At 44.7% G+C, this 72,089-nt stretch overlaps 1 long non-coding RNA gene across 1 annotated transcript; it reads right to left on the reverse strand.

Moving 5' to 3' along the window:
- Positions 1-26,258: 26,258 nt before the first annotated feature.
- LOC128832563 (uncharacterized) lies at positions 26,259-32,085 on the reverse strand. The gene is made up of 2 exons (XR_008444004.1): positions 31,644-32,085; positions 26,259-29,653 (listed from the first exon to the last, which is right to left on the reverse strand). It is a non-coding gene; the product is annotated as an uncharacterized LOC128832563 (long non-coding RNA).
- Between the last annotated feature and the right edge of the window lie 40,004 nt (positions 32,086-72,089).

Below are 72,089 nucleotides of genomic sequence, written 5' to 3' on the forward strand. Positions count from 1 at the left end.
AAAGCCTGCTCTATGGTACATGTGTGTGATAACTTGAGAAGAGAACATAGGGTGCCTTTGTCACCCCCATCCCACACAAAAGGGTTAAATCTGTGCCTCCGGAGCAAGGTGGTTTCTATGCTGCCCAGCACACCACAGCCTCAGGGAAGCATATTCTGACCCTATGGCATGTGGCCAGACTCTAACAAACTAGAATACATGGGTTAGTAAGGGAGCATCAAGGTACACCCAGCAACACATTACAGCTAGCCTGCCATGAGTCATCTTACACTATGATGGCAGGATGCTTCTAGTGCTGGATGCATGGCTGGCACAGGCCTACTCTCTCCCCTTCATGACCACATGTGAAGTATAGGACTTAGCTCTTATGTTTTGCAGTTACTTTTTAAGAGAAAATCCTAGCTTACTCCACACAGATGCATGGGATGGCTATCTGCCAGCATTACTGCTACATTTCTGTTGTGTAAGGATCATATGCAGAGGCCCATAACTCTGCACACCATAGAATGCTTTGCATCCCAGCATAGAGAAAGTTTTTTTGGGTCCCTCCCTCCCACATGTAGCACAGAAGGTACTTAGGGTTATAGATTCATAGATCCCGAGGCCAGAAGGGACCATTGTGGTCATCTAGTCAGATCTCCTGTATAACACAGGCCACAGAACTTCCCCTGTGTTTTCTGGCTGCATCTGGGTTCAGGAATTGTCTCTAAGAGCTCAATAGAGGCCTTCAAGAGACTTCAACAAGTAACATGATTTTGAAGTCATATCAATGACTCCAGAGGTAATGTAACACCCATTCCACTATGAACACGAGTTTTGACCCTTCAAATTTTCTCCAAATAATTTCTCATGCTGTGAAAATTCCCATGCTTAATGTCAGACTAGAGTTTTCATTTTGAAGATTTAGTTTATAAAAGTTATCCTGTATAACTATCTACAGAGGGACATGAAAAATATTATTCATTGAGATTCTTAACAGGGAATTTTTCATATGTTTGTGTGTTTACATTTTTAAGTGTAATGCCATTTCAAAATAGTTTTTGGAAGTGGGAATAACTTAGCAATCATAATGAAAGGTGAAGTTTCTCTGGGACTATTACATTAGCTTGACTGAATAATCATCTGCATGCGTAGCTTCACATTGTATATTAACTCTTTGCCATCACTTGAATTCCAGGTAGCACTGTTACAGAGCAATGATTTTTCCAATACTTAATAATCACTGAAATGATCAACATCTAAATCTGTGCATTACCCCCCATATGCCTTATTGATTAGCCTCAATTAAAACAGTTAATTGCTTAAACTGACTGTTTATATAGCATCAGTATCATTTTAATTAGTTGATGGGGGGAAATCTAAATTTAATTCAGTTCAAGTCAGATAAGCCCATAAAAGTTTGGAGGCTGATTCAAATTGCATCTGAATTATATGAACCTTACAACACAGTTTTGAGGAATGGTAAGTCTTGCAATAACAGACTCTTTAGCAAGAGTGTGAGGCTTCCTGCTTCTGGCTGAGTCAGAAAGACCATGCGAAAAGACTTTCTGTTTCTGATCTCGGCCAGAATCAGGAAGTGCAAAGCTGCAAAAGAATAAAAGTTCACCAAACCTTTTCAAACCTCAACAGCAATACATTTGAGTTTGATCAAAGGTCACATTGGTTCATCATTTATATAAATCAATTCACCTCTTCACTTAATTTTAATTTGATTTTTCTGTTGCACATAAAATGGGAAGTTATGCACAGACTGCAATCCTAGTACTATATGTTTCTATATTGCTGAGAATATCATTCTTTCCTTTTGTAAGAGTGTTTGGCTTTCTTGACTCAGCAAATCTCTTGTTCCTTAATTTCCTTATCACGATGCAAAGTAGTCCTGCAACTCACCAGCTAACAGTTTGTCTAAGAAAACATGAGCTTTGCTGATCTTGAAGAGCTGTTATGTTTCAAGAGTACCAATCCTAAAGTTTACTTTTCCTGGGAGATCTGCCTGTAGATTATCACTATATTTCTACTTTGTTGTTACTTTAAGATGAACACAGTCCCTTGTCACATTTAAGAAAATGTATACTAAAAAAATATTAACTTTCCTACTTCTGAAAAAGGCAAGTTTTCAAACATGATTTGATGGAGTAAGCTCGATTATAGAATGTAAGCACTTCTCTAAATCAGTCTGGTTTTCTGTTCACAAAAAAATTAACAACTTGGCCCAAACACTTCTGTACTTAGGGAGCTCAAACCCACCTGAAACATATGCCAAATTGCCAGTATTTCCACATAAGTAGTGTATGCTGCCCAGCTTTCTCTTTCTTTCTTCCTCTGTATCTACAAGGTTCCTCCCTCCCACTTGTTGCCAGGCAACAGAATGATACTCTGTGCATACACCTCCAGCAATCACTGACATTGAATTTTAATGTTGCACAATTTCTTAAAGAAGGAAAATAAAAATATCCCAGAATACACAGTCTGATGAACATCTAACATTCCAAGAAGTTTTCTAGGCTTTAAAATGTTGCTCTCTCTCTCTCTCTCTCTCTCTCTCTCTCTCTCATGCACTCACAAACACACACATTGTGAAACCTCTCAGAGGAACGCTCATAAGTGTGAACCCTATAACACGAACATATACTACAATATTACTCAATACAGAAAAACCTCTGCTGATACTCACAACTTCTTATCAACTGTTGGAAATGGGCGACGTCCACCTTGATTGCATTGGCCTCGTTAGCACTACAAAAGTAATTTTCCCTCTGTTGATATTCACCCCTTCTTGTTAACTGTTGAGAATAGGCCACTTCCCCCTTAACTGAATTGGCCTCGTTAGCACTGACCCCCCACCCACTTGGTAAGGCAACTCCCATCTTTTCATGTGCTGTAATATATATACTGCTTACTGTATTTTTCACTCCATGCATCTGATGAAGTGGGTTTAGCCCACAAAAGCTTATGCCCAAATAAATTTGTTAGTGTCTAAGGGCTTGTTTTCACTACCTGCCTGGATTGGCGGGTAGAAATCGATCTCTCAGGGATTGATTTATCGCATCTCGTCGGGACGCGATAATCGATCCCCGAATCGACGCGCGTACTCCACCAGCCCAGGTAGGAGTAAGCTCCGTCGACGGGGGAGCCGCGGTGGTTGATTTGCCGCCGTCCTCACAGCGAGGTAAGTCGGATCAGATACGTCGAATTCAGCTACGCTATTCCCGTAGCTGAATTTGCGTATCTGAAATCGATCCCCTCCCCCGGAGTGTAGACGTAGCCTAAGGTGCCACAAGGACTCCTTGTTGTATTTGCTGATACAGACTAACACGGCTACCACTCTGAAACCTGTCTACATTAGTTTTGTTACTCCACATCGTTAATAATTACAAATACAAACATGCAACAGCTACATACACTTACATAAATCTATGTCATAATAAATGCAGGATTATGGCAGTGAGAAATGTTCATAACTCTGAACAAAAGGTTACGGTTGTTCTTTCAAAAGTTTACAATTGAACAGAGACTTAATACAGCTTTGAAACTTTACTATGCAGAACAAAAATGCTGCTTTAAACCATCTTAATATAAATGAAACAAGCACTGAAACACTTTCCTTACCTTGTCAAATCTTTTTTTTAAACTTTCTCTTTATTTTTTTAGTAGTTTAAGTTCAACACAGTACTGTACTGTATTTGCTTATTTCCCCCTCCCCCCCTTTTTTTTTTTTTTTTTGGTCTCCGCTGTTGCCTGACTGCATACTTCTGGTTCCAAATGAGGTGTGTGGTTGACCAGTCAGTTTGTAACTCTGGTGTTCATAACTCTGAGGTTCTACTGTATATGATAAAACTGGGATTTTTCTGTTTTGTTTTTCAGTTTGGTGCAAATTATTTAAGAACATTTAGTATTTTGCTTTTACTTCTGATGCTAGCTATTAGAGATGGATCCAAATCCAAATTAACAAAATTCCTTGTCTTATCCCAAAATGGCATTTTTGTCTGAGAGGGTGGCTTGTGGCTCTAGGCCTGGGTTTGGATCTGGATTCAATTTTCATCTTAGAAAGATATGAGTCCACCTCCTAATAATACTCTGACCTTTCAGATAGTTTGGATTCAGACCCAAATTTCACACTTCAGGTCCAACTAATTTTTATGTAGCTTCAAAGGAACTCAAAGTTGAAGGCTTTAGTAGTCTATTTCATGTCTCCAAAATCAGAGAAATTTTCAACTGTAAACCAGTGTTCTAGAATCTAGATAATCCCACTGGGCTATAGAAGGCCATTGAAGTGAATGATTAATGATTGTGAAAGTCTGTGTCCCCAGCTCCAAAGACATATTGCATGAATCTAAACTAGTAGCCTCACAAGTATATATTAAACCAGTTTATTTTAAACAGTTCCAAAAGAGGAGTTGAATCTATAGTAGAATAATAGAGGGTGTGATTTTTCATTATGCAGTGGCTGAATTGCTTTTTCAACAGTTTTATATGTAGTTCATTTAATAATTAAGAAAGGCAGAGTCATTCATCTATGTCAGGGGTTCTCAAACTGGGGGGTCAGGACCCCTTGGGGGGTCATGAGGTTATTACATGGGGGGTCGCAAGCTGTCAACCTCCACCCAAACCCCACTTTGCCTCCAACATTTATAATGGTGTTAAATATATTAAAAAGGTGGTTTTAATTTATTTGGGGGGGGGTCGCACTCAGAGTCTTGCTATGTGAAAGGAGTCACCAGTAAAAAAGTTTTAGAACCACTGATCTATGTTGAATTTTACGTGCCTAAATTTTTCTAGATATAAAACTGTGTTTAAAGTTTTCAATGTGGATAAAACCCTCCTATTAGCAGGGTTTGATCCCTGGACCTTCAAATTGCTAGAAAATACATCTACCAATTACAGTAGGTAACCTCCTCACCCTGAAAGGGGATATGACACACACTTTGCCAGTAGATTACACAGCTATTTGCTAGACAGCAGTAGAAAGTTGGGAACCAAGATTTCTAGGTTTTATTTCTGGCTTTCGGAGGAAAGTATGGGGTCGAATGGTTACAGTAGTAGTTAGAAACATCATAGCCAAGTACACAGAGTTGACATCTTATTAATTCCAAAAGGCAGTGTGGATGAGCAGGGCTGGCTCCAGCATTTCTGCCGCCCCAAGCAATCGCGACCGGCGGCGGCAATTGGGGGGGAGGGGGAAGCCGCGATCGGCGGCGGCAGTTCGGCGGCAGGTCCTTCGCTCCTAGAGGGAGTGAGGGACCTGCCGCCCCCGAATTGCCGCACATGCCACCCCTCTCCCTTGGCTGCCCCAAGCACCTGCTTGTTAAGCTGGTGCCTGGAGCCGGCCCTGTGGATGAAATGTGAGTCAACTATATTAGATACCTGGGTTCTATTCCCAGCTCTGACAAGAATGACCTTGTGTACCCTCTCAGTTAATCTATTTGTAAAATGGGAAGGATGATATGTGATTGCTTTCTAGGTTAGGGATATGAGGCCTTGGTCAATAATAAAGGCTGTAAAGTGCACAAAAATATAAACAGCTGTCATTAGAACACATGTTGGTGAGATACTTTCTTTTCTCATCTTATAGTCTGCATCTACCTGTGAGACTGCAACACAGGGGCTCATGGCTCTGAGCCTAGGGCCCTTTCTCCCATGCTAAAGAACATTTTAGAAGGGAGCCTTTCCCCACCTCCTCTCCAAACATAGCCTGACCTACAGGAAGCATAATTCAGCTGAAATATGGTATGTCCTGTAAAGTCCAGTACACCTGCGAGCTCAGGGCAGCTGAAGCTGCTCCTTACTGAACAATATATAAACTAGCTAGATCTCTTAACTGTTCATTTACAGATCTTTTAACATTTGGATTTTTTCCCCCAGAGGTACAGAATTTTTGTGAAGACCATGTAATTTATTTATTTTGGGGGGAGGAGGGGAAAGGAGAGTGTTAGCTGGACTCCACTGAAACACTTTCAGCCTCAACAAAGCTTTTTGTCTGCAAATTGACCAGTTTGAAGTGTACAGGGTAGAAGGGCGGGTTTGGTTAAAAATTTTAAATAGGGGCCAACAAACCAAGCAAAACAAATATTAACCTTTCTTATGTACCATATTGAGTCTTCATTTTAAACATACACACTTGAAATTCAGTTGTTTTAAGCGGGGCCACATGACAAAGTAGATTGTGCAATAGAGTGACTATTGACTGGTTTTTAGGCTAACAGTCAATAGTCTCAAAACTATTGACTGCTCATGTAACAACCCATATTTTCCATTCCGTGTTAAACAGTTGTAGGAAAACATTTGCCAGATGTCCACTCTGCAACAAAACATTCCAACTTCTATGGTTTCCTCCTATAATTCTGCATGATCTGATTCTTCCTCTACACAGCATTTTCTATTTCCTTCAATGTGCCAGTGTTGCAGTATTCTACTAAAATGTACTTGCCAATGATCTGAATGTTGTGGGTGAAAGTAATGAGATGAGATATTCATTTTCATCCCTTATTGGTCTGCACCCAACTATAAGAATCAGACCCAAATGATTTTATCAAATAAAGGTATGCTCACTGGGGTTGGGGAAAGGGCAGCTGATCTCTCCATACAGACAGTTCACTTCCCATTCCATGTGTCCTGTAACAGGGTTATTTGTCAATATGCCACACAGATACAGCATGCTTCTCTTGTTTACAATATATTTAGTTATCCGTGTTGAGACTCTGATTCTGGAGGTACAGTATACTGATAAAACAGCTCTAAATTGCACCCGCTAATATCCTTTTTAATGCCTTAAAGTAGATCAGTGGTTTTCAACCTGTGCTCTGCAGACCCCTTGGGGTCCACAGACTATGTCTAAGAGGTCTGCAAACAGTGACTCTGAAAATAAAGTTTCAGATCCCAGAGAAGGCATTCCATTTTTCTGATCAATCAAAAGTATGTGAATACCCCCATCTACAGATCAAAACCCAGAAGTGTTGTTGTTACCATAGAAGCCCACAGTTTAGCACCAAATGAGTCACGCTGTGTCAAATGCTGTGCCGAGCACGTTCATCATTTATAGTTGAATGCTGTTCAGTTAATTTTCAGTCTAAGACTTCTATGGTAGGGGTCCGCAGACCACAAGTTGAATTTCCAGAGGAGTCCGCACCTCTATTTGAAATTTTTTAGACGTCCACAAATGAAAAAAGGTTGAAAACCACTGAAACTAGAAGGATAAGTGACAGATTCAAAATATCACTAGAAATCACACTTTTAAAAAAAAATTACAACATTTTCCTAGTAGTGGGGGCAGAGGGAAGAGAACAAAAGAAAACTAACGAGCCCCTTCCAAAGAAAGCTACTGTGACATTAAAACTGCAGTTCCTGTGCAGTGTTACCACCAAAAACAGAGTTTGCATGCTCAGTTCGTTCAGCCGATAGGTGTTTATATGACGCAATTGTATGTGGCAGATGTTCTCATGATGTGAGCTCCTGAACTTTGTGCTTTCCCTCTACTCTCCCTGTGGGAGCACATTAGGTTCCATTTGTCTGACCTAGCAACGGAATGAGATTGACAACAGTTCTCCTCTCTTCAGAGCCTGCGTGATAAAAATCTGGGATTTTAATACTGTCGCAGTTGTCAGTTTGGAGGAGTGAATAGATTTGGTGTTGTCAGTGCTTTTTAAAAAATATGTAATTTTTAGAAAGGGTCAAAACTGAGGGGTGTCAGCACTGACAAAGATTCTTTAAAATCCCTGCAGTAAGCGAGGAAGGATTGGAGTGGTGTCATCCTTCAGTTGCCAAATCCTTTACACACCATATGCTGCCCCAGAAGATAGATCCTAGAAGTGTCACTGACAAAACTTGTGACAGAGACAGTAGTGGGACCTAGACTTGCTGCTACCATTTCCCCGTCTGCTACTGAATGTGCTCTTTCTTGCAGTGAAGTGTGATATAGATGCTGCACAAGACAGTGGAGCCAGTTTTGACATGAGGAAAATAGGGACATTTTTCTTCCCATTTTTATATGGTTTATCTTTACATTTTAATTTATCTTTTAAGCATTACATTATTTTCTTAATCGTGCCTGGCAGATTTCCAAACTGAATCAAAAAGGCTCTTACTACATTTGCAGAATTCTTTGATGCTAACATGATTCTGCACAGAACAGCTTTGAAGAGGTATGACACTCAGTTCAGATTTAGCTGTGAACGTGTCGTTTCTTCAGCCATTCTAGAAGAGTTCAATGGAAGCAATATGGGCTAAGGCCCAGGTCTACAAAGGTACTTAGGCATCTAACTCTCAAGTTTAGGTGCTTAAGTCCCAGTTGTGGCTCCACTGCGATCCACACAACTTTTGCCCAGTAGGTGCCTAAATTCACTCGGTGCCTAAGTTTTCAGGGTAAACGTTCTCTACACATCTATGTTTCTGCCTCTGGGCATGCACACTGCTGTCTTTATCTAGGTATTTGGATGCCTAAGTCCCAGAGCAATTAATGATTGGGGGAAGATAGGCATTCATCTGCCTAAATTGTGAGCGGGGCCAGATCTGGTAGGCATGCTCAGAGGTCACCTGCCAGATCAAGTCCCATTCAAGTCTCCACCTTATAACTTTTCAGCCAGTGGTTAGAGCACTTGCTGGGATGTGAGAGACCCAGGTTCAGTTGCCCCAACTCTGTCAAAGGAGGAGAAAGGCTTTGAACAGGGGTGGGTCTTCCATCTATCAGAAGAGTGCTGTAACCACTGATTTATGGATATTCTGATGTGGGGCTCCCTCACTGTCTTTTGTTGAAGCTGATGCACTGTGGCTAAATAATGAAAGTGACTGGAGCAGGGGGACTGGACCCACGGTCTCCCACCTTGGTGCCCTAACCCCTGGAATAGAGTTCTACTCTTACCTCTCTCTGGTCCAATGACTGTTTATGTATTATCTACAGTGGAACAGTCACTGGGAAAACACACACACACACACAAGTCCAGTGGTTAGGGTACCCACCTGGGAGGTGCAAGAACCTGGGTCCATTCCTTCTGCCTCTCTCCCCACCATGGCATTGTTGGGAGAATTGAACCTGTGTCTCCCCCAGCCCTGGGCTAAAAATAGTAAGGTGAGTTGCACCTCCTCCTCCTCCACTGTTTTGTGTGGAGTGAGGGAGACATCCAACTCATTCCAACAAGAAATACCTAAGATGCCTGATTCTAGGAGTCAGGTTCCCATTTGTGGGTCGCTAAGCACAGATAGGAACCTCCCTGCAGCCCAGACTTAGGCCTTTATCTCTGAGAGGGGTGGGCCAGACCCATGATAAGCATCTCTCATTGGCTAGCTCAGGCAGCGCCTACTCCACTTGCTTTTGCGGATCCCATTCTAAAGAGCCTATTTCTCCCCAAGCATTGTGTAGGGAGTCCCGGTGCCTAACTCGGCTTTGTGGATCACACTGTTGTTCTTGTGGTTTTCTAGACTCCTAGAAGTTAGGCACTGTGATGCTCAGTGTTGCAACACATAAGCCCCTTCATAGATCCCACCCTAAGTTCTGATTGTGCTTGAAACTGGTATTTCCATTGAACAAGACTGCCCCAGCCTCCTGTGTTGGAAATTAGTGACCTTATGCTCCCCTTAATATATATTTTGTATAACTTATACCAGAGTAAGTCATACAAAATATATATTATTTTACTTTTACTGAAGTCAGTGAAATTATGCTGGAATAAATGAGAGAATGATAAGGCCCTATGATTTTTCACAGGGTTTCTGTAGTTTATAAAAAGCATTGGATTAATACAACCAAAGTATATTTTTAAAGTATTGTCAATGACTTGTTCAACATAACCGCAAAGATTAAAATTAATGGGCTAAATTCTATCCTCTTTTACAATTTCAATTAAGTGATCTGGGTTACAAATAAATAACCGAGGATAGAAGTGGGCCCAGTGATTGCAAGGTCACATTTCTGTTCAATATCTGCCAATGTCATGTGACAAAAAAGATTTTTAGTTTGCATAAACTTACACAAATTGGCATATAAAGTACTGCTCGGTGGTACGAAGGAATCCAGTTTCTCCCTAAACAATTAATTAATTCCGTGCCCTACAAGTTTCACATCAAATCATTATGCATGCTTAACACCCTAACTTCAACTAGTTATGCTGCTCTCAGCCACATATCAACTAATTCTGGTCCTATCAGCTTTACAACAGTTATTTTTGTGTGCCTAGCCCACACTAACACTGTGCACATCCAGCCCCAAACCAATTAATTTTGTGCTCCATCCACATTTGCCGCAGCCCCACATCTTGCCCCACAGGACACCTCTGCTCCTCCTGCAGCTGTGGAAGTTTTTCACTCATCTCTCAGGCCTGGGGAGGCAGATTCCGAGGGTTATTCATCCCACCTCCCACCCATGAAGGGGGACAGTTCTTTAGTCCTCCACCAAACCAGGAGCTGCAGGGAGGAGCCATCTTATGGCTTACAGGAGGGATTGGAGTTTCCCTAAGATGCTGTTGTGCTCTTTAGCTCCCTCTTTCCCCCTCCCTTCTTATAAATATGATATCAGCTGTCCCTTTCCCCACCCATGATCAGTGGAACTGGAGTCCGAAGGCCCACATTCCCTGGGGGACTGCTATTGACAGGACATCAGTGGAGCAGGGAATGGATGGAGTTAAGTCTGGAAGCAACTCAACCACATGGACAGAGTAGTCCACAGGGTTTAATAAAGCTCCATTTGCTCAACCTGAATGCTCAATCTGCATTCAGCTTCACTCTTCGCGAATGAAACATGGTGGCACATTGGAGCAATGAGTTATATGCAGTGCAGCTGGCAGCATGAGCCCTGGAATTTGGTCTGAATTCCCCCGGAGGCCTGAATCTTGCAGACACAAACCTAGGGTAGAGATGGATGTGATGGAAGGAGGAATTAGTGCTATATAGACCTGGCCATGCAACAGCAAGGAAGAAAATTGGGAAACAAGGCAGAGAGAGCTGTACCATTCTGAAGCTCACCACTGCCTCAAACCTCACAGCAGTCCGAGGAGCCCTGGGAACTATTGCTCCCAAACCAGAATGAAACAGTGGAGTGATATAGGTTTTTCATTAGAGACCAGTCTGAAGAGGAGGGGATAGATCCCAATGTTACAGGCAGCCATAAGCATGCTGGCTGCTACCTGAAGTTTTGACAGACTCCCAGATTACAGACAGGATAGTCTGTGGCACTTGAGAACATCTCTGAGCCTCCCACTGTTGCTGCTGGATCCCCTGGATCTGCCTCACTAGGGCCTGAATCCCCCTTGGTTGCTCTTCAACCTCCTTCAGTGAGAGCAGCAACTCTGAAGTCCAGCCTGGGAAGGTACACCAGGCAAGGCACACTTCCACCAAAGAGGCCTCCATTCACAGCAGCTCCATAGTCCCTTTACCCCCAAGTGTCCTTTAAATAGTCTTTCCAAGTCCCCTCATATCCGGGACGGCTGTCAAACAGTCTGAGTCTAATACTCAGTCCCCTCCCCTCAGGAGCGATCAAATGCCCACATTCTCCACCATGTGTGATGGGGTTCACGCAACACTCAGGTGCCTTCTGCTGGCTGTCCCAGGGATTAGCTCTGCTAGCCAGTGCACCCTCTTCTAGTGGTGTCTTGCCACCATCACTTCTGCTCCAGGACCCACGTCACTTCCAGGACCGCAGCATCCTCTTCATGACACAGCCATCCGGCTGTGTCATGCTCTGTTCTCCACCATTCTGGGGGAACTGCAGTCCGCTGTCCAGCCACTTCCCTCGGTGGCAACTGCAGCTAATTGTCTGGCCACTTCCTCAGTGGCAAGGCGGGGGGGGGGGGGGAGACCTGGGCCCACCCACTACTCTGGGTCCTAGCCCAGGGACCCTGTAGATGGCTTCCACCTGTTGCATCCCCTCCAACTCCTCAGTTCATTTCCCTGGGCCATTTCCCTGCAGCCCCAGCACCCTCTTCGCCCTTGCTTCAGGGTCTCAGCCTACTAATCTCTGCAGTCAACCAAGAGCCGGCTTTAGTTCCCCACCCACATCCCCAGGTCGCTGCTAACAACATAGGCGCCGACTCCGTGGGTGCTCCGGGGCTAGAGCATCCATGGGGGAAAAATGGTGGATGCTGAGCACCCACCAGCAGTCCTTCAAAACCTCCCCCTCTCCTAGTGCCTCCTGCCCGTTGGTGGGCCCCGCTGATCAGCACCTCCCCCTCCCTCCCAGTGCCTACTGCCTGCTGCAGATCAGCTGTTTCACAGCATCAGGAGGCGCTGGGGGGTAGGAGTGAGGAGCAGCACGCTCAGGGGAGGGGATGGAACTGGGCAGGGAAGAGGCAGGGCGGAGTTGGAGCGGGGGTGGGAAGAAGCAGGGTGGGGGTGGGGCCTTGGGGGCAGGGGTGGAGTGGGGGCAGGGTCTGGGCAGAGCAAGGGGGGGGCAGCCTCCAGCAGATTAGAAACTCAGTGCCTATGCTGCTCTATCTAGAATGCTAGTTCCCTTCTGCCTGGCCAGGAACCTGATCTCACCTCATCAAGTGTCAGTCATCTACTGAACTTGATCTGCCCTGCAGCTATTCTTATATGGGCCTGCCTGGCCCTGATTGGCTGTTCCTCGCAGCCCCTTTCCTATTGGCTGCTTTTTGTGCAGCTGCTCTAGGGCTCTATTAATCCCTAACAGGCCAGTGTGGGGCAGGCACCCCATCACAGCCCCTAATCCTGAAATCTCTGCCTCCTTCTCCTCCCCAGGAGTACCCACCCTAACTCCAACCTCTGCATTCTTCCCCCAATGCATCTCCCAGATATCTGCCTCCTTCCCACGCATTTCCCCTTCTCCTAGGAACCCATTCACTGATCTCTGCTTCCTGCCCTTTGTTCCTGGCACCCCAACACCATCACTTCAGTCTCTCTATCTTTCCTTCCAATCCTCCCCCTGAGTCACCACCTTCTTTATGTATTTTTGACCCAATATCAAGTACAGGCCTCGGTTGTATCTTAAGCAACCCACAGTAGAGTCTCCTGTAGGTTACCAGCATGTATTTATTCAATCTTTATTAATAAACCTATTGTAGGTTAGATTTCAGTATAGAATATTGGGTGGGATTTTCCAAAGTATCTATAGAAGTTGCGTGCCACCTAACTTTCTTAGGTGCTTTTGAAAATCCCATCCAACAATTTAGCACTGATGGAAAGCTATCGTTTGGCTTTTATGCTTTTTAAAGTGGCAGCAGAGATTTTCATTAAATATGTGTGGTCAACTCAAAATCCCCAAAGAAGAAAATATAATTCTCTCTAAACAGTGTCATACTCCCTCATCCAGCTGTCAGTGCTCATTTCTTGGTCTGAGGATCAGAGAAACTCTAGTGCGGAGATTCCCAAACTGTGAGCCATGGCTCTGTTGGGGAGCCATCGCTTTGTTGGGAAGCCACAAAAGGTTCATGGGGGAGCCATAAGTGTTTTTAGGAAAAAATCAATATTTTTGGCTTTTTCTAATTAAGTGACAATTAAACTAAGCTTAAAAGTCACCTGAGTTGTATCTATGGGTCTGTCTCATGCTGCTACTGCTAGGTCTGTGAGGTTTTCTGGGTAAGTTTATGCTGCAGCTGGGAACGTGCCCCCTGGCTAAGGGGACCAGATAGCAAGTCTGGGACACTTTTTTTGGGGGGGGGGAAGAATGGGGGGCAGAGGAGGTATAGTTGTGTATATAAGACAAAGCCCCCAATACCGGGATGTCTGATCACCCTACCCCTGGCCCAGCTGGACAGACTCACATTAGCTTATCTTATTAGAAGCATCTTATGTTATAGCAATGCAATCTGCAAACCAGCATACGCCATTGGTGAGATCCTTAAAAGAACTCAGTACGTGGTGGGGCCAGGGCCGGCTCTGGCTTTTTTGCCCCCTGCGGGGAGTGCGGCAGGGGAGGGCGCCGAGCCCGGCCGCGGGCCCGCTCTCCCCGACTGGCCGGAGTGCCGGGAGGAAGGCGGCGAGCCCGCCGCAGCTCCGCTGGCGGCCGGAGCGCCGGGAGGAGGGCGGAGAGCCCAGCCATGGCCCCAGTCTCCCTGACTGGCCGGAGTGCCAGGAGGAGGGCAGAGAGCCCGGCCGGGGCTCCGCTCTCCCCGGCGGCCAGAGCGCTGGGAGGAGGGCGGAGAGCCCAGCCGGGGCTCCGCTCTCCCCGGTGGCCAGAGCGCCGGGATGAGGGCGGAGAGCCCGGCCGGGGCTCCGCTCTCCCTGGTGGCCAGAGCGCTGGGAGGAGGGCGGAGAGCCCGGCCGGGGCTCTGCTCTCCCCGGCGGCCAGAGAGCTCGGCCGGGGCTCCGCTCTCCCTGGCGGCCAGAGCGCCGGGGGGAGGGCGGCGAGCCGGCCGGGGTTCCGCTCTCCCCGGCGGCCGGAGCGCCGGTGGGAGGATGGCGAGCCGGCCGGGGCTCCGCTCTCCCCGCCGGCCAGAGCGCCGGGAGGAGGGCGGAGTGCCCAGCCGGGACTCCGCTCTCCCCGGCAGCCAGAGCGCCGGGAGGAGGGCGGCGAGCCCACAGCGGCTCCACTCTCCCCAACGGCCGGAGCGCCGCGGGGAGGGCAGTGAGCCCAGTCGTGGCCCCACTCTCGGGCCAGTGCGCCGTGCCGCGCCACCCCTCTCTAGGTGCTGCCCCAAGCACACGCTTGGTGGGCTGGTGCCTGGAGCCAGCCCTGGGTGGGGCGACCACATTGCCAGATGACAATTCCACTCACTCAAATTTGGCCTGGACACACCCTCCCCAACATGATGGAGGGGCAGCCAGGCCAAACCTAATCTGCACTGTGATCCCGTGCACCAGGTCACACCACCCGTAGCTGGGCTGCCCCATAGGACAGGAACTGCCACTGCAGAGTAAGTTTTTCATTTCATAGGGGTTTTTTTTTTCATTTTAGTGTTGTTTTGCATTTGCAGAAGACATGGGGGCTCTAACTATGGAAACCCAAACACTTTTAACGTTAAATTAAGGCAAGGGCTGAATGCAGCTTGTCCTGGCTTTTAGTTGTCTCCTCCAATCTCGTATTCAAAGCAAGGCTCCAGAAGGTCAATGCAGTGACTTTTTAAAAAATCTCAGTTGTGTCAATCATCCGTCTCTCCACCCATTTAAGCCGTGTTCTGACTCATGACTGGGAAACACAACACAAATAAAAACCCATGCGTAAAAAGAATAAATACATCAAAGCACATCCCAGGGCTCAGCCATTGCATTCAGCTGCCAGGAACTGCTCTCCAGTGAATGCAAATTTTACATTTTTTCCTCTACAATTGCTAAAAAAAGAAAGATGAGAGATCTTACCCAAACAGTCTTTATAATGTATTGGAGACATTAGTTCCCATTGCACTAATGTATCTTTAAAATCATAAATTTGCCCATAACAGCAACCAGGCACGACTCCTCTCTTATTTTTCATTGCTGACAAAGCATGTGATAAGTTTGGAGTGAGATTTCATGGTTAGAATATTTTGTACTATTAAATCTGTTCCTTGTTTATATCCATGCTAGCCATAATTTCCTGCTGCTTACTGTGTTTAGAAAAACTAGTTCATTTTGGTGGTTCCCCCCCCCCCCCTTTTTTGTTGTTGAGAGTTATGCCAAGGCTGTCTTTTGTTCTTTTCTCTTTTGTTGTGTCAAGAGTACTGCTGCTAGATGTGAATGCACTGCTTAGATATCTTTCTCTCTCTGGATACATTCGCTGTATTAGTATTCACCATAATGGACCAAATCCTGAGTTCCTAACTCTGTTTTTATCTTGTCCTTATTCAGGCAAATTCCCATGAAAGTCAATGCTGCCTAAATAAGTCCTTCCTTAAAACACACTTCTCCATAAAAATCCAAGTTGTCCTCTCGGAGAAGTGCTAACCAACCAGACAGTATAAAATCTCCACTAGTCCAAACACAAGTTGCAGAATCACTTGATGAATGCTAAACTTCACCTTTCAAACACTGCCTTACATCTCATCATAACCTTTTCAGCCTTTATACATTTTCCCTTCAGATTGTTACAAACTCATCAGGGCAGGGACCGTAGGCCAGATCCTAGGGTATGAGGGTAGTAAAGGGTGCAGGTGAGGACTGTCTATGCACGAGACCTGAAGTCCTGATTTGTACTCCCCCATTTCTAGTGCTGCCTCTGTGTAGAGCCAGTCCCCTTAAACAAGTGAGAGCACCTCTCTAATTTATACCAGCTGCAACAGTCCCAAGGACTAGAACAAAAGCCAAGGATCGACATGGTGCAGGGCCCTCATCTCCTCCCACCACATAACCATTTCCTTGATATACCAGCAGCAAAGTAAGGGAAAGGGGTAAGTGTTCCTACATTAGCTCTATGCCATGAGAGGATCACCCTTAAACTAAAGTGTTCCTCCCTGGGCCAGTTATTTTGTCACTAGGGCCAATTATTCTGTCACTATTGTGACATAAGGCTGCTGCACTGCCCTAAAAAGTCTGGCCCCTTGTTTTCATAGGAACACAGAACTGGAAGGGCCCTCCTGGGCCATAGAGGGTATGTCTACAGAGCAAAGAAAAACCCACAGCTGGCCCATGCCCACTGACTCAGGCTCCTGGGGCCCAGGCTGCGGGGCTGTTTCATTGCGATGTAGACTTCCAGGCTTGAGCTGGAGCTTGGGCTCTAGAACCCTGCAGGGTGGGAGGGTCCTAGAGCTCAGGCTGCAGCATGAGTCCAGAAGTCTCCACAGCAATGAAACAGCCCCATAGCCTGAGCCCCACGAGCCCGAGTCAGCTGGCATGGGCCAGCTGTGGGTTTTTCTTTGCTGTGTAGACATATACAGTGTCTATTCTCCTGCTGTAACAGGTGATCCAGGCACATAAGCTTGTTCATAAATTTATCACTGGGTAAGTTGTTTGCTCCCACTACTGCTATTGGGAAGCTGTTCCAGCTGTTCCAGCACTACTGCTATTGGGAAGCTGTTCTAGCACCTCACTCCTCTCATGCTTAGAAACTTTTTTCTAACTTCCTGCATACATTTATTCATGGCCATTTTATATCCATTCATTCTTGGGCCAACATTGTCCTTTAGTTTAAATAGCTATTCTCGGTCCCTGGCGATTACCCCCTGATATATTTATCTACAGTAATTATATGTCATCTCAGCCTTCGTTTTGCTAGGCTAATCAAGCCAATCTCTTTTAGCCTCCTCTCATAAGATGGGCCCTCCATTCCCCCTGCATCTTTTCCGGTCTGAATTCATCTTTCTTGAACATAGGGATGAAGAATGTATATGATTCTGGTCACCCATCTGTATAGCATCAACCTGTCATTGGTACTCTATAAGTTATAAATGTTAAATAATGTTTTTGATAGTGTGAGCAATGGCAAGAAGAATTTGATCGTCCTGGAAACAATTGCACCCCTGCGTTCCATATCATGTTGAGGATTTCAGCATTTATTGTTTAAAAATAAATCTAAAGTGCCCTTTTAATTCAAGACCAGTTTTACTAGTCTGGAAGGTACTCTGGTTACAAATTCCTTCTATAATTCTATTTTGAGGAATACAGTAATCTGAAACTCCAAAAGAGAGAACACCACAGATGCCGTTAGAGGACTGAGAGGAAGCACTTCCCAGGGTTAAATGAGGCTACTGGTGGTCTTTTCAATAATTATTCTTTTGATATTTTGAGAGTTGTCTACATGACTGGAGAGAGGATGGATTTGTGGTTATTTGCTGAGTATTTATTTTTCAATAAAACACTGCTTGTTCAAGTATGTTACACTTGGGGCACCGGTAGGGGTGTAAGACTATGGCTATGATTTGAACTTTTAAGATAAGGAGCTTGTGAATGTTTTTTGACTTGAAGGGGCCAAATGTGTGTGAAGAAGAGTTATGGGGACTGGCCGATGAGGTATTTGCCAGTGGGGAAGACAAAGGAGGATTGGGATGCTACAGTACCTAGGAGAAAACAACAGAACTGCTTAATTTTTTTGGTCAAAAATCTATGTAAACCTGTTTTTCCCTAATGTGGCCCACTAGCAATCCGTGTGGTTTAAATAAGAAGGGAGTGCTATAGAAGGGAATGAAGGTAAATTAAAGATGACAAAAGTAGAATGGCATCGACAAAAAATGTAGAATACGCTTCCAGGAGCTGGGTATTAGGAGTTACAATTCCTGTGGTCAAATTCTCATTTTGATCAGCCACAGGAATTACTCTGGTTTTACACCAATGTAATGACACAAGAATTTGACCCCAGTTTCTATTTCTGGACTTGCTACCAACTTGCTTATGACCTTAGGTAAGTCATTTGGGGCTAGATCCTGCCTGGTCCTTGCACGCTGTGCAGAGAGGGAGGCAAAGGAGTCAGGAGTCCCCACCACCCTCCTGTGGCCCATGTAAGGGCTAAGCAGAACTGGAGTCTAGGGCTGCTACTGAGATGCTCCTCAGAGGTGCACAATGCCCCAGCAGTGGGATGGAGGGGTGGGGAATAGGCAGAACCATAGTTATTCTGTCAATGCTAGGGTGGGAGGGGGAGGAGAGAGTATGATACATACAACAAAAATAAGGGGAGACAGGAGCGAGTTCATTATGAGTCTATATACAAATGCTAGAAGCAAGGATAAGATGAAATGGGAGCAATGGAACTACATGGAGAAATTCATATCCTGACTGATCTACAGGAAGAAACAAAAACTTGGGGTGATGAAAAGAGAAGTATATGCTCAAATTCAAATGAAAGAACTCAAATTGGCCATAAGAAAGTAATTCTGAATGTTTAAGCTTTCTTTCATGACTGATTTTTATAATACCTAAAGAAGACAATTTTTGTATGCTACTAAAGTGAGAATCACGAGATTATGTATATTATTCCTGTAGTATTGTTGTAGCCATGTCAGTCCCAGAATATTAGAGAGACAAGGTAGGTGAGCTAATATCTTTTATTGGGCCAACTACCATTGGTGTGAAAGACAAGATTTCAAGATTATACAGAGCTCTTCTTCATGTCTGAGAAATTTACTCAGGGCTTGTCTTCACATACAGCACTACAACAGAACAGCTGCCCCGGTGCATCTGCCCTGCTCTAGCACTTTAGTGAAGACGTTGGTGTAGTTAACCCACCTCCACGAGAGGAGGTAGCTATGTTAACGGGAGAAGCTCTCTCATTGACATAGCACTATCTACACCAGGGGTTAGGTCAGTATAACTCCGTCACTCAGGGATGTGGATTTTTCACACCCCTGAGCAACGTAGTTATACCGATATAGGTCTGTAGTGTAGACCTGGCCTAAGAGTGTCACAGCTAAATACAAGTTGGAACAGATTGTTTAGCATAAGGAGTTAACACAATTCAAGGTGAAATGGCCCATTAAGTAGCCATCCAAATACCCCAAGAGAACATGGTTCAATACAGAAATAAAACCCTCTCTGACCACACATCCCTAATGGTCACCTACCATTCCACAATGGAACTCATATGGGTATCATCAAACAACTACAACCCATGCTCAATGGGGATCCCATCCTGAAAGAAATTTTTCCTGAACCCTCTCTTCTGGCCTTCAAACAACTCCCCAGCCTCCCCAAACTCATCATCAGAAGCAAGCTTCCCACCAACGAGGCCATACCAACTCAAAGCAGCACCAGACACTGTCAGAACGGATGCAAAACCTGCAGACATCACTTCACCGCTACAATGATCAACACAACCCACAACACACCTTTCAAGATCCAGGGGTCCTATACATGCTTATCACAACATGTGGTATACATCATCCAGTACACTAAATGCCCCAATAGCAATTATGTGGATGAAACCAGACAATCAATACGTTCTTGAATGAACTCACGTAGGAAAAGGATAAGAGACTAAAACACCATATCGCCGGTGGCAAACACTTTTCGCAAAGTGATCACTCTGTATGTGACCCATCAGTCCTCACCCTCAAAGGAAACCTGACCACTTTCAAAAGATGAGCCTGGGACCTTAACTTTGCTAGACACTAAAAATCATGGACTGAATAGAGACACTGGATTTAGGCTTTATTACAACAACCTATAACCAACTAAAACCCTCCCCACAGCTGCTTCTCCTCCCCCCGCCAACCTTCCTTTCCTCCCTATGACTGGAAGGGCGTTAACGGGCCACTTCACCTTGAATGGTCCCTTGACATATGTGTTAACTACTTATACTAAACAATCTATTCCATTTTATATTTAACTATACACCTCTACCCCGATATAACGTGACTTGATATAACATGAATTCGGATATAACACGGTAAAGCAGCATCTGGGGGGGGCGGGGCTGCGCGCTCCGGCAGATCAAAGCAAGTTCAATATAATGCGGTTTCACCTATAACGTGGTAAGATTTTTTGGCTCCCGAGGACAGCGTTATATCGGGGTAGAGGTGTATTGTTCTGTCATTCTATTTTATTGTGCTATAGCAAGGAAAAGAAATAGACAATAAAAAAGTTTCACCTCCAAAGGAACTTAATCAACTCATTACTGACTAGGCTACAGCTATGTTTTCAAGAGAGACATCAAAAATCATTCTCAAGACTCAGAGCACTTGATTCATCAGTTTCAGAGTAACAGCCGTGTTAGTCTGTATCCGCAAAAAGAAGAACAGGAGTACTTGTGGCACCTTAGAGACTAACAAATTTATTAGAGCATAAGCTTTCGTGGACTACAGCCCACTTCTTCGGATGCATATAGAATGGAACATATAATGAGGAGATATATATACACACATACAGAGAGCATAAACAGGTGGGAGTTGTCTTACCAACTCTGAGAGGCCAATTAATTAAGAGAAAAAAAACAAACAAACAAACAAAAAAAACCTTTTGAAGTGATAATCAAGCTAGCCGAGTACAGACAGTGTGATAAGAAGTGTGAGAGTACTTACAAGGGGAGATAGTCAACGTTTGTAATGGCTCAGCCATTCCCAGTCCTTATTCAAACCGGAGTTGATTGTGTCTAGTTTGCATATCAATTCTAGCTCTGTAGTCTCTCTTTGGAGTCTGTTTTTGAAGTTTTTCTGTTGTAATATAGCCACCCGCAGGTCTGTCACTGAATGACCAGACAGGTTAAAGTGTTCTCCCACTGGTTTTTGAGTATTTTGATTCCTGATGTCAGATTTGTGTCCATTAATTCTTTTGCGTAGAGACTGTCCGGTTTGGCCAATGTACATGGCAGAGGGGCATTGCTGGCACATGATGGCATAGATCACATTGGTAGATGTGCAGGTGAACGAGCCCCTGATGGTATGGCTGATGTGATTAGGTCCTATGATGATGTCACTTGAATAGATATGTGGACAGAGTTGGCATCGGGGTTTGTTACAAGGATAGGTTCCTGGGTTAGTGGTTTTGTTCAGTGATGTGTGGTTGCTGGTGAGTATTTGCTTTAGGTTGGGGGGTTGTCTGTAAGCGAGGACAGGTCTGTCTCCCAAGATCTGTGAGAGTAAAGGATCATCTTTCAGGATAGGTTGTAGATCTCTGATGATGCGCTGGAGAGGTTTTAGTTGGGGGCTGAAGGTGACAGCTAGTGGTGTTCTGTTATTTTCTTTGTTGGGCCTGTCTTGTAGGAGGTGACTTCTGGGTACTCGTCTGGCTCTGTCAATCTGTTTTTTCACTTCAGCAGGTGGGTATTGTAGTTTTAAGAATGCTTGATAGAGATCTTGTAGGTGCTTGTCTCTATCCGAGGGATTGGAGCAAATGCGGTTATATCTTAGAGCTTGGCTGTAGACAATGGATCGTGTGGTGTGTCCTGGATGGAAGCTGGAGGCATGTAGGTAAGTGTAGCGGTCAGTAGGTTTCCGGTATAGGGTGGTATTGATGTGACCATCGCTTATTAGCACAGTAGTGTCCAGGAAATGGACCGCTTGTGTGGATTGATCTAGGCTGAGGTTGATGGTGGGATGGAAATTATTGAAATCATGGTGAAATTCCTCAAGGGCTTCTTTTCCATGGGTCCAGATGATGAAGATGTCATCAATGTAGCGCAAGTAGAGTAGGGGCGTTAGGGAACGAGAGCTAAGGAAGCGTTGTTCTAAGTCAGCCATAAAAATGTTGGCATATTGTGGGGCCATGCGGGTACCCATAGCAGTGCCGCTGACTTGAAGGTATATATTGTCCCCAAATGTGAAATAGTTGTGGGTGAGGACAAAATCACAAAGTTCAGCCACCAGGTTAGCTGTGACATTATCAGGGATACTGTTCCTGATAGCTTGTAGTCCATCTTTGTGTGGAATATTGGTGTAGAGGGCTTCTACGTCCATAGTGGCCAGGATGGTGTTTTCTGGAAGATCACCGATGGATTGTAGTTTCCTCAGGAAGTCAGTGGTGTCTCGAAGATAGCTGGGAGTGCTGGTAGCGTAGGGTCTTAGGACAGAGTCTACATAACCAGACAAGCCTGATGTTAGGGTGCCAATGCCTGAGATGATGGGGCGTCCAGGATATCCAGGTTTATGGATCTTGGGTAGCAAATAGAATACCCCTGGTCGGGGTTCTAGGCATGTGTCTGTACGGATTTGTTCCTGTGCTTTGTCAGGGAGTTTTTTTAGCAGATGGTGTAGTTTCTTTAGGTAATCCTCAGTGGGATCAGAGGATAATGGCCTGTAGAATGTGGTGTTAGAGAGCTGTCTAGCAGCCTCCTGGTCATATTCCAATTTATTCATGATGACGACAGCACCTCCTTTGTCAGCCTTTTTGATTATGATGTCAGGGTTGTTTCTGAGGCTGTAGATGGCGTTGTGTTCAGCATGGCTGAGGTTATGTGGCAAGTGATGTTGCTTTTCCACAATTTCAGCCTTTGCACGTCGACGGAAGCAATCTATGTAGAAATCCAGTCTGTTGTTTCGACCGTCCGGAGGAGTCCATGCAGAATCCTTTTTTTTGTAGTGCTGGTAGGGAGGATTCTGTGGGTTAGTATGCTGTTCAGAGGTATGTTGGAAATATTCTTTGAGTCGGAGACGTCGAAAGTAGGATTCTAGGTCACTGCAGAACTGTATCATATTCATGGGTCTGGAGGGACAAAAGGAGAGGCCCCGAGATAGGACAGACTCTTCTGCTGGGCTAAGAGTATAGCTGGAAAGATTAACAATATTGCTGGGTGGGTTAAGGGAACTACTGTTGTGGCTGCTTGTGGCATGTAGCAGTTTAGATAGTTTAGTGTCCTTTTTCCTTTGTAGAGAGGCAATGTTTGTCTTGTAAATGGCTTGTCTAGTTTTTGTAAAGTCTATCCATGAGGAAGTTTGTGTGGAAGGTTGGTTTCTTATGAGAGTATCCAGTTCTGAGAGCTCATTCTTAATCTTTCCCTGTTTGCTGTATAGGATGCTGATCAGGTGGTTTCGCAGTTTCTTTGAGAGTGTGTGACACAGTCTCTCAGCATAGTCTGTGTGATATGTAGATTGTAATGGATTTTTTACCTTTAGTCCTTTTGGTATGATGTCCATCTGCTTGATTCATCAGGACACTTTGCCAGTCTGTAGAAGAGCCCTGACAGAGACAGAAGAACAACAAAGGACCATTTTCAGTGGGCAGAGACCCTGGATGAAGTGCAAAAATGCAAGCAATTACACACTTAGATACTTCAAATGAATGCAGAATTTGCATGACTACATTTTCTCTCATAAATACTGTGACATTTCACTCCATATTCGTTATGAAAATATGCTTATGATATGAATATGATATCATTTCTGTATCTGAAGTTAGGAATATTGACCATGTATCTATATATTTTAACCACTTAAAATCCAACTTTTGTAATTAATAAACTTATTTCTTGTTATATAATCCAGTTTATGTAATTTCTAACTGGGGGGAGGGGCAAGAAGTTGTGCACATCTCTCTTCACACTGAGGAAGAGGGCGGATTCCTATGAACTTGCATTGTACAGATTTTTCTATACAGCACAAGACAGTATTATTTTGGGTTTATCGCCCAAAAGGGGTGTGCACATGAGACCTGGGGGAGTCCTCTCACACAGAGCTGACTTCAGTCTGTCTCTGCAGTGGGATGTGGCCCTACCTGTGTGTATGTGCTTGAAGAGGCCGGAGAGCCTAATTCAGCAAAGCAGGGAGAGGGAATCCAGGATGGTTGAGCAGGAGAGGCTCAGTGAAATCCCAGGACATCAGGTGGCATCCCAGAAGGGAGGTCCAACCCATCACAAATACTATAAATGAATACATAATAAACATGAAAGTGTGTACTAGTGAGTACTTCTACATTTACATGCTCTCTGCACATGCAATTACCCTAACGGTATATACAAAGTTAGACAAGCAATTTTTTGCATATGTTTGCATGTAGACAAAAGCTTCTACTTTCTGGAAAATTGTCTCTCAACACCAACATCCACAATAACTAAGAGAGACTTGTTTGATGTTATTGGCATGTCCGATCAAAAAAAAAAAAAAAATCATCCAGCATACAGGTCCTAGCACAAGGCCTTCTATGCCATTTAAACCTACCCACTTCAGCCTTTCTGCACTGGGAAGGATTTCACCTCAAGGACTCTTGCTCTGATGCTACTGAAATATTTAACCTCATTAATTCATAGAATATATCCTAACAGAAGTGTGAGCCTCATCTCTCAGCCCATTAAAAATTAAGGTTTGGCCAAGACTCTTATAGTAATTACAAATGTTCCCACAATTTAAAAGTCAGGTTTTCTTATCAATAAGGATTTTTTTTGTCTGTAAAGCCAAAAAGGCCTTTAGTTACTTTACGTGGTAGTGCAAGAGTCCTTGTACTTTGTACTTGACTATACTTTAATTAAGAAGCTAGTACTGTGTGACTGAATGCACCACTATATTCACATTCTACACATTATTGTAATAATCTTTGTATAAAATATGCCTTGTGAGGTATCATTTGAAAACCAATAACTTGCTGGTCAATATTATCATGGTAAAATGTATGTAGCAACATTATATGTAAAGTTATGAGTATAAGCTGAAATTATGACTGAAATGTGTTTACCAGACAAGTGTGGGGTTGGGGCAAACCTGTTACTCAAAGACAAAGGACAAGCTAGCGCCTCTAGTGAGGTGTCATCAACATTGATTGGCAATAGGGTGACCAGATAGCAAGTGTGAAAAATCGGGATGGGGATGGGGGGTAATAGGAGCCCATATAAAAAAAAGCCCCAAATATTGGGACTGTCCCTATAAAATCGGGGCATTTGGTTACCCTAATTGGCAATCACCAGTCAAGTGGCCATTCTTTGGCAATGGAGGGGAGCAGGAATACATGAATCTACATTTTAACAAACAACAACATGGAACTTCTTTCACCACGAGACTTCATGTCTCTGTTCTCACAGTGGGAAGGAACTTTTCCTGAGGGTTACCCCTAGATAAATTCATTTCAGAGGGTGACTGGATTATAAAAGTGATGTTTAACTGATTTTTTTTTGCCCTCTGAGCTGAATACATCCTAAGCATAGGTTTGTAGTTAGACGGCTTTACAAAAATCAAGCACAGAACAAGACACATCTCATATGTTTCTCAGTCTGCCAAAATAATAACTAAGAAAACCCCGCACTGTAGCATGATCTCACTCTGCCACCAAAGAAGCAGCAGCACACCTTGTCCTAGGAACACTTAGGAGCTGCTGGAGTTGCCGCAGTGGAGGAAACAGAGTGGAGCTGGGCTTCCCCCTAGAATTCAATCAGTATATAGCTTGTGTCTCCTTCTGGGACACTGCATGGGCAGGAGCTCTCCCAATTTCTTGAGGAGAATAAGAGAAAGTAAGCACGCAAGAGAGCTGAGAATTCTTCCCCCAACACACACAACTTCCTGAGCCCAGCAGTCTATCCCCCTCTGAGATAACAGCCTTCTCTTTCTACTGGCCTATGGAGTTAGTCCTGTAGCTCAAGTTGAAGCAATCTGTCCTGCAATGATGAAGTCCAAATCCCACTGATGGTACATGAGGAGAAAGTTGTTTGAGTTTCACATAATAGAATTTTTTTTTTTTTTTTTTTTTAAGAAAACTAGGAAATTCTATTTAAAAAACCTAAGTTAAAAGAATGTTATCTAGGTTGCAGAGTCAAGCACTTAAAAGTTAGGAAATGCCAGACTTATAGCTGACCATGCCTAAATTGATGCCCATTGTGCATATGTATTATGATAAAGTCTTTAATGACATGATCATATACTTTTTTTCCACATAACCCTGGCCTCATTCATTGCACAGGATAGACACACAAAAGGACAGGATTAAGGTTGTGCGGGCAACCCTAAATCTGGCATTTCCTAATTTGGTATGCTTGACATTGCAATTTAAATAATTATTTTTATATATTTTACCCCATATAATGGGAGGCAACATTCAAATGAACACATTTCACACCAAAATAAACATAATGAAACAGAATTTTCTTTCTTTTTTTCTTTTCAACTTGCCTCTTAAAATAAGAGAAAAAATAATGGAAAAAATGTTAATGCAGTGTTACAAATCAGAATTAATATACACTAATGTCAGGAAATTAAAAGCTTTATTTCCCACAGCAACTGTAACAGCCACATTGCACAGATATAGTGAGTCATACACGCAGCATATAGAATACTACATTTTCACAAAGGGGGCTGACTTATGGTTGCTGTGGGAACCCTGAACTTCCTAACATGGGTATGCACAGTCCTACTGCCTACTTATGATGTTGCATTATCTTTGAGGAGGAAGAAGAGTTAGCGCTGAATATCTAAACACTCTCCTTCCATACTCAGCATCATGCTGTGAGAAATCTTGTATTCAAGCCATAAAAACTCTTCCTGTCTTGCCTCTAGCTCACTATTTGCGTCCCTTAAATCTCTTATCTTCTCTCCTACTTTCCTATTTTCTTCCTCTTTCACTTGCCTTCCATTCCAGGATCACAGGCACGCAGGATCCATGAGCGAGTAATGAGGATACTCTAAGATTAAGTGTAAATAAAATCCTCCTAAGTGAAGTTATTATATTCAATTAATAGAAATGTATTTAAAACTGTCCCCTGACTTTGAAGCTGCAGTGGCAGCTGCTGCTGTCAGTAATCTTGACTTGTGCTGTGTTGCATTGGCTGTCCCAATAAGTACTGCCGCATAAGTCTGGCATGCTCTGATTAAATGAAGAAAAGAAATTTGTCTGAACTCTATCCTTTAACCTGTCTGATTTATATTTTACTGTCAATATTCTGAATTTTAGAAAGTCTCTTACCTGAGGTCTATCTATGTAAATTATGCTGGTGCATTTATGAAGAAACCGAGGATGGATTTTATTTAAACGTTCTTGAACAAATTCAAACACCTTAAACAGCACCTGCAGGTTGTTTTCTAACATTCTGTGGATTTTTGTAGAGGGAGCATAGCTAAGTGTTTAGAACACAGAAATGGAAATGGGGATTTATTTATTCTAGTCCTCATTCTGTCCATGACTCTGTGTGAAAATGGACTCTTCATCTCAGTTTCCTTCATCTGTAACAGCGGGTATAATTGGCAGATGTTGTTCCTTGTAAAAAGGGAAGTCTGCATACGTAGTGCCTTAAATTATGTACAAATGTATATGAAATAGCAATAGTAGGATGTGTGGGCATAAAAGTCATGGCTGTGAAGGTGGTCCTTTAGGACTCCAAAAAGCTGAGCTTTATTTTTGGAACTTGCCCTGCCATAATCCCTTCTGTGATCAATGTCATGTCTGCTTTTTTGTTTTGAATGTAATGTGGTGACGACACAGGAAAGGAAACAGAACGCCAGGTTTGTTGGTAGCCAGAGAGCTTTACAAGCCTCTTGCAAAAAGCCTCCCAGGAAAACTTTTCCTGGGGTTTTTATTTCTCTCCTTACTTTGTTTACAACTCTTCTTAGTGGTTACATTCCTGCGCATAGAAAAGCCAGGCAGTGTACATGCACATAAGATAACGAACCCATCTCTTGAGCGCGTGAACACCAGCTGCGAGGGTACAATCAAATCAGCCAAATAAGTTTCCCAAACACAAACGCTGGATTGAAGGTCACTCCTGCCTCGTAGCCATGGGAGCAGTTTGCCGCGCCCGTGGGCTGGCGATTCGGGAGCTATGCATCCCTACATCCCCCGTTTTATTATATAGATGCGGTGCTTAAACAAAGCACCTTCGCAGGGTAGCATGCACAATGTCACTAGATTGGGTAAACATTAAACAAAGCAGCAAAGTAAAACGCCAAAAATCAAAACTAGGACCCCATACTATAAAAGGGTTTTTATCCACTCTAAGGGTGGCTATGACTAGATATAATCCCACCAAGGAGGAAAAACATCCTAGCGGATAGCTTAAGCATAACATTTCAGCATATCAATTTGCTATTACATACAATTACTATTATCAGTAAGCTTAAAACAACACATTTCTTTTACTGTCTCACACCCCAGATGTTGCTGGGTGGTTTGCAGACAGGAACAAGGCAGGTACTTAACAGACCTTGCATGTCCGGGGCAACGGCCAGGCAGAAATCAGATTGATTTAATACTTGTGCCAGGTGGACCCAAATGTCTTGTAATGTGGTGTCATTAACATACACACAGCTGTCATTAACTTGAAAAAGTAAGTGTCCTGTCAGGTGTAATCCCAGGAGCACTGACTAAAATTAACTGGGCATACCAGGTAGTCTAATTTCCCAGATGTCTCGGTGAATTACCCAATCCCACATGCATCCTCCCCATGGACCCGGCAGGATTCGGTATGTGGGAGGCCACACCCCCTCAACCGGTCCATATGCTTGGAAGGAGCACTGAGAACGTTTGCACTTTTACCCAGAAAGTCTCTAAGTATGTCTCCATGGCCACAGATCAGATGGTACTCCTGATGTGTCTGTAAGGGCAGTGGGCCAAGCCTGATGCTCTAGATCATTTCGAATGGCCATTAGCTAGTCATTCAGGAAATCCTGAATTTCTGAACATGCTAGATCCCACTGCAATGCCTTCCCAGCCTTAGTGATATTCAATACCATCTCTGTTAGCAACTTCTGGGTCATTGTCTGTATTTGGATGTATTACAGGGGTAATAGTGTAATAGAGGAAATGGCAGGGGCAACGGCAACAAGGTGCCTTTGGTACTTATCATTTAAAATCCAATTAGGGAAGGCAATACATACTGAAGGACTTATTCAAAACACAGGGCGCAGCCTGTAGAATAAACCCCAAAATCCAATCAATACCACATTCTCAAGAATGGGTTCCACAAGTTTCTTCCTGCTAGTGTATAATTTTTTTGTTTCTTCACCAGGGTCAGTTCTTAATGTCTCTTGTAGTCAGGAATTCCTGGACTTTGTGGTTTCAAGGAAGCAAGTGTTCCTTCTTCTCTTTTCCTGAAACAGTGTGGTTTAGCATCATACAGGGGAGAGGTTACTAGCACATCACCCTGTAATGGTTTTGTGTCTTTTAGAAAAATTCAGAGGCACAGTAGGTCTGTCAGTGGACAAGGGAGAGGTTACTAGCACTTCACCTTGTCTTTTTTTCCTTTTTCCTGCTGTCCAGAAGGCACAGCAGGGCTAGAAGAAGAAATAGGCTTATCATCAGTCAAAGAGTCCTCCCGAGGTGGAGGGGTCTTTTTGTAGTGAAAAGCATGGGTCCAGGCAGTCAGTCCTTGGCACTTCACAGCGGTGTTGGTGGTTAACAGGACTTGGAAAGGGCCTTTCCAGCATGGAGCCAAAGCAGTCTTTCGTTGATGGACTTTACATAGACTCAGTCTCCTGGTTTTAATAAATGGCAGGGGTGCTAGGATCTTTGGGTAGCACTTCTCTACCTGTGAGAAAAGAAACCTAACACATTTCATTAATGCCTGGCAGTGTTTTGCAGATCTCATAGTTGCTCGGGCACATTTAAGCCCCCCCCTTGTCTTGGGGGTCAGCCAAGTTTTGGCTGTGGCCTTGGATGAGCCTGCAAGCTGTATTTTCCTCTCAGTTAACTCATTCTGTGCTTTTTCCTCTTCTCCCTTTCTCGGCTTCTTTTAACCTACAAAGGAAACCTTCACTCTTCCAGTAAAATAACTTTATTACAGAGCTTTGGAGCAACAAACCGGGACAAGCACACCCACTTTTGAGGAGTGCACTCGGTACAACCTCAGGTGTCTAATTGCTTTCCTCCCTCCCCAGCCCTCTGGCTAGAAATCTGAGGTAGCCAGAAGGATCCCATGGGCAATATGGGGAGTGGGTTAACCTTCCATGTCCTTGCTTCCAAAGACTGTTGGTATACAACTCTTAACAACAATTTTTGCCATAAAACACAAAAATAATCCCTATTGTGCCAGTAAATGCATGGTACATTGAATGCTGTTCAGCTGGCATCCGTTTTCTCTGATGATCTGAAAAACAAAAAAACAGAGGTCTACCCCTTTTGGGCAGTCAGTCATTGCTTAAAATGTTTCCTTGTATTTGTTCATAGGCAGCCCAGATTTCAGTGGCTTCTACCTTATTAGTTAGAAACTTGCATTAATACAAATGCTTTCTGGCTTGCTTCCAAATCCAAAGCTATCCACAGCTTAAAGATTTTTACTTAAAAGGGACACAATTAACTTTCCCAGCCTTTTGATTGCCTTTTACTTCTAACTCCTGCTTTCAAACACACAGTGATCTGAACAAGACAACACAACCTATATTGGTAGGTTTGCATTTCCTTTACCTCTGCTACAATATACACTGCACATATTCTGGGGAAAAGCGGCCACTGCGCAACCCATACGGGCTCGTCAGTGAGCCAACGGATGGGAGGGCCGTACGCCTAATCATCAATATGGATGGTGGCAGTTAAAGCAGTTCCCCTGAGGCTTCTGCCCCTTGTGCAGGGCAGCTGTCAGCAGGGCCATCTGATGGGTTTGAGTGCCTACATCAGTACACGCCTGCAGCAACTCCGCCAGGGTCGAAGGACTTAGAGGACTCGCTCGCAGCGGGGACCCTGTGAAACGCGCGACGGGCACACTGGCCAATGATGGGAAAAGCTACCTGGGGCGTGCCCACCGCCTGCTCGGGGATGCCCGAAAACTGCCCTGTGCCATATAACTGCTCAGCAAGATAAGCCCCCCCACCTTGTGCTGCTGCCACAAGCGCCTCTCGCTGGTACTCGCTGTCCCACACAACATATTGCGCGGGAGACAGCACCATGCGACACATGTCTTTCCAATCTTGGGGGAGCAAGTGATAACCGTTTGACACACCTTTCAAGATCCCCCGGAGCTCGTGCAGAACCGAGTAGGGGAGAGCCTCCCAGTCCACTACTCAGCCCCCGTTTCCATTATCCCGCCTAGAGACGGGGAACGCCTCGAACCCACACTTGGATTCCTTGTCGGTCAAGAGACCGGCCTCACGCGCTCGCCGCACTGCCGCGGCGACAGCGCCCCCCTGCCCGACCGGTAGGCAGGGGGGCGCCGCCACGGGCGGCGGCGCAGGGAGGGTCAGCTGCGGGCAGGAGGGGGGTGGCCCATCACCTGGGGGCAAAAGGGGGACCGGCTTGGGGCTGTTGGGGCCAATCCCCTCCAGTGCCTCCTTACAACGCTGCCAGAGCAGCAGGCACTGAACTGGGGCACGGGGTTTACTATACAAGGTGATCCCAATCCGTATCCAATCAGAAAGCTGTAATGACCTGCAGTCCGGATACCAGGGGCACTGGCGATCTATTTCCCTTAGGAGGTCCTCAATATGAGCGACCGGGACAGCGACACATGATCACTGTCGTATAATCTCTTGTAACTCTCTTGCGTGCTCCTTCTGGGCACTGGAAAGTTTCCCGCCCATACTCACGAATAAGGGGCGGCAAACAGCCGCGGGCGCGCTCGGCGTATCCAGCCGGTGAGTAGAGGGGTATCACGTCGGGGTCACCAGCTGTGGTGACGACACAGGAAAGGAAACAGAACGCCAGGTTTGTTGGTAGCCAGAGAGCTTTACAAGCCTCTTGCAAAAAGCCTCCCAGGAAAACTTTTCCTGGGGTTTTTATTTCTCTCCTTACTTTGTTTACAACACTTCTTAGTGGTTACATTCCTGCGCATAGAAAAGCCAGGCAGCATACATGCACATAAGATAACGAACCCATCTCTTGAGCGCGTGAACACCAGCTGCGAGGGTACAATCAAATCAGCCAAATAAGTTTCCCAAACACAAACGCTGGATTGAAGGTCACTCCTGCCTCGTAGCCATGGGAGCAGTTTGCCGCGCCCGTGGGCTGGCGATTCGGGAGCTATGCATCCCTACAATGTAAGATAATCAGCTGAAGACACAGGCTATTGCTTTTCAAACCATACAACATATGTACCTGGAGGTCCCTCTCATTCAGAAATACTTTAAGAAACCTTTGAACTGCTTGTGTTCTCTCTTGCTGTGGGAAATATTGCTGCATATATCTCAAGTGTGCTTCCAGCAGCTAGAGAGATTTGATACACAGCATACTATTCCTTTCATGGTTTGTGTACAGACTGAGGTGAAGGGACATAGTGATGAACAGAGTAGCCAGAAGCATTGTGTTTTCTAAGCGTCTAAGGAAGGCTTTGGCAAATAAGAGCTTGTCTACACACAAACATTTTACCACTTTAACTTGTACAGTTAAAGCAGTACAACCCTGCGAGTGTGGACACAGTTAGTTATACCGGTACAGAGGGTGCTTATACTGGCATAGCTTATTCCATGGGACGGGAAACAAACTATACTGGTATAAGGCCACTGTTATGCCATATAACCGCCCACACGAATGGTTATACCAATAAAATTATAGCCATAAAAAAAATCACCCCTAACCACCATAGTTATACAAATACAAAAGCTATATGTAGAGCAGGTCTTAATGTAGGTAACAATCATCATGAGTGAGATGTTTTCATTGAAGGTTATAATAAATGGCACAGGTTGGTCAGGAAAAAATATAATGAAAAAAGTGAAAATCATCATCAGCAGGACCAAAATCTTAATAGCAAATACAAAAATGCCCACCAGTACCTCAAGAGCAGGCAGAAGGAAGGTATACAGTACCAAGGCATTCACAGAATGCTGCTCTCTGGCTCGGGCAATGCTTGTGAATGACTACGAAGATTGCAGTGTACATTTTTTGTTATGGTTTAGTGGCTGAAAATGATGAGATGCACGACATCATTGAACCAGAAGGTTCATTTCAGGCTAATGTGCAAGCAGAGCTGGAACAGCTATGGGCCCCATTATCTGATAAAGGTAACCATGGAATTCACATCCAGCTTATGCAATGTGCTTTTCTAGAAAACGGCCTTATGGGAGAATAAGCCCCGATGGTATTTGCTGAATAATACTGATCTTATTCATTCAAATTTTAATCCCAACTGTAAATAAATCCATTTGTTACAAAGACACACTTACAGAAGTTACTAAGAAAGGAAATACAGTATTTCATTTATCATGATAGAGAACCCTTAATAGCATCTATGGAATACAAGATTTGTCATTGAAGATGTGCTTATATGACCATTCTGTACTCCTAAGGATACATTTACAATGAAGAAGATATACTGATGAAGACAAGTAAATATCATTTGCTTATTTCTTAATTCTTTTTATTTATTAACTTTTCTGTTATAGAGTAAGAGAACCATACAAATAGCAATAAGAATTATTTTGCAAACATCCACAGAAGTACAGTAGACATCAAGGCAGATTCTATTGGGTCAGAATCTGTTCAGTTACACCCAGACACCCCCACTTGCATCAATGGATTGTTCAACTGTCACAGAGCAGAATTTGGCTACAGTCTCCCAAAATCCAGAGAGGACAAAGGTAGAACCCCAGCTAATAGAAGATGCCTCTCATATAGCAGACAAAGGCTTAATAAAATCCAGTGTCTAGAAACTGAAGTTAGAAAAACTCAAACCAGAAATCAGACACACATCTTACAAGTGACAGTAATTAACCATGGGATTTGGTAAATTCTCTATCACTGAGTCTTTAAATCAAGACTGGATGCCTTTCCGAAATACACAGTCTATTCAACCACACATTATTGAGCTTGATGCAGGAATTTCTGAGTGAAATTTCACGGTCTGTGTTACGCAGATCAGACTAGATGATTATATTAGTCTCATCTGACCTAAAATATAATCTACCTATCTATGAGCATTCTCCATTTATAGAATTACAGTGCAAATGGCAGACGCTTCCCTCAAAAAGCAGTGCCCTGGGTTTATGGATTTAATACACAGGGTTCTCATAGATTAAAGCCAACGAAATCTAAATACACACCACCATAACTGTCTTGAAAACAAATTCATTATTAATATATTAGCCATATGTAAAATAACATTTGCTATTTAGGTCTTACATATAGGCTGCATACTCTCCTGTGAGTCCAGAGAAGTTTTAATCCATCACTATTCAAAGAGCACACTGGTTTGTGCAATAAATCTGAAGGGAACAGAGTGATAAGAATGAAAGTATCTCTGATTAAAACAGTAATTCCTTAAAACATCAGACTAATCAAAATACCAGCTTGTGCAGTGAGGAATAAAATGAAGCATCGTAAGCAATAAAAACTAACCGGTACAACATAGGAAACATCTATACAGTCTCATAAACCTATAGACTTCTAATAGCACCTCATATTCAGTATAACAATTCAATTTTACTGATGAACAATTTATATCACAATAGCAATGAATATTCAAGTCAGGCATTGATTTCAGTACTGTTATCCTCTGCTCTTTTAATTTTTTCCAGCAGTCTAAACTTATTGAAAAAGAAACAAATTGTTTTTAGTGATGCATCCTACTTTGCAAGCCAAAGCAGAGTTATAGACCTTTTTTATTTAAAAAAAAAAAAAAAAAAAAAGCCAATTCTCTGCTATCAAAAGCTTTCACTTTGGCTGGCTTAGCAGTTAGCACTTTGACGGTTGCCAGAAAAGATTAGGATTTTATTATAGCCTTCAAATATCAATTCTTTTTCTGAGTTATACAAAGTCGGTGAGCCTTTTCTGTAGGTCTGCTAGTGTCGGAGTGAAGACAGTGCCTGAATATTTTTTTATTGAAGGTTTTCTTTTCTGGCTGCAGTATGCTACTTCCCTGTAGGAAGGGTCTTCCACAATATCAAAGTCTAAACTTTGGAAAGAAAATCTCTAATTAAACCAGAGGCAAACCAGTCCCCTAACTAGGGAGAATAGCAACACATTTTTGTTTCATTCCAGTTTTCCCCAATGGTAATCTTTCTTTCCTTCATAATAGACAATTTTTTCATGTACACAACACCTATGTGACCATAAGTATAACTCAGAGTTTGTCTACAGTAGAGCACTCAATTATTTATGCTTCTGTATGTGAAACTGCACCAGCTGATGCACCGTTCATCCAGGACATCCACACCAGCCAGCTTCAGTTGGCATCAGGTTTCCCTTTGACTCACACTTGGGTCTGCCTTACTCTGAAAGAGGAAGATGAAGAGCTGTGAGAAGCTACCAGCCCAACTACTATCTCCTGTTGTAGACCCGTCTGTGAGAACCCATCTATGGTTCATCAGAGAAAAAGCATATGACAATGAAATATCAGTGGTTCACCAGCTGAGAAGTTACAGACCTGAAGCAGGAGTTTTTAATGGTGATAATAAAAGTCATATAAGGAAAGAGGTCAGATGCATCGTCAGCTGACAAGCCATAGCTGATCACTGGTCTTAATGTAAATGAGAATTAGGCTCCTTGGGCATCATTTTCATGTATGTGATTTAGGAGCCTAAAGCCAATTTTCAAATGTGATGTAGGCCCAGATCCCCAATTTAATTTTTAACTTAAATGGGAGATAAGTGCCTAAATACCTTTGAGGGTCTGGATCTAGGTCTTTTCTGAAAACACGACTGTAATGGGGTATACCAGGCCCTTTGAGGCCCTCTGCTAGAGGCCTCATGGTCCTGCCACACCCTGCCCCAGGAAAGGAGCAGTGAAGGTGGGTCCTCCAGGCCTGCCTAAGAGAGGCTGCAGGGAAGCAGCCAATAAGGGCACAGCAGGCTCAGATAAAAGGAGCTGCAGGAGCTGAACAGGTCAGCAAAGAAACTCATGATTGACCAGACTGATGGGAAGAACAGAAGTATTTTCTAAGGGTCTATCTACACTACAGCTGATAGGGCACTGGCACTGCAGCTATGCTGCTGTAGCGTAGCTGCTTTCTACATCGACAGTAGGGGGATTTTCTGCCAATGTAACTAATCCACGTCCAAGAGGCAGTAGCTAGGTCAATGGAAGAATTCTTCTGTTGACCTAGCCATGTCTACAGTGGGAGTTTTGTTGACCTAACTATGGCACTCAGGGCCTGAAATTTTTCACAGTCTTGAGCGACATAACTAGGTTGATCTAATTTTTCAGAGCAGACCAAGCCTAAGTGAGACTATCATTCTGATGCACAGTAGTGCAAGATACTAAGTAAATGGGGTTGAACAGGTAAGTGTTATTCATTGCAGAATTCAGTGAAGGGCTGCCATATCTGATTATATGCAGGAAGTTTGCCATTTTGTCTGTGTGAAATATTCTCACATTTAGCAGCTTCCATTAGAATAATCCACTAATGAAGTTGCTGCAGCCTTCCATGTCAGGATTTTTGTTTAGTTAGCTACAAAAACCCGCAAGAAGTTGAGTGTGTTTTTTCTTCTTCTTATGGATTTACTTAATTTAAAGAAGCCCTGCTATTAAGAAGAGTTTATTTTCACTTGGATTTTGTCTCTGCTTTGCAATTCATAGTGTTTCACTGCCATCTTGCTTGGACTACTGCAATACATTTATTTTCCAGTCTGCTTTTGGCTGCAGGTAATTAGAAGATCCAATCCCTCTCCGTCCATCTGTTGTGTTAAATTAAAGTAATTCCTTCCTGCATGTGATTATTTACACCATATAAACAGGGCACAGGCACCAGTGCACAGAAATCCGAACTGTAATTTAGAGGGGGAAAAACAAAGCTAAGATTAGGGGGCTGGCAGCGTTTATTTGCTGAATTTATGATATGAATAAACACACGTAAAGTTAGTGTTTTTATTAACTATTTCAGTGCTGCCTAATGTATTAGGAACCAAGATCTGGTTAGCTGGTTTATTACCCTTAAAACTGTGAGTCTGGTAGCATAGAAATCATCTAAGAAACACATTAGTTAAATAAATTTCACTAACTGAGTGATCTTAGCAGGTTCTGCAAGCTCCCTGCTGTGAAGATGGAGTGAGCATGTTGTACAATTCTGTCAGATGCTGTCGACTGGAAAGATTATGGTTATGGGCAAGATGGTTTCATAGCCCTTTTCTTTTTTAAAAAATGCCTGGGACTTTATTAAATATCTGTGAGCAGTGAAAGAAGTCACTATATTGACATAAAAATGAGTACACCAAACACTTTCACAATTCCTATGTCCTTCATTGCTACAGCATGTATCCTTTTCAACTGGAAGAGGGTTAATGTGGGCCAGGTGTGAAACCATATAGATCTATTTCACCACATTCTGGTTCATCAGTTTTTTACAGCAACCTAAACTGGTATAAGGAAAGCTGATTATCCCATTAGTGCCAGATCCTGATGGTAGAGCGAAGATAAAGTTTTCCATGATCCCATGATTGCAAAATTTTCCAACAAATCCACTACAGAGTTGTGCTTCAGAATCTAAGCCTTCATTTAAAAATAAGAGTTATGATTCTATCCCGGGGGGTTATGAAGAAAACTTTAAACATGAACCAAGTGTCATTTAATATAATTTTGTCTTCCTGAGCCTGCTGAGAGCCTAGGGTTGCCAACTTTCTAATTGCTGAAAGCCGAGCACCCTTACTCTGCCCCATTCCCTGCCTCTTCCTCCGAGGCCCCACCCCTCCGCACTCCTTTCCCCTCTCCCTCCATTGCTCATTCTCCACCCCCTCCTTGCACTCCCCTGCTGCCTGCAGAGCCAGGCTTGGAGAAGCTGATGTGGAGCCTGCCTGCCTAATCGGGGCACAGCGAGAGTTGGTCCCCGGAGCGGGGAGCCAGGGAGGGGCTGGTCCCTGTAGCGAGGGACCAGGGCCAAGGCAAGGTCCCCAGAGCAAAGGGCCGGGACGCGGAGGGCTTGGACTCAGTCCCCATAGTGAGGGGCTAGGGCAATTGGGGTCCGGCAGGGTAGAAGCGGGGGTGGACAGGATCCCTCCCCCAGGCAGCGGCACCTACCTCTTGGAGCCCAGTCTGGAAGCCAGCCACTGCTCTCTGTCAGGTGTCAGCAGCTGAGCAGAGAGCAGCCCCTCCATGTGGCTCCAGCTGCAGCTCTTCCTGCCCCCCAGTGGTGGAGGCTGGTTACTGTGGCCAACTAGACTTTTAGCTGACCAGATGCTGCCAGGATCCGTTTTCAACCGGACGTTCCAGTCAAAAACTGGACACCTGGCAACCCTATGTCAGCTTGAGGAAAAATGCTCTGATTGGTGGTAACTGCCCCATCATTTCAATAAGGTGTAGACTCTGAAACCTAGAGATGGAAATCTAAATACCCTCATTAACTATTTCACTGCTGTTCATTTTAGCAGAAGCAATCACCTCTCAAGCCCCTACTGTCCTCTCGTTAGCCATCAAACTCTCCATCTTTGCCTGACAACTTCTACAATGCAGCTGTATGTCATCAATGCACAAATCTGCAGCAAACTCAAAACTAAAAAGGTGGGGCCAATCTAAAGTAAAAATTGAATGTAATAGAAATACCCTTGCAAGCTACTGTCTTAGATTGTATTATTTATTTTCATGTGTAGTTCAATAAAAATCTATTTTAAAAAATTTAAAGTTGTTACAATATTTTTGCAGAGTGCTGCAGAAACCAGACGCCTTGCAGTATCATTTAGTCGCCCAACTTGCCACAGAACACATGGGCCTTTGTGTATAATGTACCTATTTTTGTCTCATAGACTCTAAGGTCAGAAGGGACCATCATGATCATCTAGTCTGACGTCCTGCACAATGCAGGCCACAGAACCTCACTTACCCTCCCCACTCCTGTAATTGACCTCTGGCTGAGTTACTGATGTCCTCAAATCATGCCTTAGAGACTTCAAGTTACAGAGAATCCACCATTTACACTAGTTCAAACATGTAAGTGACTCATGTCCCATGCTGCAGAGGAAAGCAATAAAACCCCAGGGTCTCTATCAATCTGATCCAGGGGAAAATTCCTTCTTGACCCTAAAATGCTTGTCCTCCAGGCATTCCAGGGTATGGTAAATGGTACAGTATGAACAGCTGTACGTTATTATAAATATAAAAGCTAAACTTCAATTAAAAAATTCTGTTTATAAACTGACTTCATATTCTTCTCCATTTTATTATAACGTGTGAATTGAATTGGGGATATGTGGTGAGCCATAAGCATCAGTGCATACTCTTTACCTCTTGAGTTTCTGTAGATCGGCTACTCCTCTATATTGTTGTAGTTCAATATTACTGTTCATTTCCTCAAAAAATAAATAAAGGACCAGCTCCAAAGCCATCCAATGGGGAAAAATACCCTTTGACATCAATGGGTGCCCTTAATAGTCAATATCTCAGAGATCAAAATACATATACTATTCCCCCACCCTCTTCCCAGTAGTAAATTCTTCTCTGGGACCTACTCAAAACACTAAGGGAAAAGATATCCCAGCTGATACTTCCTTGTTCTACAATGGAAATTTAAAAAAAAAATCACCTTCTCTGTGGTGGTGAAGAGATTTCCAGCATACTCCTAAGGGACTAGAAGGTGCTTTAGATATTGTTTCATCAACTCCACAAGTTCCCCTAATGTGGGGTCCCATGCGGAGCGGATAAAGCACACGACCAATGTGGTTGCAAGCTGAATCTGAATTCTGTTTATTGCAAGCTTTCTTTTATAGTTTTTCTCAACATTACATAACACAATTAGGCTATAATAACACATCTATGGATTGGACAAGAAGGAGAATCATGTGTTTATCACATGTATAGCCCCACACCGATTGGTTCAACTGTTCCTTACATAAGGCCATGATTTGTTTACCTCATCTTATATAATACTAGACCACCAGGGGGCCTTACATAAGGCCATGATCATCTTATATAATCCTAGACCACCAGGGGGTCTTACATAAGGCCATGATCATCTTATATAATCCTAGACCACCAGGGGGTCTTACATAAGGCCATGATCATCTTATATAATCCTAGACCACCAGGGGGGCCTTACATAAGGCCATGATTTATTACCTTGCAAGTGTCCCATCGTGACCCTTACCTCCTCATGGAACTTTTCATTAGGTTGGTGTAGGGATGATACATCCCCACACCTCCCCCCTTTTTCTTAAATAAGGCCTATAGGAGGGTTCAACTAACATTAGGACAATTACTAGCCACCTGACTACTTTTTTTGAACCTATAAAACTGACGACAGGTGACATTTAACAACTGGGAAATATATAGAGAACTATTAAAAAACATAATATTACATAAATAAGAAAACCATTGGGGATCCGATGGGGTGGCCATGAACAAGCAAAAAGGGCTTTTTGGCCAGTTTGGTTCGCCCAGGTGATCCAAACATTTTGTCGTGGGTTAACAAAAGGTACAGAGTTTGGACATAAAAAGACCCCTGCTCCTATAATAAGGAGTCTGAACAAACAGAAGTACAGCATTATTAGGTGTTTAGGCTGTGACAAACAAGTGCAAGTCCGGTGCCACGGGGTTCTGTGGATCCGGTGTTACTACTGGATAAGCCTCAGGCGCAAATTCCCCCTCTATATGGGCTTCCCTAATAAGTCCGTGCCAACGCCTTACGGGGTCCGGGGGGCCCGAGCCGCCCGGGATATTGTCCGAAGCATGTCGCAGGGTGGAAACATCGGATGAGTATGCCGGAGGCTTTGGAGCAAACGGGTTGGCGACATCCAGTGGCCGGTGCGTGGACACGTTATCCCGTCCAGTGCACCCAATCGCGCAGCCCCACAAACCACAATGAGGACAGGGGGTAGCTACATCATCCGCCGGAGGGATCTTATCTGGCGGTTTTTTCCTATATGTCCTTTCAAAGTTAGATAAGCCTGGCTCCGCCATTCTTTTCAACCTATTCCGCAACTTCTCACCCTGCCCCGGGAACTCCGCCCGGAACTCTGGGGTACAAACATCACTGGTGACAGGAAAGCCGGGCTGGTTCAGGGCTCGCAATGTGTGGGACTGCGGGGGATGGCTCTCACCGGCCAAATGGGACAACTGATTCAGCATGTCCTGTAGCTGAAGGCCCTGTTTGTACATTCCCGCGTTTCTGCCCCCATTTCAACAAACGGGACAACGCGTCAGAGGGAAGCTTCTCTCCCCGCTTTTTAGCGATGCGTAATAAAAAATCATGCACCATCTCCTCCCCTGCAGACAAAGCAGAGCCCATTTTATTAAAAGCAGCCGCTCACCTGTGAGCTCACGAACGTCTCTCTCGGACGACCAGGAGCCGGTATCCTCCGGTACCTCCTGCCGCGGCTGCCACCTCCGTCTTTCCTCACCGAACGCTTCCGTTGGCTGTGAGCTCACGAACGTCTCTCTCGGACGACCAGGAGCCGGTATCCTCCGGTACCTCCTGCCGCGGCTGCCACCTCTGCCTTTTCTCAAACCATGTTCAGTTTTTGGTCGTGCTCCAGTTGACACTGAGCTTGGCAAACCATTTAAATCTTGGTACCCTGCCCTCTTATTCCCACAGATTCCCTTTATCTCTGTGAAGAAGCCCTGTCTCCACCTTAACAGGGCATGGCTGTTTGCGCTTTTTGGAAGAAGGAGTTCTGGAAGGAGAAGAGCCAGCACTGAGAGCCTCTTCAATATCTAAATTCAATTGTTCCAGTTTCTTCATGAGAGATGACATAGAGTCTGACCACTCAGATCCTTTTTTTTGGTTGGATCTGCTTTCTCTTTGCTCAGCTTTTGAGACAACACCTGTTGGGTCTACTGTCTGAGAACATTGATCCCTGCTCCACTGGCGGCTGTGTCTAGTATGATCTCTGCTAGCTCACTCTGGGCAAAGTCCTGGCTGCCTTGATGTCCAAGCCGAATCACGTCGGGGTCACCATTTGTGGGGTCCCATGCGGAGCGGATAAAGCACACGACCAATGTGGTTGCAAGCTGAATCTGAATTCTGTTTATTGCAAGCTTTCTTTTATAGTTTTTCTCAACATTACATAACACAATTAGGCTATAATAACACATCTACGGATTGGACAAGAAGGAGAATCATGTGTTTATCACATGTATAGCCCCACACCGATTGGTTCAACTGTTCCTTACATAAGGCCATGATTTGTTTACCTCATCTTATATAATACTAGACCACCAGGGGGCCTTACATAAGGCCATGATCATCTTATATAATCCTAGACCACCAGGGGGTCTTACATAAGGCCATGATCATCTTATATAATCCTAGACCACCAGGGGGGCCTTACATAAGGCCATGATTTATTACCTTGCAAGTGTCCCATCGTGACCCTTACCTCCTCATGGAACTTTTCATTAGGTTGGTGTAGGGATGATACATCCCCACACCCTAATTGTCAAGCTACCTCAGAATCTATTTACACAGAACCAAGCAGTGCAAGAGAGGCTGGCTGAAGATATTTACTACACCGAAAAATAGCTATACACCATTTCTTCAGGAAAGTGCAGCATTCTAACGACTTGAGTACAGCACTGACAGTACAAGTTACTTCCCACAGACATCATCATTGTGCTTCTTGTAAATCCCAGCAAACTACATGCCATCTTCAACTTACATGACAATACAATATCCCTGAAGTGATGCAGCACACTTGAAGATACACATCTAAAGGCAGCGTTGGCTGAATAATGCATTTTTCTCTTTAGTTTGTTTCTCTCTGTTAGAGAAATCAAACTGAGAATTTAATTCATGAAAGAAAATGTCATGCCCATTGACCTGACATAAGGGTAAAGTATATCAAGAAAAAGTAGATAGATTTTATTGTACAAAATAGTCCTGTTTCCCTGAAAAAAAATCTACTGCTGGGCAAAAGTGTCACATTATTGTACACCTTCACAATAGCATATATAACCATTCAGAAATATATTAATATTTTAGAGGGAATTTGTCTAGGGTTACCATTCGTCCGGATTTACCCGGACATGTCCTCCTTTTTGTGCTAAAAATAGCGTCCGGGGGGAATTTGTAAAGCACTCACAATGTCCGGGATTTCCCCCCTCCCCCGGAGCGGCTGGGAGGGCTGCAGGGAAGTCCCGGGCTGGACTCCGGAGCAGCTGGAGAGGAGCTCCGCCCTGCATTCTGAGCAAGTGTCTCAGCACAAAGTGCAGCCCTCCCCTTTTGCAACTGGGAGCGGTTACTGCCATGCAGCGTAGCAAAACGGGAGCGAGAGCACTTTGTGCTGATACAAGGGCAGCTCTCCCCTGCAACCCGGTCCGGGCCAGGGACCGGGTTTTGTTGTGCAGGGCCAGGGACCGGGTTTTGTTGTGCTGGGGAGCTCAGCCACGTGTCCGGCTCGCACAGAGCCCAACACCCTGTTCTGAGCAGCAGGGTAAGGGGGGCAGGAGAAGGGGCAGGGAGGTTCTGGAGGGGGCAGTCAAGAAACGGGGGGGGCTTTTTGGGGGGAGTGGAGAAAGTTTTGGGCAGTCAGGGTACAGGTAGGGGGTAGGGTCCTGGTGGGCAGTTGGGGGGGGGTCTTAGGAGGGGGCAGTTAGGGGACAAGGAACAGGGAGTCTTAGGTAGGGGGTGGGGTTCTGGAGGGCAGTTAGGAGCAGGGGTCCCAGGAGGGGGCAGTCAGGGGACAAGGAGCGGGGGGGTAGGGAGCTGGGAGTTCTGGGGGGGGAGCTGTCAGGGGGCAGGAGTGGGGAGAGGGATCGGAGCAGTCAGGGGACAGGGAGCAGAAGGGTTTAGATGGGTTGGGAGTTCTGGGGGGGGCTGTCAGGGGGCAGGAGTGCGGAGAGGGATCGGAGCAGTCAGGGGACAGGGAGCAGAGGGGTTTAGATGGGTTGGGAGTTCTGGGGGGGGCTGTCAGGGGGCAGGAGTGCGGAGAGGGATCGGAGCAGTCAGGGGACAGGGAGCAGAGGGGTTTAGATGGGTTGGGAGTTCTGGGGGGGAGCTGTCAGGGGGCAGGAGTGGGGAGAGGGATCGGAGCAGTCGGGACAGGGAGCAGAGGGGTTTAGATGGGTTGGGAGTTCTGGGGGGGGGGCTGTCAGGGGGTGGGGAGTGGTTGGATGGGGCGTGGGAGTCCCAGGGGTCTGTCTGGGGGTGGGGGTGTGGATAAAGGTTGGGGCAGTCAGGGGACAAGAGGCAGGGAGGCTTAGATAGTCCTGGGGGGCAGTTAGGGGCAGGGGTCCCAGGAGGGGGTAGTCAGGGGACAAGGAACGGGGGGAGGGTTGGGAGGTCAGGGGGGGCGGGAAGTGGGAGGGGCAGGGGCGGGGCTAGGGTGGGGCTTCTCCCGTCCTCTTTTTTGCTCGCTGAAATATGGTAACCCTAAATTTGTCAATGGTACAAGTGTAAACTCTTTGGGCCAAGGACTGCCGTGGTGGTCTGTTTGAGTCATGATCAACGACTGGGCTCCTAGGCACTATGGTAGAAACACTAATAATAAATATAAATGGGAGTTAAGTGCCCAACTCACCTTGATTTTCAATGGGATGTAGGTGCCTAACTGTTCTTTGCACCTTTGAAAATCGCCCCCTTAAATTCTGTTTTATTCTTTATGGGAAAGAGACTATTGCAATCCCTTCTCTCCACATACTCTCATCCCTGTTTTTAAAGAAAGCTCATCTGAATAAATTAAGAACCTAGGAGCTCCTTTTAATGCAGAATTAATTTTACAAACACCACCCAACACATGATATCAGTACGTTCACACTAGAATTAAAAACAGAATTACTAAATTTCTTAAATGTATCATTTTTCATGGATTAGAAACATCTATAAAGGGGTGATTGGTTCAGATTTATGATGGCCACCAGAATCACCAGATGCTAAAAAATTCACCTGCCCAAGCACCAGTGTTTTTGCTTTCCGTAGAAGCTACGATTAGGAAGGTAAGTATTGATATCCCCATTTCAAAGACAGGGAAAGAGGCACAGAGAGATGAAGTGAATAGATTTTACTCCTAGTCCTGTACCTAAACCACTGAATCATTCTTCTTTCCAGTATAAAAACTATGTTTTCACTCCCCTCACACAGACATCATTTACCAGCACCATCATCACTTCACTACTGCCACCCTAGGCAGTTTCATTGCTGCTGGTGGGCACTACTCCAGCAGGCCTTCTGCTCCTGCTGCCACCTACTGGTCCTCATTAGTGGTACCTCCTTGGTAGTGCTGACATCCTCTGTCTGGAACTCATAGATTCCAAGGAACCATTATGATCATCTAGTCTGACCTCCTCTATGACACAGGTCACAGAACTTCCACAGAATAATTCCTAGTGAAGCACTGTTATAGCTGCTCTTCCTGAGGGGTGGGGAGAATGGCTTCCCAGCATCTGCAGCAGAGCCCTCTGCTGGGAAGATGTTCACATATGTGAGAGGGACTACTGAAAAACAGGACTGTCCTTGAAAATGGGATGTCAGGTCACTAAATGCATAAGATACCCCAAGCTAATAGTTTTTTAGGTAGCAGCACTATAAACAAACACCCCTTCTTCCCCAATTTTCAGTGACAAGTATCTCAATTATGTGAACAACTGAGAGACAGTTACATAAAATATTTGATAGTTACACATTTCAAAACATGCATCCACCAGTCACTCCAAAATACCTGTTTGCATTTACGCGCTTTCACCTCGCTGGATAGTTTTCAAGTCTATGAGCATGCACTAGGAAACACAAGAGGTGTCTAACAATGTACACAGTCTGACTGCCTGTGTAACTACACACCACTGACCTTTGTCCCTGTGTTACCAGTTAAGGGTAGGAATTGTAAACACAAGATTAACAGCCCATGCAGGAAGGACATATGTTTCGCATAAACAGATAGTATGTTATAATTGTAATAGACATGTTTGTGGACTGTAATATATGAAAGGGGCCATTTTCATATTATTTTACATATAAAACAGTCTCTCGCTCAAGATCTCACATAAGGCCAGTATGTAAAACATATGCTATTTATATAGCTTTAACGCATATTATTGCATATGTTATATATTGGAGTATTACTCAAAAAATCTAGTCAACTTCAGGTTTACTCCAATGTAACATTGCAGGATATGGCCAACTGTGCATATTACATCCAAAAAAACATTAAAAGAAGATAACCTATACAACCTTAATTCGGCCTCATGATGATACTGTCTTTAGTTACATAAGCATACAATGCTTTTTGTACTGGACCCATGCCTCATTCAGTGCACAGGGGGACAGACCTGCTCTAGGGATGAATCAGGATTGTGTAGTGAAGGAAACTGTTGTTTGTAGGACCCCTGCCTCATTTGTTGCAATAGTTGGAAGGTGTGCATGAGTGAGTCAGGGGATTTCAGGAAGTGAAAGGAAGTTCTCATGGTTATACCAGTTGAATGCTACCCTGAACAGGGCCGGCTCTAGCTTTTTTGCTGCCCCAAGCAGCAAAAAAAAAGCGTCGCCCCCCAGCCTCCCCCCAGCCAAGCGCCACACCGCCCCCCTGCCGAGCGCCGCCGGAACCCCCCCCGAGTGCCGAGCCCCACGCCGCCCCCCACGCCGAGCGCCGCGCCGCTGGAGCCAGCCCCCGCCCCCTGCCAAGCGCCGCCAGAACCCCCCTCCAGCGCCGCGCCCGCGCCGCACCCCCACCGAGCGCCGAGCCCTGCGCCCCACGCTGCTCCCCCCGCCGAGTGCCGCGCCGCCGGAGCCCGCCCCCGCCCCCCCGCCGAGCGCCGCCGGAACCCCCTTCCAGCGCCGCGCCGCCCCCTCGCCGAGCCCCGCAACCGGAGCCCGCCCCCCCAGCGCCGCGCCGCCGGAGCGACCCTCCCCACAGAATGCCGCGCCGCGCTCCCCCTGCCGCCCCTTACCAGGTGCCGCCCCAAGCATGTGCTTGGGTGCCTGGTGCCTGGAGCCGGCCCTGACCCTGAAGAACTGTATTCTATCCGTGCCTCTCCCACAAAGTTCTTATGTGATGCTAGACAAGTCAATTTAACCAAACCCTTCACAGATGGTCAATAACTGTGTGTTCTCCATTTTCTGGAGTTTGAGATCCTGGGGCTTCATTTGCAGGAGTTCTGAGCACTCATAGCTGCAAGTGGGGTCAATGGGAGCTGTGCTTTGAACACTTTAAGTGCAAAGTACTCTGAAAATTCAAAGCCCTAAGTGTCTCAAACTGGGCATTCAAAATTAGTGGATACTTTTGATAATTTTGACTTTAAGCTCTGTGCTTCAGTTCTCCATGTGTAAGACCTGGGTCCATTCAGTGTCTAGCCCTGGTAGCTGAAAAATGAGGATAAAAATATGTATTTAACAGCTGCCTCATTTACTAAGCCTCATCTATATTGCGCGCTGATTGAGGCAGGGATCCTGTTGGAAAAACAGTGCGTGTTCAAGAGCAGCTGGAATTGTCCTGTGTGCCTGATATGTTTCATCACAGGAGATGATGCAACAATGCCATGATGTCAGCACTTCATGCCCAGCTGCTGTCTAGCGGAACCCATGTAACCCCTTTGGGGTTTAGAGAGCATGGCCCTTTAAATCTTTTTCCTAAGGGGGAGGGGAAGAGTAAGAAAAAAGGAGGGAAACTCCAGGGGGCAGCGCTGGAGCTCTAGGGAGAAGGAGAGGCAGCCTGCAGACCCTGGCAAAGTGAAGCAGCAGAGAACCTGCCTGAAGCCTGGGAAGGACAGGGCCAATCGGGGACACCCCAGGACAGGAGCCAGGAGGAGCACTGTGCCAGGGAGGAATCTCCCAAGAAGGACAGGCCAGAGCTGGACCCAGTATCACGGCTGCCCAGAGCTGCATGGGGCTGTGAGCACTGGGGCTTGTGACTCTGCATTGGGAACAAGAAGGGAGGTTGCTAGCTAGTTAAGTGGAGAGGTGGTCGCTCTGTGTGGCTTTGCAGAGAGCGGCAGAAGAGAGCACCGGAGGGGTTTGTTGGGGGAAAGTTCACTGGCGCCGAAGACGACCAGGAGCACCCAAGACTCACCACTGGCCTGGAACTTTACTCAGGACTCCTGAACTCTGTGTGCAGACACATTGCTCAGTGTCTGCCCTTCCAGACTGTGCTACCAGCCCTGTTCTACTGCTTCCCCCTATATTTCCCCTTGTTGTTTTTCTCCTCTCATCCCCCTGTAAATAAATATTTCCCTTGTTATATCCACTGTACTTTTCCTGTGGGTGGGTGTGTTCACTCTGGGGGGTTTGGAACAGGTGCCCCTGGGGTGGAAGGGATTTCTCCTGCTGCATTCCTGCGTGCACCTTCTCTTGGCCAGAGCTGCCTGCAGAGCAGACTCCATCTTGGCCACGAGGGCACTAAAGTTACACCCATAACAGTCTGACCTCAGATAGCAGGACCAGCAGATGAACTTGGGACAAGATGGCACACAGGGCTGGTGCAAGGCTATTTTGCGCCCTAGGCAAAACTTCCACCTTGCGCCCCCCCCCTCGCTCCCCCGCACATCGGTTCATTGAGGGGCAAATCCCAACAAGCCTTTATAGACCCCAAGGGCCAGCCGTACCCAGGGGCTGCTCCCCAGACCAGGTTCCCCCCTCCCCGCCTCCTGAACTCCCCTGCAGGATGCACAGCCCCCCCCCGCGAGCCCTCCTCACCCAACCCTGGTGGCCTCCGCCCCGAGTCCACTCACTGGCTTTGCTGGGTTTGGGCCGCTGCAGCAGCTCGGCTGGGAGGAGCCGCCTTCCAGAGGCACTGGAGAGCCAGAGCGTCCCCCTTGGGGCGGTGGCGAGCCCCAGCCATGGAGGAGCCAGTGCAGCGCAGGGGGGCAGCAGCCCTGCAAAGGCAGCAGCGCCGCTAGCGGGCAGCGGCTGTGCCCCCCCCGCCCCTCCTGCCCAGGCTGCAGCCCGGCACCCCCCAGGGGCTCCTGCAGGCTGCAGCGGATGCATGTGGGCACTGGCCCCCATGCGCCCCCGGCTCCCCCTTCACCTAGGGTTACCATATTTCAACAATCAAAAAAGAGGATGGGGGGAGAGAGCCCTGCCCTAGCCTCGCCATCATCCACTCCCTCCCACTTCCCACCCCCTGACTGGCCCGCTTAGAACTCCCAACCCCCCCTGCTCCTTGTCCCGTGACTGCCCCCTCCTGAGACCCCCCCTCACCCTAACTGCCCCCCAGAACCTTACCCCCTACCTGTCCCCTGACTGCCCCAAACCTTATTCACACCCCCGCCCCCAGACAGACCCCCAGGACTCCCACGCCCCATTCAACACTCCCCGTCCTCTGACAGGACCTCCAGAACTCCTGACCTACCACCCCTGCTCCCTGTCCCCTGACTGCTCCGATCCCTCTCCACACCCCCGCCCCCTGACAGCCTCCCCCTGCAGAACTCCTGACCCATCCAAACCTCTCCCTGCTCTCTGACTGCCCCCTGGCGACTCCCCTTACCATGCCCATGCTGGTCAGATGCTGACTCCACATGGAGGCAAAACACATTGCCAGACGCACAGCCCCTCCCCCGCAGAGTGCTGAGGCAGCAGGAACGGGGAGCTCTGGGAGGGGCAGCGGCGGCTCACATGCCTGGGAGCCGCAGAACCCAAGTGCGGCGAGGGAGGAGCCAGGGGGGCGCACCTGCCCAGGCTGCAGGCGGCGGCCCCCGTGCGCCCCCTGGCTCCCCCCTCTCCGCACATGAGTTCTGCGGCTCCCGGGCGTGTGAGCCGCCACCGCCGCTGCCCTTCCCGGAGCATTCTCAGGGCCCCGCGCCCTGGCGGCAACTCACATGCCCGGGAGCCGCAGAGCCCGAGCGCAGCGAGGAGGGAGCCGGGGGTGCATGCATATGCTGCGGCCTGCAGGAGCCCCCCTGGGGGGACACCAAGCCACTGCCTGGGCAGGAGGAGCCGGGGGCCCGGCTACTCCCTGCTAGCAGTGCCACCGCCTTTGCAGGGATGCTGCCGCCCGTGCTGTGCCGCGCCGCACCACACCACGCTGGCTCCTCCATGGCTGGGGCTTGCCGCCACCGCAAGCCGATGCTCTGGCTCTCCGGTGCCTCTGGAAGGCAGCTCCTCCCTGCCGAGCCAGGGCACTACTTTTTTGGCGCCCCCAACTACTTGGTGCCCTAGGCGACCGCCTAGTTCGCCTAGTGGTTGCACTGGCCCTAATGGCATAGACTAGCGTCATTCATGAACTGGATTGGGATTCACAGGGGCAGGCATGGGAAGAGAGAAGAAAGGGACAGCAGAGAAAGAAGTGACAAGGAAGACTCATAAAGGCATGTGCCACAAAGAACTGCACAGAGGAAGAATCATGAGCTGGAGAAGGGACCCTGAGGGATCACTTGGAAATGGAAGAGGGCGATGAAGGATCATGTTGAAGAGAAAGAGGGACTATGAGTGATTGCACAGAGAAGAAGGGAGGGAACAAAAATAGATGCATAAGGGACATGTTACAAGGGAGGAATGATGAGGCAAAGGAAAAAAGGCTACATAGGTGTGATGAGCCACCTAGGAGTATGTGAAACTTCATTCCCATATGTGTAATACCCCCTCAAGAAGGAGGGGTTCAGAAAATTCCCATGTGTGTTCCAGGGGCTTTATTCCCCAATTCTGGGGTTGCCGTGGGTGGCTGGGTTTTCCTGCTGTTTTATTCCTGAAACAGGCAGCACCAAAACCTCCCATTTTGCACATGGCTCTGTGGATGACTCTGTGGATGAGTTTCATTGAAGGATTTGGTTGCCAGTGGAGACATTCATTTCACACATACGAAGTCAGAGGCTCTGTGCTGGTGACAAGCATGGGGGCTGGAAAATAAAATCCAGCCCCAACCACAGGTAGGGTGCAGGCCTGCAGCACAGCCCCAGCAGCTGCTACTGTAGCCGGTGGGCTGGAATTGCACATCCCCCAGCACCGTTCCAGTGGCCTCATTGCCCATAATTATGGAAGCCATGGCCCATCTGTATCCTGCCCTCTGCAGCACCCAGTAGGGCAGATGCCTCCCTGTGCAGCCCCACTCTACAAGATAAGTGATAGCAAGGTGCCTTTGCACAAGCCCTGGGCATCAGGGTGAATTTCATTCCATTTGTCTTGTATTATAGGCAGCGCACATAGCAACACCTGTACTTCAGGCTTCCCAACACTTCTCACTATAAGCCCCTGTTTTCAGTTGCTTATAACTTTTCCAAACTTTAACTCTTTGGGCTGAAATTTTCCATGTTGGGTGTCTGCCTCAGGATGAATTTTTTGGACTGTTTCAGCTAAAATGGTCCAGCCTTTTCTGAGAATGAGGTTTCACTGAGAAGCCCTAGCATCTCCATGCTTTAGAGCCAGCAACTGAAATCTTGCAGAAGGATTGCCCTGAGGTCAAGAATGTACCTTTTATTATGTTTGTGAAAATTCACCTAAATTTGGCCATGTTGTAAAAAAAATCTCAGTTCATACTTGCTCAGTAGAGATGGATTTGACAGCTAACTTGTCTGAAGATGCTGTCTGCCCTGAGCATGCTCCATCCCCGCACAGCTATTATGCGCTGACTGCATCATGTACCATCCCAACAGAGCACATGAGCATGCCCCATCTCAGAGCTGAGCAGGCTGTTTCCTGCAATTTCTACTCCCAGCTGCCAGGAGCCGTTTTGGAACCAAGCACTAGAACTGACTGCAGTTTCTCTCTCTCTCTTGTAGTCTCAATACTCACTCTGCTGGTGCCCAAGCAGCCTGAAGGGGAAGGAGGGAGTTGCTGATGTAAGCAGAGTCAGGATGAGCTCTACCCTGACATCTGGTGGTGAATTATGGCGAGTGTGGAAAAGAACTCCAGGGGCTGATCTTGTTTGCATAGGCACACCCACTCGCCTGGCATGAAACAACAGCAACTCAAAGTGGTTACTTTGGCTGGTGTGGGATCCCCAGTTTCTTTGTTATTGGGGCAGGAAGAATAAAGTTTTGTTACCCTGATTCTGTGAATCAAGGGCAGTGAACCTGTTGTATGACAGAAGGACTGAGTGAGTCCATCACCATTACCTAAGTAGCACTTGCTTGACAAGGGGCATGGGTTACAAAACCCAGTGAAGGGAGAGAGGATGGGGACAGGTATTTGTACCTGATGGTATGGCCCCCTCCCCGAGGGGTTGAAACACCAATTGCACTATCTCCTCTCTTCACTGTTGAATGTCAGAGCTAACTTTGATTCCATTAGAAGTCTAATTACAGACTGCTGAGCTGAATTCACTTTGGGTGAATGGTGCACTAGCACTGGGGCTCCCCTACTATGAGCTGAAATCACAAAAGAGCTGAGATCACTGAGGCTGTGTTAACTAGTGGGGGAGCCTGAAGCTATATTGCTAAGTGACTGGCAAAGCAGCTAGCAGAGTGGAGCCTCATGGGGACGGTTGGAGCAGAGCTGAGCGTCTCACAGGTCGGTGAGCAGGGCGGAGCGGCTGGAGAAGCAGTGAGCGGAGCCTTGTGGGAGCGGCCCAAGGGATGGCTAAAGTGGAGCAGAGCTGAGTGGCTCACAGGTTGGTGAGCAGAGCGGAGCAGCTGCCAGAGCAGTTCGTGGACGGCGGGAGCGGCCCATGGGACAGCTGGTGGAGTGGAGCGGCTCGTGGAGAAGGCTGCGGCGGAACCCCACGGAGAGGCAGCCGGTCGGCCTTGGATCACGTAAGGTGCCCCTTAACACCCTGCGTGCCTTCCCCTCCCCCCCCGCTTGAACTCTGGGGCTGCACTGACCAGGGACAGAGACTTTGGAGGGTTGTGGGACTTTGGGGACTTTGGTGATCCTTGTGTTGCTGGACCCAAGAGACTTTGGGGGGTTGTGGGACTTTGGGGACTTTGGTGATCCTTGGGTTGCTGGACCCAAGAGACTTTGGGGGGTTGTTGGACTTTTGGGACTTTGGTGATCCTTGGGTTGCTGGTTTCAAGAACCAAAGGGAAAGGACACAGCCCAATTTGCTGGGGTGAGTTTTTGCTCATGAAGCCTGTTTGTGGTGTTTTTCCAATTTAACGCTGATGTCGTTTACCTCATGTTATTAAACATTTTCTGTTACACTCAGACTCTGTGCTTGCGAGAGGGGAAGTATTGCCTCTTAGAGGCGCCCAGGGGGTGGTATATAATTGTCCCAGGTCACTGGGTGGGGGCTCGAGCCGGTTTTGCACTGTGTTATTGAAACGGAACCCCTAGATACAGAACCCGGCCCTTGTTGCTGCCAACTTAGATGGGCAGAAGGGTTACACTTAAGGGGAATGCAGAAAGGTGATGAATGGAAGGGAGGAGGAAGACATGGGCATGGAGACAAGGGCAGGAACAGAAGGCATAAGGGAAGGACAGGAACAAGTGATAATGGGCAGGCCTCAGGAGGATGTGCAAGAGATAGGAGGAATAGCAGGGTGGAGGGATGGGTCAGGAGCTGAGAAGGGAGAAGAAGGAGCAGAAAGGGACAAGGAGAGACTGAGGAGTAGGCAGGGGCAAAAGGGTCTGTAACCACTAAAGTACCATCCTCTATAACTGGGGAGTGAACTCTATTCCTGAAACTCAGCGTTCCTTTACTGTCTACCTAACAGCTGTGAAACCTACCAGCAAAATGTGGCTCCATCACCCATGAACGGCAGGGCCACACGGAAAACAGCTTGCTATTGCTATCAGTTATTCTGTTAGCTTACCAGTAAAGGCCTGTGCTATGGATCTAAAGATCCTGTCCTGTAGATGACCAGAATGGGAAGTTAGCATGGTTCCATATGATGTCATTTTTATTTTTTCAATTTTTAAGTTTTAAAAAAGAAGGAGGAAATTACAGTAAAAACAACTAAATAAAAAGAATGTTAAGGTTACAAAGCCAATCACTCAAAGTTAGGAGAAGCCAGTATTAAGGTTGGTTGTGCATTCATTATAATAATAATAATATTTATTATTAATTGTAATCTGTAGTTGCATCTAGAGATCCCAACCAAGATTGGGGCCTCACTTGCTAGGCACTATGCAAACACACAGTGGGGGACAGTCCCTACCTTAAATAGGCATAAACTCTAAATAGACAAGCCAATGGGGAGGGGAGGAGAAACAGAGGCAGAGTGACTTGGCCAAAGTCACATGGCAGGTGAGTAGCAGCACCAGGATTAGAACGCAGATCTCCTGCTTCCTAGTTTATCCACCAGACCACATAACATCTCAGAAGCGGATATGGCCATTTTTAATAGAGATAATAAATTCAGTAAATATTAGTAGAAATAAAGTGCAACATCTGATCTGTAATTTGTATAAATAAAACCGACAGGACAGACCCTGCGGTAGTGCTAACACATGCCTAATTTATAGTGGGACTAACTGCCTCCAGTGACAGAGACACTCAGCTGTGATTATAAAGGGACAGGTTCTGCTACCCTTATTTATACCAAGAACTCCTCCCATATCTGTATATGTGTTTTCCTTCTTGTATTCTGACCCTTTTCCTTAGCTTTGTTTGTGTTTTGGAATTTTTTTTTTGTATCTTTTCCTCTGTCTGATTTTCCTTTCCCCCAAAAAATCACCATCTGAGGCAAAGGTTTCCTCAGAGCTCCCAACCTGCCCTTTTCAGATTTTTCTAACTTCTAAGAAGCCCCAATTAAAAGATCTGCACATATCTGACTTGCTACTGACAATATGGTTTATTAGGGCCATACATCCACCCCTGACTTTGGATAGCTATATAAAGCACTCAAATTCGTTTACATGAAGTATCAAAGCTAGGATTCAAAGACTATTACTGACCATGCAAATGGACTGCATTTCACTCCCATCACCTTAGTTTCTCCTAAAATACTCAGTAGCCAAGAGTATGAAAGTAAAGCTGTAGTTATTTTATTTTTTAAAACCTGTCATGTACGTTAATCACTGATGGATCCAAGAACAGGACACCAAAGCACACACACAGTGCTCCCGTTAATTTAACTTTGGCAACATTGTTACTTCATGTATTGGTGTCAACAATAAATATCTTGTTTTTCTAGATCAAAGAGACTGTGAAATATGGAGTCCGAGACGACAGCTGTCAACAGAGCATCGAGTATGCATGCTCTTTCAGGATTCTTTAAACAGGTGCAGCTGAAGATCATCTCACAGGGGTTTTGTTTCATTCCTTAATGTTTGTGAAACACTCAGATATTATGGTGATGAGCACCACAGAAAAGCCCACAAGGAAATTAATAATTTGTGTTCAGAGCAGGGTTTTAATGGTGTGCGGTAATAAGGCCTGGAGCCACACCTTGAACAATGAGGATACAAATTATTAAACAGATGCTCATCATGTGAGCACTGTCCATTCTGTGCACTGAATGAGGCAGAGTCCCTGTAGAAAAAAAAGTGATCATATAATTAAAGAGTAAATCATAATGCATATGCACAAAGGGACCATATTAACCTTAATTTTTGAATTTCCTAACTTTTGAGTACTTGACTTTGTAACCTTAAGACTGTTCTTTTAATTTAGTTTTTTGTGTGTAATCATATGTATATTTCATATTCTCAGATAAAAGTGGTATAGAAGTTCAACATATATAGAAAATCTTAAAACATTTACTTATACTAATTAAGGCTCACCACATTCCTATGAAGTAGCTATAAAATCACAGAGTAGCAATAGCCTAGCTCCTACCCCCCCATGTTGAGGCAGGACCAAGTATATCTAGACCAGTAGTTTTCAACCTGTGGTCCACAGACCCCAGAGGGGTCCACAGACTATGTCTAAGGGATCCATGAAAGGTTGTCATTACCATAGAACACTATGTCTAAGATTTCCAAATTTTAGCTCCATTTGAAAATGTTTAGGGGTCCACAAATGAAAAAAAGGTTGAAAACCACTGATCTAGACCATCCCTGACAGGTGCTTGTCTAACCTGTTCTTAAAAACCTTCAGTGACAGGGATTCCACAGCTATTTCAATACTTAACTATCTAAAAGTTATAAAGTTTTCCCTAATATCTAACCTAAATCTACCTTGCTGCAGATTAAGACAATTACTTCTTATCCTACCTTCAGTGGACATAGAGAACAATTGATCACCATACTCTTTATAACAGCCCTTAAAAAATTTGAAGACTTGCTATCAGATCCCCCACTCAGTCTTCTTTTCTCAAAACTGAACGAGCCCAATGATTTTAACTTTTCCTCAGACTGTCATGTTTTCTAAACTTTTTATCATATTTGTGGTTCTCCTCTGGACTCTCTCCAATTGAATTTCATCTTGTTGATTTCAGACTGATTCTCAAATTTATCAAGGTCATTTTGAATTCTAATCCTGTCCTCCAAAGTGCTTGCAACCCCTCCCAGTTTGCTGTCATCCACACATTTCATAAGTGTACTCTCCACTCCATTATCCAAGTTAGTAATGAAAATATAGAATAGTGACAGATCCCTGTAGGACTGCACTAGATATGTCCTCCCAGGTAGACAGCAAACCATTAATAACTATTCTGTGTTCTTTCAATCAGTTGTGCACCCACCTGATAGTAATTTCATCAAGACCACATTTCACTAGTCTGCTTATGAGAATGCCATGTGTCAAAAGCCTTACTAAAATCAAGATATATCAGATCTATCGCTTCCCCCCTCCCTGCTAGACCAGTAACCCTGACAGAGAAGGAAATTAAGTTGGCTGAGCATGATTTGTTCTTGACCAATCCATGTTGGCTATTACTTATCACCTTTTTGTCCTCTACAAACTGATTGTTTAATAATTTGTTCCAGTATCTTTCCAAGTATCAAAGTTCAGATGACTGATCTATAATTCACCAGACCCTCTTTGTTCCCCCTTTTAAAGCTAGGTCCTATGTTTGTGGACCCATCCTCCATGAGTTCTTAAAGATAATTGCTAACGGTTCCAGGATTGCTTCAGTTAGTTCCTTAATTACAGAAGAGTGAATTTTGTCAGGCTCTACTGACTTGGATAAATCTAACTTTTCTAAATATTCTTTAACCTGTTCTTTCCCTATTCTGGATTGTGTTCTTTCCCCCTTGTTTTTAATATTAAATTGTGTTAAGCATCTGGTTACAATTAATGTTTTTAGTGAAAATTAAAGCAAAATAGACACTAAGACACCTCAGCCTTCCTGGTGTTGTCCATTATTAGCTCTCTTTCCCCACTTAGCAGAGGGGCAACACTTTCTTTCATCCTTCTCTTGCTCCTAATGTATTTACACAACCTCTTCTTATTGACTTGTATGACCTTGCAAGATATAACTCATTTTGTGCCTTAATCTTTCTGATTTTGTCCCTACATGCTTGCACTGTTCTTCTGTACTCATCCTTAGCAATTTGTCCATATTTTTACTTCTTGTAAGATTCCGTTTTGGGTTTCAGGTCATTAAACAGCATTGGGATAGTTTAATTATGTGTGCTTAATATTGTCAGTTGAGTTTAATTGGAGGTGTGGATATTACTACCTCTGAAAATCACATCATGTGTGCCTATTATTTGGCTCCCCAAAATTGAGAAATTATTTATTTTTAAAAAATTTGACTTGCTCAAGGCCCCAAAACAATTCATTTACAGACTCAGGAACAAAACCTAGGACTCCTGACTCCCAGTCCTGAGTATTTAACAACGTAGCCTACTTTGTAATGTATAGTGAAATCATCAAGTAATCTACAAAATAAACATATTAAACAAAAACAGGCAATCAGGACCTATGTCCTAGGACCCTGCTAGTGAGCTTGGTCAGAGTATGACTCTCATTGTGACTTGGGTCCAAGCCCTGTAATTTTGCAGTGTGGATGGAGCTCAAGTCCCAGTCCCAGAAGGTCTGTATAGTTCAGCATTGACACATTAGCATGACCATGAGACCTGTTTTTAATGCAGTGTGGATGTTCAAGCACAAGCCAGGAAACACCAAGTCCATAAACTGTCTCACAGTGGGGTCTAAAGTGCAGCATAGACATACCCTTAGAGACTCCAGTCCATGACCTCAAGTTCCATGAAGAACTCTAGCAGACACCAATGAAATACTCCAAAGAGGAAACTTATTCCCTGGTAAACAAACCCAGTGCACTGTCTCTGCACCTCTGAGTTTTGGTGTCACTCTTCTAGGATGTCTGTGTATTTAAACTGGGCTCAGAGTGACAACTGCCTATCATCAGAGTGTGTGAGCATGTTGGCATTGAATGGATAGAGGTTTGCCTGTGGGCAGAGCATGGGAGAGAACCACCATCTATTTTTTCCAACTTTGATCATTGCATATGGGTGTCTTAATACATAGGGTCTGGTTTTGTCTCAATAGTTATCTTAGGCTGATATGACAAACTATATTAACTTTATTTTTGAGATTTTCATTATTATCATTAATAATTATTTTTATTTCCTTAGCACCTAGGACAGAACAGAAAGGCAGTCCCTGCCCATGGGTTCATAGGTCTACATTTTAGAAAGTTTTAAGCTGTTGACATACACCTCTGTGGGTATCAAAGAGGGGATTTTCCAAGCTCTTTGTAGGTTTTGGCGATAACGTACTTTTTGTAGTTACACACCAACACCCATTTCGATCAGGCAAAATAACTTGTGCACAACCCTGTTTTAGCTGTGCTCACTGGGATAATTTTAGGTAAGATAAAGACTACCTTTGCTACTTTGGAAGGCTCTGTATTTTTTAAAAAGCTTGTCAAGGCAAAGTCTCAGGATATCTGTTAAGAATTAACTACAGTTGGGGGGTTTCCAGGGTGGGTTCCATCATGTTTTCTAATTCCTGGATCAGAGATGTGTAGAGAGTGGAACTTTCATTTTCAGAACCATAAAGCTGTAAGAAATTGGTAATGTTGCATTAAAAGGCTGAGTACGCCTCTTAAGGCTACACTATTATGTGGTGTATTTGAAATAAATCAGAGACAGATGAAGCGAGACAAAATTACAGAGAACAGAAACCTCTAGTTAAATCAAGCTTGTATAGTAAAGTGTTCCATTGCCAGATTGGAAAAAAAATTGGCAAGTTAGCTAGGGTAAAGTGAATGAATTATCTTTGATCTGGGTACTGATGCTATTCTTAATTTTACAAATTCTCAAGTCTTACTATGGGAGATTAATATAGTTATTTTTGCTTAAAAACATACTACAGCTTGGCTGCATCTCCTCAAACATATTACCATATAGTATAGAAAACAAACAACTTGCAGATTTTTTTTGTGGAGGTGTGTAGTCCGTTGGGGGGAGTGGCTCCTTCTCTGGGTCTGTGGGTGGCCAATCCACCCCACTGCGTTTTCAGGGGTTGCCTGACGTGGGGAATCAGCGGGGCAATGGGAGACATGAGCTCAGGGCTGTGGTCAGGGCCGAACAATAAACACAGTTACAGAGCCCCAGCACCTGGTTGCAGCGGGGCAGCAAAGAGTCTCACGCTCAGGCCTGTACTCAGGCTGGGCAGCAAACAGTCAATCAGCCTAGGCTCTGGTTCAGAACAGGGTGGGAAACAAAGTCTCTCAGCTCCAACCTGTACTCAGTGGGGCTGGAAACCAAAGTCAGTTAACTCAGGCTTTCCTTCAGCTAGCCTGAGGGAAGGGGAGACTGACACCCACCGCTTGGGTGGCAAGGGGGACGCAGGCCCTCCCACTCCACTGCATCCTGGCCGAGGCCCCTAAGGGTGACAGAGGGGTCTGCCACCAAGTCAGCGGAGATCCAAGCCGCAACACGCTAACTCACCCTCTGCCAGCGTTGCAGCAGACAGAGGTCTACTATCCCTGGGCCACTTCCACACTCCCCCTCCCAAGGTCCCTGCTGGTCCGGTGAGGTAAGGTGATTGGCGGGCGGCCTCAGTTGCCAGCAGAAGCTCTGCCGGGCTGGATCAGCCGGCGGTCTGGGCCAGCTGTCTATCTCCTGTGGGGTTGGGTCATTCAGAGGTCCGGGCCAGTCATCTGCTTCCTGTGGGGCCAGGTCGTCCAGGGGTCTGAGTGGTCAGGGCCAGTCGTCTGCTTCCCCCAGGGTCAGGTCTGTCCAGGCCAGAACCTCAGCAGTGGCAAGCACTATGCAAAATATGTTCATGAAGATTCTGATCTATTTATATGTATGAATATTAACTATAGTACAGTAATTCAGAACCAGTAACATTTTTAATCTTATCTTAAGTCCTTGAATAAGCTTTGCTGAAGAAGCAGTTTGGTTTTCATATTAACAAACAGTTTAATTAAACCAGTTTATGACAGGCTCCCTCCACCCCCATAGGCTACACTGTCAGTGTGTTAATGATAATTATGCACAGCATACTTTTAAACCCTTGTAGTGTGAAGTCCTTATTCTATTTTATTTTCTCTGTAACCAATTTCTAGGCAAACCTTGTGTGAAGTAAAGATAGGGTTAGTGTCACGAATGAATGGGAGAAGTTAGTTTAAGAATATTTGCATCAGTGAGGACAGAAACACACGTAGCCAGCTTAATTACCAATATCCATAGATTTAGAGAAGACGGGGCTGGAGGATCAATTGTTATATGAAGACAAGATAGAAAAAGACACTAATAGCCAGAAGAACAGAAAATTAGGGGACAGATTCTCAAAGTGCCTAACTCCAATTGGGCTTCTGGCTGTCTCTGAGTATATGAGCCAAAGAGAAAGCCAGTACAGAACTAGGAACAGATAGGAAGGGTGCTAAGCCAGGTAGATTAGAGTTAGAGAAAGAAAGCTGAGAATCAAGGGATTCTTTGGATAAGCCACACAGGGAAGAAAAGACAGAGAGGTGGCAAAAAAAGATCACAGGGATATTTGGCAAGGAAAAAGATGACAAATTAAAATCCTTGTTATCTTATACATTTTCTAACTGTGCTCAAAATTCCCCAAGTAGCAGCAAAACTAATCTTATGTCAAAATGGAATGTGTTCTGTGTAAGGGTGTTGAGTCATGAGAACAACAGATACTAAGGGAGAACAAATAGTAAAGCAAGCTCTTACAACTAGAAGCAGAAAGGCAACTAAGAGAACTGCACAAGATAATATCATGGTGATGGATGAATGCACATAAATTCTGTCCTAGTTTAGCATGCATTAGACTCTGTGATAAATAAGAGTTTTCCAAATGCTGCAAAGGAAACATTGCAGTAAGGATTTTTTACATATATCTTAAAAATGAACTGCAAATGCAACATTAAAATTCTGTTTACTTCATCCATATGTGCTGAATATCCTCACCCCAGGCAGGGTAAGAGGGGCATTTAGCACATTAGCTACTAAACATATTAATTTAAAAATTCAGCATAAGTCCCACTAGGTGGCCCCACTACACAGTCTCAGAATATATCATTCTGTGACATCCCAGTTACCAAGGAAATGCTTTTGACGCATGGATCTGGCCTACTGAGGGCAACTATGAGTAGATGTTCAGCAAATGGCATATTTTCTTATGCCTACTTAGGCAGATGCATGTTCCCCACCATAGTAGGAGCATCTTCCAAATATTTAAACATAAAATAACAATCTTTCTATTTTCCCAGTCAGAAGGAGAAATAGGAGGGTTACTTTATAGTGGGGGTAAACACAGAAGTTTACTGGCTATTATGTATTTACAGAGAGTCTTTTTAGGGGACTAGCTGAGTAGATCCAGCCAGCAGGACTGTGTGTGGCATCAGAAAGAATGTTAAAAGGTTAATTTTTAGTTGTTTATGTGCTAAATGCCCCACTTATCCTAGTTACTGAGGGCACTCATCAGACAGTGAAATAAAGAGAATTTTTGCATTTGCAGTTTGCCTTTAAAGTATGTGAATTCTGCTTGGAACAAAGGGCTCTAACAAATGTTAAAATGTTCTCTTGCATGAATGACTAAGATTGTAACATGAAAGCTTTGCTAAGTAGTCGCTTTAAGGACCATTTTTCCACTCTGAGACTTTTAACAGATTAACTTCTCTCAAAGCTTCTCCATCCTGCAATAGTGTTAAAACCAACTCTGATAACAGGACCTTATCATGATTGCCTCCCTTTCAGCCAGGACCAAAATGTTTTAATTTGGTTTTATTATTCAATATGCAATTTTTACCATAATATGTCAGTGGACTGGCAACATTAGCAGGAGCTTCTGAAGAAGACAGTTAATAGGATGTAATAAAAGCATACCAAGATGATAAAAATAACAACCTGTGGCCTTGCCATAGCACCGAATGTAAAAGGGAAGGAGAGTTTCTTTCTTTCCATGGTCAAACAATAATGTGCTCTTTCATTTCCTTGGTAGGCCCTGCTACTTCTGTTGGACTGAGACATCTACAAAGCAGTTTTTGGGAGCAGACTCTCAACCAGTGGAGATGGAAAAGGCTCAGAGATCATAGAATCATAGAAGATTAGGGTTGAAAGAGACCTGAGGAGGTCATCTAGTTCAACCCATTGCTCGAACCTCTAAGGATGGAGATTCCACCACCTCCATAGGTAACCCATTCCAGTGCTTCACCACCCTCCTAGTGAAATATTGTTTCCTAATATCCAACCTAGACCTCCCCCACAGCAACTTGAGACCATTGCTCCTTGTTCTGTCATCTGCCACCACTGAGAACAGCCTAGCTCCATCCTCTTTGGAACCCCCCTTCAGGAAGTTGAAGGCTGCTATCAAATCCCCCCTCACTCTTCTCTTCTGCAGACAAAACAAGCCCAGTTCCCTCAGCCTCTCCTCATAAGTCATGTGCCTCAGCCCCCTGATCATGTTTGTTGCCCTCTGCTGGACTCTCTCCAATTTGTCCACATCTTTTCTGTAGTGGGGGGCCCAGAACTGGACGCAATACTCCAGATGTGGCTTCACCAGTGCCAAATAGAGGGGAATAATCCCTTCCCTCGATCTGCTGGCAATGCTCCTATTAATGCTGTCCAATATGCCATTAGCCTTCTTGGCAACAAGGGCACACTGCTGACTCATATCCAGCTTCTCATCCACTGTAATTCCCAGGTCCTTTTCTGCAGAACTGCTGCTTAGCCAGTCGGTCCCCAGCCTGTAGGGGTGCATGAGATTCTTCCATCCTAAGTGCAGGACTCTGCACTTGTCCTTGTTGAACCTCAGATTTCTTGTGGCCCAATCTTTCAATTTGTCTAGGTCACTCTGGACCCTATCCCTACTGTCCAGCATATCTACCTCTCCCCCCAATTTAGTGTCATCCGCGAACTTGCTGAGAGTGCAATCTATCCCATCGTCCAAATCATTAATAAAGATGTTGAACAAAGATGAAATATTGCATGACATAGTGGTCAAGTCAGATGACCAACAGGACTACCAGGGAGCAAAGGAGGAGTGGGAGGTGCAGAGGGAGACAACTGAGCAGGAGGAGAGAATGGTCATGCAGTTCCTTGAACAGGACTGGAGGTTGAGGACTGAGCACAGAGTGAAGCAGAAGGACCTGTTTGAGAGGCCACTCACACTTGTGAGCTCCAGCCCCCATTACCACCCCTGACACCATCACAGGTTGCCACAGAGTCTCCTTCATTATACCATTTTCTGCAGCCAATGCAGCCACTAGACAGTTCTGGCATTGGCTGGGCTATGTACCATTCAATGAATTTGAATAGCCAGATGTACCCTGCTTAATCCACCACTGTACAACTGCATACAACACACACAACACATTCTAGCAGGGGCAAGGAGAAACAGCAAACAGTAGACATTCAGTTCCACTACAAGTAGGACTGTACTGGTTACCCTGCAGATAATTGTTCAGTTTTGAGATGCTTTTGCACTTCTGTGGGTGGACGGTTCTACAAAGATCCTGCTCTGGTATTCTGGTATTAGTTAACTATGGGTTTCCCTTGCAGGAGTCATGGTGACCCCAGCCAATAAGTTCAGCACATGAGACTACAGCTACAGCTGCCTGCACGCTGACATGAATCACCTAGCACTTGCTTTAGAATTCTTGGGGAGCTACAGATTTTCCAAAACTGTTTTCTAGAGACTTGCCTACACTTAAAACACTACAGTGGCACAGCTGCACCAATGTAGTGCTTCAGTGTAGATACTACCTACACCAAGTGGAGTGATTCTCCCTCCCATCAGCATAGAATTCATCCATTGACCTAGTGCTGCCTCCCCAGGGGTTAGGTCGGTATAGCCATGTCTCTCAGGGTGTGAATTTTACATTCCTGAGAGACGTAGCTATACTGATATAAAATCTTAGTGTAGACCAGGCCTAAATAAGATGGATGCTTGCTTGGGCCAAAATTCCAGTTTCAGATATACACACGGCTTTGGGGAGTGTAAAAATACATCAAATGTTAGTGCCCAGGTAATCAGAGGCAAATTTCCCTGTCACAGGCAAGTTGAGAGTATGGTATCAAAATTGGGCAACCAGTAGTCAGTGTAGAGTAAAGCCTGGATGGCTTAGAATCAGCTCAAGGTTCAAGGTGGCGTGGTTAACGTAATCTCTAGACTAGAATAACTAAAAGCCTTGTTAAAACAGTGTGACAAAGCAAATAGTGAGGAATAACTAGGGCTTTACAATATACCGGGGAAAAAAGGTACTGGAAACTACATATCAAAGGAAGGCTCTGTGTTTGTGAAGGGAGGCTACTGATTAGTCAAGAAAAGACCCAGAGGAAAAGGATTAGTGACTTAATTGGATATCAGAGATAAAAAAACAAAGGCAGTGAAAGTTATTGTGTACGAAGACTGTAAGGTGGTCTTTCTTCTGAAACCTTAGCCTTACAATATAAGTGAGGGAAATGATTTGATTCCTTTGCTGTGGCATAGGCCTTAGAGCAACAATTTTTTTCATGACAATCTCTAAGAGGGAACAATGTTTTTGGAGATTAAGGTGGTCTCTCAGCAAAACCACGGACAGAGTAAGAGATGGTAACTACATTCAGAGACGGTTTTCTCTGCTCATGAAAGTATGAAGACTAAATTGTTTCTCTTATATGTTTTAAACAAACATATCTATTTCACTAAATAACTAAGATTTGGCTACACCTACCATATTATTCAGAATGTTTGTTATAAGCTTATGTACTAGTATCTTTGCTAATATTTGGCCCTCTTTCTCCCCCTTCGTACAATCAGTATTTGTATTTGGTTGGAGGTTCTTTGGGACCTTTTCACTTTCGAAGTATTTATGGAAATACAATGTGAATATTACCAAAAAGCTGTTCCACAGCTGATCACACACATCATCCTGACTATGCACTTTACTCACTGTCTAAAGGGACAAACAGATTTGAGAGGATCTATGAATGATGGGAGGAGAGATGGCAAAATAAGTCATTATCAAAATATTTAGCACATTTCCTGTCCAAAGAGTTACATGAACACAAATTAGTCCTCACAACATACCAGTGAATATTATCCCCATTTTATAGGTGGGAAAATCAAGGCATGGAGCTGAAGAGGCCTGAATAGGGCTACAAAGCAAGCCAGTGGCAGAGTGAAGGATTAGAATTGAGGAGTTGCTGACTCCCAAATCTATTTCATCTGCAGCCACTGCTTCTCCGTGATGATGATAAAAGTTAACCACATTCCTAAATTAAGCTTTAGCATAAACTTCAGAATAGATATTCAAAAGAAATTAAAGCTCTCTTGGTGAATACTGCAATTTATTAAGATGAAAAACATTTCAGGTGAAATCCTGGCACCATTGAAGTCTATGTTAAAGCTCTCATTGATTTAAAAAGAGCTAGGATTTCACTCTTTAAGTAGTCACAAAGAGCAAATTTAGCCCTTGATTACAACAATGTAACCTCATTAAACTCAGGGAGATAGCACAGGTGTAATTAAAGGAAAAAAAAAAAAAAACTTGAAAGAGTAGTTCAAAAAGCAAAGAAGTAAAGCAACTGGACGTGGCTTAACAGCTATTGTTGAAAAAGTATAGAAGTATATGTCAGAATGACATGGTATAATCCCTGCACTACAATGTCTCATCTGTTTATCCATAACTAAGGAGTCCTTTACAAGAGGAGGTAAATAGCTTAGTATCCGTCTCAGTACTAAGAAAAGTCAAAAGGTTCAATTACATCTCTTATCCCTTCTTTCTCCCTCTTCCATGGAAAAAAACCCCCAAACATCTGAGACAAGCATAAAGTAATGAGCTGAAGTAGCAGGATTTGATCAGGGATAATCTGTTCTTAGAGATATTAATAAAAATCTCCTTTTTAAAAGCAGTTCAAGCAATGAACGAGAGTATCTTCTCTCTCTCCTATATAGTGTCTCTTTTTCTCCACCTGCCTTTTTCTTCCTTGCTGACAAATTATGATGCTATTTTCTTAAACCTGTGCAAAAGTTTTATTATTTAGAAACATTTCAGAAAATTGTCAATTTATTCAAATGCAGCAAGTGCACTTTGAGTAGAAACCTAATCGAGGAGAGAATGGTACATGCTGAATCTGTTCTTGTGCTAGTCACTGCAATTTACATGTCTCTGTCTTTAATTACTCTCCAAGGAATACAGATTTTTTATTAACTGTAAAGTTGAAACTTCAAGAGCAGCTGAACTATCGAGGAGACTAGAACTTTGAAGACATGGATAACTAGGGCACTGAAGTTAAATTACGCACGCATAAACCATATAATGTAGGGACATGTTAAAGATTTGTTGGCTATGCCTTGGTGACTGCTACCCCTAACTTGAGTCATCACTTAGAAAATAAAGTGTTCAGGCTTCAGTGGTCTCATCGTTTACAGTGAATTCCACTTCCTTCATCAAGATTTAGCACAGGGCCTACACATCATATTAATAATTTACCCCTAGAAAACCTATATATAGACTTAACTCAGAAAAGATCCAAAATCATTGTCCTGTCTAGTTCTTAGATGACATGCCTGTATCACAGAAATACCAGCTGAGTTTGCATGTTGGACAGTGTGTGTTCAGGTGGAATCCAGGATTGAAACAGCAGGGGTATTGTACTGTACATCGAAATTGTGATGTATTGGCAGAGCTTCCTGGGGGGAAAACTTACACAGAACCTCCCTGCACCAGGCTGATACCAGCTCATGCTCTCAGTTTCATCAACACTAAATATAAGTACATTCACCCCCAACCCAATCTCTGGTTTAAAAACATGCACCAAATTGTCAGTTAGGTTCATGCATATGCCTAATTTAAACACACAAATAGCCACTGTGCATACAAATTAGACAAATTATTGCAGATAACATACACATGACTAAAAATCTGGCCTTATTACTCTGCCTGGTTACTGAAATCAATAGAATTTCCCTAGGAATAATTTGAGTCCATCAGTTTGAGCAATACATTTATAGATATAGCTTTTGGTGTGTGAATTAATGTGTTAAAGGTCACCTACAAAGGTTTAGAAAGCATGTAACACTTCAATTCTGAGCCAAATTACCCAGTGAGGGTAACAGAGCACTAAGCACATTAGACAACTACAAAATTACATCTTTTAGGTGGATGGAACTATTTACTTATACTCCTGGAGCCAGATTGCCTGCATGTGTGGATGCATAAACAGGGGAATCTTGAGTAGGAGTAGAGAGGTTATTTTAATTCTTTATCTGGAATACTGTATTTACTTCTGGTGTCCACAATACAAGGATGTCGATGAATTGGAGAGGGTTCAGAGAAGCACCAAGAAGGATAATTAAAGGATTAGAAAACCTATGATAAACTAAATAGATTGAGGTCCTTGAGTTTAACAAAGAAGGTTAAGGGGTGAATTGCTCACAGACTGTAAGTACCTACATAGGGAATACAAATTTGATAATGGGCTCTTTAATCTAGTGGACAAAGTTATAACAAGATCCAATGGCTGGAAGTTGAAGTTAGACAAATTCAGACTGGAAATAAGGTATACATTTTTAACAGTGAAGGTAATTAACAATTGGAACAATTTACCAAGGGACAATTTACTATGACAGATTCTCCATCACCGACAATTTTTAAACCTTTTTTCATGTTTTTAAAGATATGCTGTAGTTAAAAAGGAATTATTTTAGGGGAATTCTATGGCCTGTGTTATACAGGAGGACAGACTTGCTGATCAGAATGGTTCCTGCTGGTCTTTGAATCTATAAATACCCCACAAAAGGAGACAAGAACAAGAAAAATCCTGTGGAATTCTCCTTGTGGAGTTTCTTCCACATTCCTCAACTGGGGGCATATCTACATTGCAGAGTGCTCCCGTGCTTGTCAAGCCCAGCTGCAAATGTTCACCTTGCAGAGCTGCATGGCCTGCACCCACTTGGCCATGACAACAATGGTGCTGCAGTTACATGGATTTGGTGCTATGATTTCAGGGGGCATATCCCAAGGTTCTTAGTGCCTAACTTGAGCCACTCTTGGAATTGTTCTTTGGTGAACTTGTCTGTCATTCCCGAGCCCCTGTTTGGAAATGTTCTGAGCCTCCTAAAACATTTAGCCAAGGCCCTTCCAGTTCTGTATGCTCCTTGCTTCTGTGTGTTCCACCCCTCTGGATCCAGCACAGGTGGATGAGCTGTTGTTCTTGCTTGCAGTTGTGATGTTATTACAGCAGGATGCAGTCAGAGGGCAATTGACAAATTGGCGTGCATTTTAGCAGTGATTGCCAACCCTCAAAAGGCGAAAGCAGGTCTTGGAGGAGAGCTCAAGCATGACAAAGTGAAGATACGTGTTGTATTCTGCAATTGCTATGAATTCCACATATGTAGACCAGGGCTTCTGGAACAGGACAACTAGCACATTGTGGTGAGATCATACTGTCATGCAGATCCAGGGTGAGCAGCAGTGGCTCCAGAATTATTTCCACATGAAGAAGCAGAAGCCGACCTTTATGGAGCCTGTGTGAAGCACCTGCCCCAACCCTCCAGTGCTAGGACATACAAATGAGGGTGGCCATATCAGTCTAGAAGCCAGTTGCTACTGTCATCTGGAAGCTTATAACCCCAGAACAGCTACAGGTCCATGGCTAATCAGTTTGGTGTTTGAAAGTTAACTCTTAAGAGTATGGTAGTGGAAGTTTGTCATGCAATACATGCTGTGATTTACCTACAGAGGCTGGACATAGCTAATGTGCCTAAAACAATAGCTGGCTTTCAGAGAATGGGTTTCCCAAACTTCACTGGGACCACTGATGGCACTTATGTGCCCATAGCTTGCCTGCCACAACAAGCACATGAATACATCATCTGCAAAGGCTACTACTTGATCATTCTGCAAGCCTTGATTGATCACAAAGGCAGGTTCATGAACACCAACATGAGATGTATCAGCAGGGCGCATAATGCCAGAGTGTTAGGAGTGATCTGGCATTTACCTGTTTGGACAATATTCCCTCCAAATAATATAGTTAACAGTAGGCACAGAGACCCAACTGATATTTTAGGGGACCTCACATACAGTATACTGTGATGGCTCATGAAACCATACCTGACATCAGAGCAGCTGGCAAAAGAAGAAATGGTTACTAACCTTTCCACAATTGTTGTTCTTCAAGATGTGTTGCACATGTCCATGTGTCCGAAAGCACCCCTGTATTCACACCCTGCACACTACTGTAATAATCTTTATACAAAATATATCTTGAGGTATCATCTAAAAACTAATAATGTTATTATTGTTATTATGTTATTAGCTCATGTTCAAAATCACACAGCCCTACCAAGGCAAAATTTATTAAACAGCTCTATCCTAAACAAAGGAATGTGTGTTTACATCAAATTTACATATATGTAGTAAACAGGGTCATTGATACAACAGGGGGAGGAAATGGCAGGAGACACAGCAAATTTGTATTTCAGCAAACACACGTGGGAAGAGCATGGGGCCTCCTTCATCACGAGGCTCCATGTCTCCTCCTTTACTGTTTGAATAAGGGATAATCTTTAGAAGAATCCATGTCAGTGGATCATTGGACTATAAAAGAAAGGGGCAACGAACCCCAAGTTCTCTCTCTTTCACCTCAGATGACAAAAGTATCAGAACCTTGGGGCCTCTGGGAGAGATTCTGATTGAGGAATGAATCAGTCACCATCTTCCTGGAAGACTGTGGTTGAGAAACTTGCTAGATTAAGTTTTAGACTTGAAAGTGAAAACACACAGCTGCATTTGCTTGTAACCATTTCTCTCTCATACTTGAATTTACTTAAAATCCTATCTTCTTTTGTTAATAAACTTGTTTTTTTTTTAATTTAAACCAACCCAGTGCTATGTTTAAACTGAACTGTTTGATAACTCCAGTTAAAGTAGCAAACTGTTGAATATTGAGTCTTTAGAGAAGTAAAAAACTTTCATATCTGAACTATTCAGAAAAGGGCTGGACAGTGCAGAATACATGTTTTTGGGGAAATCCAGAACTGGGAGAGCGTTAGAGATGTCATCAAGGCTGGTGGAAGCCAGAGTGTGAATGATGTGTTGCTGACAGGATGCTGGGGTCACAGCTACAGGACCAGGGCTGCAGCTATACACAGACACTCTGGGTTTCACCTGCATGCTGGTAGGCTGTTCGTAAGGGGCCCAGAAAAACAATGAGAGGCACCCAAGGTTGCCGGAGAGGCGGTGACAACACCTCAATGGTCTGGATTGCACCCCAAAATGTAACAGTCCATTCCACTGTAGGTGTGTGCATTCCAGTGCACAGTTGTCAGAGCTTTTCTGTTAGCGGCACCTGTTGGTTTCCCTTAGCACCCTTTTATGCCTACACACATAAGGGCAGAGCCATCCCCACAGTTCCTTTCTACTGGAAAAATCCAATAGAGAGAGAAGGAGGGCAGGTCATGGAATGGACATGTGCAACACATCTTGAAGAACAGTTACAGAAAGGTATGTAAATGTTTCTTCTTCATTGAGTCATTGCACATGTCCCTTCCACAGTAGGAGATTCACAAGCAGTCCCAACTGGAGGTGGGTCTATTTGAACAGCGATTGGAGGACCACTCATCCAAATTTAGCACAGTCTCTAGATTGTTAAGAGACAGCATAGTGAGAGGCAAATGTGTGACATGATGACCAGATTGCTGCTCCTCAAATGTCAGTTATGGGAATGTTAGCCAGAAAAGCCACAGAGATTGCTTGGGATCTAGTTGAATAATCCAAGACTTTATTCGGTAACTTGACATTAGCCAACAGGTAGTATAGGCAAATACAACTGGATATTCCAGACAATATTCTTTGAGTTGAAACAGGACTGCCATACATTCTGCCCACAAATGCAATGAACAATTGAGTCAAAGACCTGAAAGGTTTAGTCTGTTGCAGACAAAATGCTAACATTCTTCATGAAGCTTTGGGAAGAAGGTTGGTAAGAAAATTGCTTAGCTAATACGAAAAACAGAGACCACTTTTGTAAGAAACCTTGGGTGAGGATGAAGGTAGACTTTGTCCGTGTAGAAAACCATCAATGGAGGACCTTATACTAGAGCCCTCAACTCCCCCACTCTCCTAGTCAACATAATGGCTACTAAAAAACTACTGTCATCAAAAGATGTAACAGAAAGCAGATCACTGGAGGCGAAGGGGGGAGGAGAGGGAAACCCATTAGCTTTGATAAGAATAGATTCAGGCTCCATAGTGGAATAAGATTCCGTACCCGTGGAAATAGTCTGTCCAAACCCTTTTAAAACAAATCTTACAGCAGGAGGTCAAATTGTTAAACATTTTGGTTGAGTTCTGGCTCAGGTTCATCAGTATTTCCTAACTCTCTGGTTCTGTTTCAGTTCAGACACTCTGAACTTGTATGAACCAGTTCAGGTACACTGCCTGCAGATTAAATGCCACACTCTACTAGCAAAAGAATACAATGACAAATATCTCTTTCACTGTGGAAATTTTTTTTTAAACAAATTAGTTTACATGCATTAGTACAACATCCTCCAGAAGTCTGTCAATCATATTTGACTGATGAGATGACGAAATGAATTTCAGCCCAGAAAATGCCCTTTCTATGCCCTTGCATAGCACAGTGGTTTTCAAGGGTTTTTCATTTGTAGGCCCCTAAAAAAATTTTGAATGGAGGTGCAAACCCCTTTGGAAATCTTAGACTTAGTCTGTGGATCCCCAGGGGTCTGTGGACCACAGGCTGAAAATCACTTGCATACAGAAACAAGCATTCACCAGGAAATGGGAGGTGACTGGAGGGAAGTGTTCTGGGAGTTATAGTTCTCTTCTATGGGCAGTCCTCTACCAGGGCATAACAGATAGGAGAACTATCAGTCTGAGAACCCCTCTCTCCCCTCCTCATCCACTTCCTGGGAAAAGGAGTCTCTGCCCCTCTATTTCTAGGGTTGGAGCAGAGAGAGACCCTTCCTTGGGACCCCCAAAACACCCTCCCTCAACACCTGATTACTGAACCTGTTATTTTGAACTGGTTATCAGGTTTTTTTGTGTGTGTGTGTGGGGCG

This window comes from Malaclemys terrapin, chromosome 2, assembly GCF_027887155.1.
Source record: "Malaclemys terrapin pileata isolate rMalTer1 chromosome 2, rMalTer1.hap1, whole genome shotgun sequence".
Classification (NCBI taxonomy): domain Eukaryota; kingdom Metazoa; phylum Chordata; order Testudines; family Emydidae; genus Malaclemys; species Malaclemys terrapin.